The sequence below is a fragment of the Ixodes scapularis genome, unplaced genomic scaffold (assembly GCF_016920785.2).
Source record: "Ixodes scapularis isolate PalLabHiFi unplaced genomic scaffold, ASM1692078v2 PGA_scaffold8__174_contigs__length_109621045, whole genome shotgun sequence".
Lineage (NCBI taxonomy): Eukaryota > Metazoa > Arthropoda > Arachnida > Ixodida > Ixodidae > Ixodes > Ixodes scapularis.
Window position 1 is genome coordinate 77,148,598 of NW_024609883.1, and position 71,923 is coordinate 77,220,520.

The 71,923-nt window shown below is 49.6% G+C and overlaps 1 protein-coding gene and 1 long non-coding RNA gene across 2 annotated transcripts; both read left to right on the forward strand.

Annotated features, from left to right (window-relative positions):
• Window positions 1-29,519: 29,519 nt before the first annotated feature.
• LOC120843838 lies at window positions 29,520-48,541 on the forward strand. The gene is made up of 4 exons (XR_005716273.2): window positions 29,520-29,593; window positions 35,934-36,089; window positions 38,880-39,041; window positions 47,316-48,541. It is a non-coding gene; the product is annotated as an uncharacterized LOC120843838 (long non-coding RNA).
• Window positions 48,542-49,101: 560 nt separating this feature from the next.
• On the forward strand, window positions 49,102-53,453 carry LOC115326004. Its single transcript, XM_040215282.3, has 5 exons — window positions 49,102-50,214; window positions 50,426-50,530; window positions 50,821-51,258; window positions 51,533-51,861; window positions 52,778-53,453. The coding sequence occupies exons 1-5, from the start codon at window positions 50,055-50,057 to the stop codon at window positions 52,859-52,861; spliced, it is 1,116 nt and encodes a 371-aa protein (XP_040071216.2). The 5' UTR covers window positions 49,102-50,054; the 3' UTR covers window positions 52,862-53,453.
• Window positions 53,454-71,923: the final 18,470 nt, after the last annotated feature.

Here is a 71,923-nt window from a genome sequence, read left to right on the forward strand (position 1 = left end):
CGATGTTTTACAATAGAAAAAACAAACAAACAAGATATACGTATCTGTTTTGTGAAGTAGAAATTTTGTTTTACACATTTTGCGCGGATTATATCGTAAAAATTAAAATAAAACTGCCATCAACATTAAAAAAGAAGAAAAAACAGCGGCTCCGAAAAGCTCTCGAGAGCGCAGCGAGGAGCGACGCAAGAAGGAAAGATGGGGAGAAAGAGAAGGAGAAGACTACTAGAAAACCGGATGCAAAAACGCCCAAACCGAAACCGAAACTAATTTGACCTGAACCAGAACTACATTCCCTATAATGCCGCCCGCTAGGAGCGCTGGCTGTAACTCGGCTATCTGGGCCGCTGGGGCCTATGCTAGTGCCCGCTCTTTACCTTGTGTATATTACTCTATGATCACGTTTCGATGGGCGCTGGGCTTTCATCTTCAAATCGTATTAAGGATAACATAAGAGACCCTGCGAATTTTTTTCTTATTTTTTTCAGTATATCTGTCCTCCGATGCGGCACACATTGCCGTCGACTGTATCCATTATCCTTTTAATTTTATTATCACATGAAATCGTGTCTTTCAGAACACACGAAAAAATATTTGCCTTGTTTCAACAGATTAGTTGATGCTTTTTGTTACAGACTGCTGCTCTTCTCAATCTACGTTGGACCGGTCGTTGGTCGCCGTGCAGATGCTAGCTGTCATGAGCCCGTAAGTAACAACTATGTTTAGTTCGCATCATGCATTTGTGAGTCAGTTACTGAACGCAGCCATAAGTAAGAGAAAGTGCGATGCGCTATCCTTTCAAAACAGAGCAATGGCACCCTAGACAACGAGGCTAGAGTTCTTACAGCTAGAGGTACTTTTAACATTAACCATCTGGGTCGTGCGCAGTTGCTAAATGGGTCTAATCGTCTTTCACAAAATTATAAAAATAACACATTTGTTGTTTTTCTCTTTTTTCTTCAAAAGCATTAGTTTGTTTTGTTTAGCCACAAATCAAACTCTCATGCAACGTTCACCAATTGCCAATCTTGATTCGCGTCTCTCCAAGTTGTAGGAGCACTCAGAGTCTGAGCGTCATTTTATGGAAAGTGGTAATATCCTCTCGTGACGATACTCTGTTTCACTTGCGCCAAACCTCAGCGGATGCTACGAGTCATCGGAGCCAATCTAAGGTAGTATTTGAGCGCTAGGTGACCTTGCAGAGGGTGCGCAGTGATGAGCAGAGAGCGTGGTACGTGCCAAGTTTATAGATCCGAATCGGCTGGGATTTAAGCGTCGAGTCTACAGCAGCTCTAGTAACCAAAGTAGCGCAAAGCTTTTACATGCCCCGCCTATTGCAGCGGTTGGTCCAGAAATGTAAAATAGCAACTGGCCAAACTGGCTGCGACCAAGACCGACAATCACCGTTTGGAAAAATCCCATCAGGCACCTCGTCAATCCCATATTGCACCGCGTAGCGCGGGGAATTGTGGAGCCTTTCGGATGTACGATAAAGCCGAGTTCAAGACTCCGTACGTCCTGGAAGTGACTTAATTTATTATCTCTTATTACTGCAAGTTGAGCACAAAGCGAAAACAAAGAGAAGGCTTCACAGAGTCAATGCCTACTATGTCTTTCTTTTTTTTTATCGTCCAGCTATCTTCGCGTTCTGAAAGCTTGGGTCGAGAAACCAACATGAACCGCTTAATTTATTAATGGTTACTTCTTCACGCGCCGTATACCTTGGACGGCAGTACTGCGTCCAGTAGACCATGAGAGGCGCTGCGTATTTCTGGAATGGTCTGCTGCTGAAGTCGCGTTTCGATTTTGCCACACGCGACGGCGAGCAAGCGCGTGCGTGGCCGAGTGGTTAGCGCGCTTGACTGTCGCGCGGAAGGTGTATTGGTTCTATTCTCCCCCCCCCCCCCCCCCCTAGTCAGCGGACTGCCCCTTCATTTATTCTTTCAACCTGGCCTTCTCGTAAGTTCGGGAACATTCTCGTCTGGTCAAGTTCCAAATGTTCTACGCACCGAAATTTCTGCACCGAATGATCCAGAAACCTACGAGGGTAGATATGGGACTCCACAAGTTCGCGACATTAAACGTTTGTTTCTTCCTGTTTATTTGCTGTTATTTTGGTCACCACCCGTGACATTTTTGTTGAAGGTGCGGGGTACCGCATGTCCCTGCTGCGTACCCCTCCGAGGGCCCGCAGTGCATATCCGACAGCAAGCCCACGACGACCCGACGAAGACACTACCAAGGCCAGATTAAGTCGCCGCATTCAAGGCCTACACCCGGAATTTGGAATTTTGCCACTCAGGACCAAGGAGTCAAAGAGGCCGACGATGAACAACCACTCGCCGCAGACCTCGACCGCTCCATCCGTCGTCTTCATGCCTGTCGCCCACGCAATCCGACGCCATTCCATGGCGAGGCCCATGAGGATATGGAGGACTGGCTTCAACATTATGAACGCATAGCCCGTCATAACGTTTGGACTACGGAACAGCACCTACGAAATCTCTACTTCTCCTTGGAGAAAACTGCAAGAAATTGGTTCGAGAACTATGAGGATTCGCTGACGTCTTGGGACATTTGCGTCACCCAGCTGAAGCGGACATTCATGAACCAGCATCATAGGCAGCGGGCCAAAGATCTTATCCAGTCGAGGTTTCAAGCACCCAACGAAAGTGTCACGAGCTTAGTGAAAGATGTTCTGCGGCTGAGTACCCGTGCAGACCCTCAAGCCACCGAGGAGAAAATACCGCGCGTCCCCATGCGGGGCGTGAGGGAAAACATCCTCGGCGGTCTTGTCCGCAGCCCTCCAACAGCAGTCGAAGGTTTCGTCACCAAGTCGACGAACATCAAACGCGCCCTTCAATCGCGGACCTCCCACTACCTGTGACTTTCCGGCGTCACTGCACTCTCGACTTCTAGCTCCAACAGCCCGGATCTCCGCGAGATCATCCAGGACGTCGTGCGGGAGGAAAGTCGGAAGCTTCTACCTGCTGCCGCAAGCCCAGCTTCGTCCTCTCGCCGAGATTGTCCGGGAAGAAGTTCATCAGGCGCTGCAGCCAGAAGTTCTCGTCGGCACTACTCCCGAACCGCCGACTCGGAGTTACGCCGCAGCTACCCGACGACCGCCACACCCAGCTCACCAGTGTATGGCGCCACCCGGACGTGAGCGTCCAGGGCCGCACTATTTCCGACGCCAAGATCGGACGCACATCCGCCCAGAACAAGCAGCGCCGCGAAAGACCGACGTGTGGAGGACGGCCGATCGACGCTCGTTGTTCTATCGCTGCGGTGAAGCCGGCCACATTTACCGTCGATGCCCCTACCGACAACTGAGGCTGCGCGGCTTCCACCCAAACGACCCACGCCCAAGGTACGACGAACGCCTTCGCGACATCGAGGAGTACCTCCGAAGTTCGCCATCCTCAGCGCCGCCTCTCCGCCGTGAATCCCGCTTACCGTCGCCCAGATCTTCAGCGTCTCCAGGTTCCCGACCCCGCCGAGAGAGCCTGTCTCCCCTGCGTCACCGCGAAAACTAAGTGCGGCAACGCCTGGAGGTGGCGTTGCCGAAGACGACCGAAGTAAAGAGCCTCTAAGAACGACGGAGCGCTCCCACTCTTTCGACGCTACGCGTAACAACGACGCCCCTGCATCATTGTCCAAGAACCTAAACGTCATTATCGAAGGCCACAAACGCCTCGGCGCCCGTGGACACCGGAACAGACTACTCAGTCTTAAGTGGGAGGCTCTCTCGCCACCTGCGAAAAGTCACAATGCCGTGGGAAGGCCTTCAGATACGTACCGCCGGTGGGAACCTCATCACCCCAGTCGCGAGATGCACTGCTCGTGTCGAGATCCATGGCGAGACGAGCCCTGCCAAATGTATTGTTCTGCAAGACTGTTCGAGGGACGTTATTCTCAGAATGGACTTTCTCTGCGAGTATGGCGCCGTCATCGACCTCGAAGAGAATCACTTAACTGTACGCAAACCTGTTTCACCACCGGAGGAACCCAAAGCGACGTCAACCGCGGTAATTGTCCTCGCAAGTCACGTGAACTTACCGCCGCGGTCGAGTGTTTTCGTGTTTGTCGGGATCACCGAAGCTTTCTGTGGCGAAGTTCTGCTCGAATGGAGCCTCCAGTTGCTTCTATGAAGAGGAATAGGCGTCGCAAGAGGGGTAGCTGAACTTGAGGATGGTCGCACTGTGGTCCTCATGATGAACTTCTGAAACGAAGCGCAACACCTCACGAAAGGTGCAGCTGTTGGCCACTTCGAGGGACTCCGAAACTCCACCGAAATCGCCGGAGGGTGGTTACTGCGCTTCACTGTCGCGCGGAAGGCGCATGCGTTAGATTCCAGTCAGCGGACTGCCCTTTCATTTACTCTTTAAACTTGGCCTTCTCGTAAGTTCGAGAACATTCTCGTCTGGTCAAGTTCCAAATGTTCTACGCACCGAAAGTTCTGCACGGAATGATCTAGAAACCTACGAGCGTACATAAGGGACATAGCAATGCGAGCGGAGTCAGTTTCGCTTTAGCGTTCGACTCTGCTGTCTCACCGACTTCGACGCTCGCAACGCTTTGTCATTATTTTCTATTTCCTTTTGTTTTGGGCACAAGTTCGCCACAATAAACGTTTATTTCTTCCTGTTTATTTGTTGTTATTTTGGTCACCACCCGTGACAATATTTCCAAGCTCCACCCGAACACCTGCCGTTCTGTGTCTTTCGCTTCGCGAGTAGCGCCATGGTGCAATTGTGAGGGGCATGTCTCTGCGTTCGTCGAACATACAGTGAGCTAGGTCCTCAAAACTTCAGATATAGCCGTGCCGGTATCAGAACCACAATTTCATGTTACGTGTACAAACTTTTCCGAATTAAGCAGCATTTCATTGAACAGATAGATAGATGAAATGAACAACGCTAATAAAGAAGCCGAGAGACGCCCCTAGCAGCCCAGTTTCCTTGGTAAACTTTAGGTCCAAAATGGCGAATACCATTGGCGCCACGCCACTGAATTTTGAGGTTGTAAATCTACGCCTTTTTGCGTCATGGAGGAACTACGGCAAATATAAGCTCCTATATAATGGTACATCTAGCTGAGATGGCTCGAAGCGTCGGCTGCGGTCGTACGTAAGGTTATTGGGAGCACTGTGTGGGATCAAGTGTCTTCCTTCCGTCAATGCATCGCGCCATTTTAGAAGTCTTCAGAGAGGGCATCCCAAATCCGGGAGCAGTTCAGTAACTGTTACTCTATTTTCCTTGGCGCAAATATACGAACAATGATGCAGTTTCAGCTCACAATTGGAATCAAACTTCAAAGTGTGATAGAAAAAAATCTAAAGCCGACGAATGTTTCTTGTATTTAGTTGTCGCCTATCCGTTGGTGTATCTCTGCTGGGCGCGGAAGACGCGTTGGGATAAACCTAAAAAATAACCCCCCCCCCCCCCCCCAAAAAAAAAAAAGAAATAAAAAAAACAAGTAAGGTGTTTACTTTCTACCGCAAGACTAAACTAGGTATGCATCGTCAAACACTGATTCTCCACCGAAATGTGGCGCTAGAGTTCCGAACTAAACCCTTTGATACTTCTTTTGTCAAGTAACGTACGACACTCAATACAAATGAAAAAGCAAGTTCCGCTGGAACAAAATGGCGTCGTTCAGTTAAGTCCTCTGCTGACAGCCGCGCCATTCGCTTCCTAAAACCTGCACCGACACAAAGTCGGCGCTCCAAAGAATGTGGCTACTTGTAGGCAGCTCTCATCCGGGAACCTTAAGCCGAACCAGATGCCAAAGTTTCAACACTAACCCTTATCTCGATAAAAAGTGCTAAGTGATTTTCTGAAATTTCTTTTGGGAACGTAGCGGCAGAGAGAGCTCTCGTATTTGTGGAGCTCAGTGGCGACAGTTACCGAAGACGGGCGAAAATCGGCCCTATGTCCCCAGTTAAAATTTCAGAAAATCACTTATAACTTTTGCATAGGATAACTGTTAGTGCTGAAGATAACGGTTATTGCTGATAACGGCGCTACATTTGGGTGGGAAATGAAATGATAATGCTAATTTTTTTTCCGGCTACGAAAAACAAAAACATTGTTTTGTTTTGTTTTGTTTTGTGTCACTGTGAAGGAGAGGTGCCAAACGTTTTAGTTTTAGACAAACAAAAACCGTGTTTTTTCGTCCCGGGTAAATAAGCTATGTACCGGAGAAAGCTGAAAAGCCGTGAGAACGTGATTGCGTTTTTGAAAGAACGCGGAAGTTTGAGGACATGGCGTTACCTGGATCAATAGACGAAAATGTCTTCTGAGCCGACGTCCACCTATCCCTAACATCGCCAAAACAAGAGGTAACACTGTAGATTCCGGTAGCACATATTTTAGTAAAAATATATTGTCAGCAAGAAAGAAAACAATATTTACTTTCTCCCTGACAAGTGTTTTTCACGGATATAATTCCCACAAGCGTTCACAATGTCAGTTCTAGTTTTGACGATTCTTGGCTTTGTTATACGTCCACTCCAAAACAATATTTGTATTTCTCAATCTTTTCCTTTTTTTATTCATTCAATGTTTTGATTTCAAGCTTTCGCCTCTATCTATCTCAAACGCTAGCGTCACTTTCTAATGGAGCCTTAGCATCAAGCGGTGCATGGTTCATCTACCCGTGCCGAAAATCATGGTTCTCTTTTCTGGGAAACTTCCTTACGCTGAACTCCTGTGACACTGTTTAGCATTGGGAGATACATGCCTAAAATTCCCTTTTATCAGTTGAACCTTCACTATATCCTGACCCATTTGCGCCAAGTTCCCCGTGTGGTTGCCATGTTGGTTCATGGCGTGAGAAGTTTCTCCTAAACTTCACCATTTTTGGTGATCTGATTCGAAATTGTAGTGACAGCTAGGTTTTTTTTTATAAAGACATTTTGTGTATTCCGAGATTTTTGTTATTCATACACCTTCTAAACAAGAACATATCTCCGGACCTCGACCAAAGAGAGCGCCGTTGCTAGGCGTCACTAAAAATAATTTTTCTTCCTTGAAGAACAATACCATTATGAGAGATGGTCTAGATCAGCATCATTGATAAATTGCTCGCATACGCAGAGCCAAATGTGCTTATACTGGCAAGGAACTCTTTCACTGGGATGACGCACCCTAGCGATCTTGACGCGGTGGGTTTAGATTAACCCTTTCGAAACACTGAAGTTTGGAAAAGACCGAGATGGCGATGTAATAGCAATAGGCACCAAGCAGTGAATTGCCTTGCGAGGTTTTGGTCGTCTATATTTTAGTATATGTTTGTGTCCTGCAACCAGTCAGGAATGGCAATGGCGCCACTCTTCCACAGTCCAACGCCAATGTGTTTTGTGGCGCCCTCTTAGGGGTTCCATCTGTGATATCACAATTCCCTATTGAAAAAACAAGGTTCAGCTTGTCTCAGCTTCAAGCTGGGTTATTGCCCCAGCATGCCCAGCTAGGCATGTTGGTCATGCTGTGTTGACCTGGCCATGGTGGTTCATCTGGTTATACTGGCCATGCTAGTTGATGTGGTCCCAGCTTCAAGCTGGGTGATTGCCCCAGCATGCCCAGTTTGGCAGGCTGGTCCTGCTCGTTGTTCTGGTCCCAGCTTCAAGCTGGGTTATGCCCCAGCTTGCGCAGTATCGCAGGTTGGTCATGCTGGTTCAACTGATCATGCTCGTGGACTTCCCAACCAGTTTAACCTGTTTAAATTAATACAGAGTATAAACCAGCCAAGCTATTCAGAAAAGACAACTTGGCATCCAATTTATTACTTTCGTACTTGCGGCCTGCTCGCATGAGCTCAGATGCTACATATCCTGGCGCTGACACAGTACTAACCGACACGCAGAGAGTGGTTCTCGGTGCAAAACAAAATGTTAACACCAGATTGCTTATCTCTCAACGTGAAAAATACTAGACACACTCCAAAAACAAGCAATAGCAATAAAAAATAATACGCGAATGAGAGAAGCGAACGTAGGTCCCGCCAGTAATGGGGACGAAGCGGCCTCTTGCGTGGTCGGCAGAGGCGAGGACATTTGTGTGGCTTGGATGGCATTGGCGATACTCCTCGACACCACCGTCATTCACGAGCACACACACGTTCGAAGACACGAAGCGACGCATCAGTTGGGACGTCTCACCTCTTCCCGCACTGAACGGACGGCCGCTCGCTTCCTCCTCAAAACCCGTTTTGCTTGCACCGTCGTTCAAGTAGTTCCCAAACAACACGCACTTAACCGTCCCTTCGAAAATCTGCCCAAGCCAGCCAAACGTGTCTGATTTCCCCGTTCCTTCCACTCTCTCTAATTTCTTGCGCACAAAGGAAGCTCGCAGTGTGCCTGAAGCGAGCGATCGTCTACCAAAAACGAGAGGACAAAGAACAGGACATGGCCTCGTCCCAGCCCCATCCAATCTTGGCGCGCGCTCCCAGCAATGCCAGTTCTACAATAACTAGCCGACCTTGGCGTGCGCGCTCCCAGTAAGACCAGCTTGGCCACCACGGTTATGAGGTCAACCAGCTTCACCAGCTTGTTTTCCAGCTTGACCAGCTTGTCTCCCAGCTTGACCACATTGGCTCCATGGAAAACTAGTTTGACCAGTTAGGACCAGACTGGGTCCCAGCTACACCATATATTGAATCTAAAACAAGACTCTTGTTAGACCATGTTGTTTTTTACTTAAACCACACTGACCAGCTCAAGTTCTAGCGTACCCAGCATAAACCATTTTGATTGCCAGTTAACCCAGTTTGACTACCCCACTGACTAGTTTGGACAGCTTAGTTACCAGCTTGACCAGTTAGATTTTCATGCTGGTTTTCCCGATAGGAAAAAATTCGCCTCGCCGTGGCGTCACGCGTTCTGACCCTGGATTTTCATCATCAGACGCGACAAGTAAGATAGTGTGTTGAAAGCATAGTAGAAGCTGTGAGCAATCGCGTTTTCAAACCAGCACAATAGCAGTTGACATCCTGGCAATGCCCTTATGACCGTGATCTCGCTAATCGTGAAAAGCCGGTATGTACCGAAATAATTTTTCGTGTGTACTTTTGCTATCGTTTAATTTCAATGGTCGCTGTATTGCACTGTAATTTTCAAGAAATCATGACCCTCTAAACAACAATTGACGCTAGGGTTTCTTGCTTATTTTTTTTCCTTGAGAGGGATTGAGGTTGCTGTGAAGGAGATGCGAATGCTTCGTTATTTTGCACACCAAGGTTCGTTTAGGACGTCTTGTCTTTGGGCATATGTGAGAGCATGCTCTGTTTTACGAAGATAACAACTGTTTTCCCGGACTTCTATGTCAATTATCCTCGTAGATTTCAAAAGTTGAAGGTGCTGCCGGCATGTGCACACTAAAGCGTGCAGACTAAAGTCTCTCGATAAAATTCACACTTTCATGTACAGCCAACGATCGTCATGGGAACGCGCAAGACACGCGCCAGGGGCGGGTGCTCCGCCACCATTCGCTTGCAAGGGCAGCTAATTTCAGTGCTGCTCCGCCATCAGCTTCCAAGGGCCGCTTGATGCACGGGTTTCGTGCAATGGCACTTTCGACGCTCCATGCAAGACAGACGCAAAACATAGCCTCCTCTATACTTCCAAAGCCTGACAGTTTGACGACAGATCCATAGGGTGCCCGATCGTAGATTTGGAGCGCGCGGGTCTAGTAGCACAGAGCATCAAAGCTCCATTTTTTTGAGCAATCTGTACGTTAGCGCACAGTTTTTGCAGCGGCGAGGACCCGAAACAGTTGTTCTCTCGGGAGAAGTGCGTTTCGGCGTCTCGCCGCAGCGGGGCGGAAGTCACATGGTTCTCCTTTCATCCGTTGTCTGCCGCTTCACCTTTTTCATTTCGGTGGCCGCTTCTCGAGGAGATCTGCCAGGCTTTGTCAGGATATAGGAAGCTATGGCTTGAGATCTGTCCGTGTTAGTTGTTTCTATTGGTCAATCTCATTGGACTTGGGCGTGATCATAGTGACCCCACAACCATCCAGACCGGCAGTGCAGAGCTCGAGCGGTTATTTTGAGGCATGTTCTGCAAAGCGCACCCGGAGCAATATACTGTGACCGCGGTAGCCAGCAGTAACACTGTTCTCAAGAATTCGTTTCAGATAATTGGGTGTGTTTAATTGCTATGCGGCAGCAAAAAAACATGATATCCCTGCTTCTTTGGCGCATGCAAAGCTATTCCTTGAATTGAATTCCACGTTTCATACAAAGCATTAATTTGCCGGCGACTCGCATCCGTTTTTCGGGGCACCGCAATCAAACGTACTGAAACGCAACGGTGTGTATGGGCATTAAACACTTTATTATGCATGGCACTTATTTGCTATCCGTAAAAATCTGCGTTCGGTAGCACTTGCAGCAGTCGATCTTCTCCCAGTGTCGTCAAGGAACACGACCGCTCTCACTCATCGGTGTAATGCATAAAACCAAACCATTCGTTTGTACGTAGGCAGGTATTTATTTTTACTCGTATGCGCAGGGGCCCCAGACGAGCATGCAGCCCGTATAATGAGTGCCTGTGAGGGCCGTTACTTTTTGCTCGTAGAAAATCGGAACCCGCCCGATCGACCTGACTGATAGCTTTTGTAACGACTAAGGCAGTCGTGTGAACTACTGAGACCCTTCGGCGGCGTGATGACCACCCGAAGGTCAATAGAAACACCATGAGCCGAATAGAACATTTGCTGAGTTCCCCAAGCGCCCGGCCCACACTCGACGATTCATGAGAACGGTGTTCCTTGAGCTTACTACTGATCGGTAATTTCTACCAATTCCATGGTTACAAAGATTCGATTACAATCAGGAGTCACCAGAACAAGCGTCGTGTAGTGTCGAAGGACCTGTCATATCACTTCTAAACTTTCTCGTCAATGTCAGCCTTTTTGACACTGTGCATGCAATCCACCTTTCAGCCGGGCTGAGCTGAAGTAATCTCTTACAATATTGCCAGTCTCGTGATCGTTGTTTTAGAAAGAATCGCTTAAAATGTCTAGAATTCACAACAACCAAATCCAGGATTTAGCTTGGAGTCAGCGGGGATATTTAGAGAATTTGTATTATTTCTAACTTAATATCAGCGTCTTTGAAGCTGTACGAGAATCATAATATTTTTAGAGATTCCTGCAGCTCAGCCAGGTTGAATGGTGGCCCGGATGCACATTATTGAAACTGTTGACATTCACGAGAAATTTTAGAAGTGATATGACAGATCCTTCGGCCCTACACGACGCCTGTTCAGGATGACAAAAGATTACACTGAAAACTGTGTAACCATTGAATCGGTCAAAATTACCGATTACTAGGGAGCTGAAGGAACAACATTCCCATGATTCCTTGAAAGCTGGCCGGGGAGCTTGAGGGATTTAGCAAATGGTTCATTGCATAGCCAACGCACTACAGCTGACCTACCAGGGCACCTGCGCTAGCTCGACCTGCAACATTTACTACAACAAAATGGAAAAAAAAGGTAATCTCTGAAGAAATAAAGTGTACTTGACAGAGAATGCACAAGTAATTCATACGGCGTTTGTTTGCGGTTAATGTTAAACATGCAGTAGACTCGATCAACGTGCGAGTGACGAAAGAAAAGCTCGCCACCAACGGAACCGTAACCGGCTAGCACCGAACACATTACCCCGTACCACGGTCCAGCAGTGCCGCTCAGCGCTCCGAAAAAGACGAAAGCGAACAATGCGGGGCAAAAAACCTGTAAACAAAAAATCAACAATTCTTTCGGGAAGGGTCCGCTTCGAAGAAAGGGTCGAGGGCATCCTCTTTTGAGTCAGCAAGGAGCGTCTACGCCTGGCTGGGTTGACCGTTTCATTAGGGTTATAGCAGAGAGGATAAAATTAGAAAAAAATGCCCCCCCCCCCCTCACCCAGATGTCGTCTGCTCCGCCGAGTAGGCAGTACCTAGCATCCGGGTGGCGTACAAATTCTGTTTAAAATCGCGTCATTTTGGAAATTTCAATCACAGATGCGCAGATTTTGGTGTGCCAGTTATCGTGTATTACTATTCTAGATAAAAAGACTAACAGAGTCCAATTGCGCTGTTATCTGCGTGCAAATAAAAAAAAAGGGGGAAAACTGTGTCAGACTGGCCGGTCTCTCCGGCGAAAAGAGAATCCGGTGGCTGTACTTTTTTTGCTACACCGAGTCCGTACTGGTGTAGGCCTTTAGCGACCATGAGTGGATGTCTGAAATAATGAATAAAAACGCGCTCTCCTGCCGCAATACACGCAGCAGTTGAGGGTAGTACTGCCAGCTGACTCAACTGCTATTTAAGTAACGGAAAAAAGATATGTCAGTTGATCATTTACCGAAGTAGAACAACAGGGAGCTCTAGACTGATTTTGGAGTAGCCATAACTATTCTAAGAACGCGAGCCACCTCACAACGGCAGCCACGAGCGAGAGTTCGATGCTCCGTACAGCCCGCCGATACAGCCCAGTGGCGATCTCCCGTTTTGTCGTCTGCTAGCGGAGTCGGGCCCGTGCCCTCTCTCTCGTTTTGCCCCGCCGAGCCCGCTGAATTTCCCGAATGTATGGAGAGGGCGCTGCTGTCGAACAAAATTGTGCCGCCCAGAGAGCGCTAAATGGAATGGTCTGCGAAGTCGGAAATGGCAGGCGGGTTTTGGAGGTCCATGTCTCTTTTTGTGCTGCCCTAAACTCGTAATGCGTGCGAACAGCCTGACTAAAAATCTTCAAAGCGCCAAAATAGCTAAATGTTGGCTTTGGACCGTGGATTACACTGGATTTTGCATTCTAAAACACGGCACCCGAACGCGTCTCAAAAGATCACGCGTGATCACCGAGAAACCGCCAACCGCGTCTCGATGTCTCATGAACAGAGTCGCTCGTGAATCGCATTCGCCACCGCTTCGCAAACAGATCTCAACCGCCGGTGTCAATGTGCCATAAGGCAGGACGGGAGAACTGTTTTTGAGCGCGAGTCGAGAGCACAGCACCATCACTCTGTTCACAGAAGATGCTAAGGACGTGACCCTGTCACGCGGTGACGCACGCGACTCTACACACTCTAGGCAGAGGCTCTGCTCCAGGAAACATTCGTCGATTCTTCCGCTTTGTTTGTGTTGCTTTGTGTTTTCGTTACCGCGGCTACTCGAATGTGTTTACGGAAGGTGTTTGGAGTGGATGGGCGCTCAGTCTGTTCACATCTGCTGGTTCGGATCTCGTGTCACGGAATTTTAACACTGCACTTTATCTTGTTGGACGGTGAAAGTATGTCGTGCGTCGTCGCTGATTGTATCTAGGATTACCACAAAACCTTTGTCGAAGGGGACGGGTGAGATGGGCAGATAATTTGGGATTTTCCGTTTTAGCGACACAGGTCGCTAGAACATTAAAAACGCTAAAAAAAGTTTTGCAGTCTCGCGACACAGGTCGCAAGACTGCAAAACTCGACCATGAAAACAGGAACTCGCCAGTTTCATGAAGGTTGTAAGTTAATCCAAGGCAATTAATAAATATATTAGCATTATAATACGTCAGCGCTGAAAAATATCACATGCGCGCATTGAGATATGCCGAGGAAATTCTCAAATATATCCAATTCGATATTTGTATCGTGCAACAGACGCTTTCGTACAATCCAAGAAGTAGAGTGGTATGGCATAGCTTTTAACACATTGTATACTATATTGTCGCCCAACACCCATAACCGCGTATTGTATCAGGATGAACTGTTTCGGTAAGGAATATTATAGAGTTTATTGAGTTTATTGAATCACAATTAGTTTTTTTTATTACAAGAGCCACTATAAGCATATATTGTTCCATCATAACACCAATAAACAAGTTCTTATTGGAGTTTGTTTTACTAGGTGGTACATATACAAATCTGTTTGAAATATAGCGTATGTTTCCCTTTTTTACATTTTACAGTGCACTGAGGGCAAGTCTAGGCAATGTTTTGGTAACTGCAACCAATGCAGGAAATCAGCTACCTATGAGGACGCAAGGTGCCTTCGAAGTCCAAAGTTGTGAATCAAGCCAAAAAAATTTAATGTTTTGAAATAAATAAAACATTACTTTTCAAAGGGCAAATAGATGGTATACTTGTTTGCTTTTGTATTTTATCTTTTGTTTTGGGGTGAGGGGTACCTTCTCATTGACCTGTTTATGAAAAAAAAACATACCCCCTTCCCTTCCAAAAATTTCTTCGCTTGTGGTAAAAGGGCAATTAAGATATTAACAATGTAGATACGTGAAATCTAGAAAAGACTTTGGGAACGTAGTTTTTTCTTATTACCTCGCGTACTTTTTGGTCTTTGCGATAAAACATACGAATGTATCAGTTAAAAAAAATATATATATACAAATAATTGGTGCTGCATATTGTCAAGCTGAACCTCCGCTCATATTTCTGATTAGCAAACAACAAATTGTAGTGATCCGCTAACTCTGTGGCGCTGATCAGCACATTACAAAGGAAGCTCTCCACGCTGTTCGATGTCCCTAATTTATCCTTAGCTTGAAACTTCAGGTATTGACAACATTAAGACTGCGATGCATTAAAAGCACAGGACAATGTGCGAAGTGATGGCACCACTAAAATATAAGCTTATATTTAAACTCCGTCTGGGCAAAAACAAAACTCACGAAGTTGTGCAACACGAGTTAAGTTAAACCTCACAAGTCATCGCGTATGCTTAAAGCCAGCCCATAAAAACTGCATAAGTCATAGAAACAATTTTGAAGTGGCAAACACAAACTCAGCCATCACGGCAAGGACTTCACTCACTTCACTCCAAGATGTCGAATCTAAATGCAGCTGTCTCTCACTTCGGCGTTATCTTAGTGACGCTTTCCCTGAGTCGATTTCTTCAAAACTCATATCAGGTAGCTTCCAGTGGCTCTGAGAGAAAACAGCATTTCGCAAGTCGTCAAAAAGACTTTCGTAATATTTACACATGCCGCAATCATTATGTGTTTAGAGAAATTAGTGTTAAATTAAAGGTACCCCGACGACTTTAATACCAAAAGCACAGCGCGAAAGTGTACCATTGTTTGAGTGGAACCATGCCAAAGGTTCGCACGCACTTAAAATTGTCTTGCTTGTTTCGCGTCAACACACACATGGCTGTGAAAAAAAATTATTTGCATTTTTTTAAATATTGTAACGTATTCAAGAAACGCTACGTACTCGTCTTCTGATAGGCCGTTGAGTATCTCTTGCCACGTAGCATATAAGTTAAACAATATTCTCTACGATAATCTCCATTTGCAAAAGCCGGCTTCACCAACATTGGGAAGCGCTGGTGTTACATTTAACAGAGAGCTGAAAAAAGATGTTCTATTAATATAGTGAAATGTAAAACAAACAAAGCATGATGACGTCTCAAGGTATTCAAAAACGAGGCCTCACATCATTGAGGCGCTTCCCAGAGCACTTTGAAGGTTTCCTAGAGCCACCCACACTCCCTTTCCCTCTCATCCCTGCTATTTTAATCCTCGTAACCAGGGGGTAGTGTTTTTGCTTGTTGTTATATATTGCGGGCAAAGACTCCAGTTAGGCACTGGCGAGCATCCTTGTGGCTCTTCTAAACATTAGGTTAGTATAACCTGCTCCGTATTCCCCAGTCGAGTTCAGTCCCAACGCGGGTGCATTACATAACATCGCCACATCGCCACATGGAAACATGCAAACATACACCACATCTGGCCTTCACTTGGCTATAATTACTTATCTTGTACGAGGTCCTCATTTCTGACACTTCTGCTGGTATCACTTTGGTGTCGATCTTGAAATCATTGACAGCTGTGTGTAGCTTGACCGATCTCCGCACATTGACCTTGGTTCCATGGCACCATGACAGAACAGCACACGACAAAACAGCACGCGACAAAACAGCACGGTCAAAACAGCACGCGCCAAAACAGCACAGCGTCAAAACAGCACGACGACAAAACAGCACGCCTCAAAATAGCCCGCGACAAAACAGCACAGCGTCAAAACGGCAAAGCGACAGAAGAGCACGTGCCAAAACAGCACGGCGTCAAAACAGCACAGCGTCAGAACAGCATAGCGTCAAAACAGGGGGATCGGTGGCCGAGTGGTCTAGCGCACACCGGCTCGGAGCACGTGGAGCGAAAGCTCGCGCTGCAGAACCCAGGGATCCTGGGTTCAAGCCCCACCCCTGCCCGTTTCGATCTGGATGAGCATCGTACCGGCGTGCGGTCGTGTATCACTACTGCGTGATGCACGTTAAAGACCCCAGGCTAGCGGTTGTACCGCACTGGCTAAATTCCTCATCTACAGCTGGGAGACGCATCGCCCCTGTGAGGCAGACCAAGTTCTAGGCTGTATAAACACACACACAACACAATTTTTTTTAGCGTCAAAACAGGACATTGACAATATAGCTAGGGTTTGGCGTTTTCGGTTTTTATTATTTTGAAACTCGGCGTGCATTTTTTTGGTTTTTATTCCAAGCAGAAGTTTTCGGTTTATTGCTGAGAATATGTGTAGACGCATAAACTTTTCAGTTCTTTTTGGTTTATTGACGAAAACCAGTATACTGACGAAAATGCAATATTTAAAGGCGTTTGTTTGAAATGAATAGTGAGTAAACCAGGTACGGGATTTCTTATGTATTGCTGTCTGTGGCAGCCGACGCAACCTGTTCTGCAAGACGCACTGGGGCCCTATCGTAATCTGACATTATCGTCGTGTGCTCGTATTTGTACGCAGAATGAGCATGAGCTTTACTACCACTTTGGTCGGAGAGGGAAATATCAAAATACAAAAAATTTGGAAGCATTGTACTCAGTGCGACTTTCCCCCATTTTCACGACTGCGAGAGGTGGTTAATTCGCGCAGACCAAGAAACGATAATGCAATATATTTATGACCTCCTCTAGTAGACGGAAGCTAGGGGTGTTAAAAAATGTGCTACATTTATGGATGCCCTTTAATTTCATTGTACAGTTCACGATTAAACTCTCTTCTTTGAATAAAGAATTCGGCACAGAAATCTCTACCAGGTGAAAAACCCAGATTTCGTCTTGACGACCATTACGTCGGTTCTACTTTTGTTGAAAGTTGAACCGATCTCGGAGTCAAGCTGAAAACTGCTAAAGGAAGTGGTAATACGGTCAGTAATGAGGCACATTCCCCCACCCATTCCTCCAAACGCCCTCGAATACTGACCTTTTTCAGTTAAAACCGAATTTGTAAAAAAGATTTCGTCGTACTTTTACCGGTTTTATCGGTTTCAGCCGAAAACGCTGAACCCTAAATAGAGCGTATGGAGTTAAAAAATTCATGTCTCAAAGTATGCACTGTAAAGGAATGAAGGGTATAGGCCAATTCCTCGGAGGTCAACTCGTCGACGGCCAATATGTCGAATCCGTTCTCATGGAAGCAAGTGAGTGGGGAGTATACTCGATGCGCACATGAAAGCTCCGTGGGCAGTACCGAAGCCCCCGCTGGTGCGTATTATGGCTATTTCTCGAGCAGCTCTGCTAATATTGACGCTCAAATTTGCTGGTGATGTCGCCTACAATAAATGAATCAATCGCACCGCAATGTGTTGTTGTTGGTTGTTAAGAAAAAAAAAACAAAACAGAAAGTGTGTGCGGCAACGGTGTGCTTAGCCCATGCTGTACGGCAGGAGCATTGAGGCTATGGCATGTTTCTGCTTCACCGGTTTCCACTCGATCGAGGACTTCGTCGGCAATAATTTGTGAATTTAACTGAAAGCAACTCCTGGCCTGCAAGCTGCAGCCGCGTGTTTTCGGGACATTTTGTTCACGGCGAATGAACCCCGCAGAATCGGTGCCCATGGTACACCTTGGATTCGCTTGACATTAAAGTTGCCTTATCTTCCCGGTTCTATCAATGCATCTGTAATCGGCGCATCTCCCGCTTTTTTGGGGGGACGTTTTACGCTTAGGTGGTAATTACGAAGCGACGAGTACCCTCACCGGACCGTCGCAAAAGACCAGACGACGCGGCCAACATCGACGCGAAGATATCACCTCTATCTACCCAATCTCCTCAGAGATCAGCGCAGTAACTACTACTAACTTCGTTTGTTTTTAGCAATAACATAGCAGCACCAGTCGGGACACTTACTTAGCAATGAAATAGGCAATAAATTTCTTTATAGCCTAGCGACAATAAATGAAAAAGTTAAGGAAGTTCGAAAATATTCGCGCAGAGGGAGGTGAAGAGCGCGCTCGAAGTAGCTACATGCGTGCTGTTTTGTCGCTGTGCTGTTTTGGCACGTGCTCTTCTGTCGCTTTGCCGTTTTGACGCTGTGCTGTTTTGTCGCATGCTATTTTGACGCGTGCTGTTTTGTAGCCGTGCTGTTTTGACGCTGTGCTGTTTTGACGCGTGCTGTTTTGACCGTGCTGTTTTGTCGCGTGCTGTTTTGTCGTGTGCTGTTCTGTCGCGTTCCCTGGTTCCATATGAGCGTGGGTCGCATTGATCGCCGTTCTTTTTTCTCGATCACGCACGTTCTTGGACTGAAGCGTCTCTGGTGACTCCGGAAAACCAGGTGCTTCCACTTCAGGGCTTCAGTACATAATACTCAAGTTTGGGCGAGTTGGTGATTTATCTTGAGGTAACAGCGCACAATACAAGAACAAAATGAGGGACATACAAATTGACAAACACAAGCGCTTACTTAAAACTCAATTGTATTCTTCTATGGCTTTCCCGACTGCTCTCGTGAGTGCTGCGGGTATGGACCAACAGAGTCGGGAAACCTAACTAAAATATTTTACTCTGCAAAGGAACCAGAGCTTGGGCATGGGCAGTCAGCCGGAACTTGCAGTGCAGTCTCTTCGCCGTCAAGCCGGTCGTTCTTCTATCTTTCGCGCAGGGCTGCCTCGAGCTCCGGTTCCTCATCGACCTTCTCTTCCTTTTGAAGAATGCAGACACTTCAGAGCATGGTGTCTTGGTCGGCTCTGGTGGTCCTCTTGGGACGTACCGCCACATTACTCCCCCTCCAGTGAGGAGGCGAACGTTTTATTAGCAGCGTCACACAGTGCCCTGGGGAAATCGTGTGGGTGATGGAAGACGGCCGGTAGCGGTTTGCGCTTGAAGATCCGGAATGCCAAGGTGTGCTGGCCAGCATACATGGCGTCCAGAACGTGTTGTCGTACACGGCTGTTGAGTTTTCGAGGAGCGGGGGTGCGCACAGTCGACAGGATGTTGAGGGTGTAGGTGATTTAGTGGGATCGGGGTTGTTGCTGAAGGCGTTTTCGGCTGGGGAGTGAGGTTTGGTAGTGTGGTTCACGGAGCACTCTCCAGATGGGCTGGTTTCACGCGGTCCAATGCAACAACTTCCTGCCGTCCGCGTATGTCCAATGTCATTGTTTTGGACCCTCGGCGCAGAGCCTTGTACGGGCCGTCGTAGGGTGGTTAGGGTGGTTAGAGCGGCTTCCGTACGGCGTCATGTCGCAAGAAGACATGGGTACCCGTCGCCAATTCATCACTCACAAAGGTAGACGGGCCACGGCTTTGTCGTGGTGCTGTGACGCGGAGCTGTTCCATCGTCTCTCGGAGTCTGGTGTCGTAGTCTGCGGGGTCGGGACAGGCGTCAGCTGCTTTCGAAGCAAAGAATTCTCCGGAGAGGCAAAGGTTGGTCCCGTAGACCAACTCAGCCACGCTGCAGCCAATATCAGGTTTAAGGGACGTGCGGATGCCTTGGAGCACAAAAGGCAGCACTTCAAACCAGTCTTGTCGTTGATGGGTCTTGAGATCAGCCTTCAACCGATGTAAGCGCTCCACCATACCGTTGCTCGCGGGGTGGTACGCTGTGGTTCGGATTATTTTTGATCCCAGGAGCTTCATCAGTTCTGCGAAGAGATGAGACTCGAACTGTCTTGGTCCGTCGTGATGGTTGACGGCGAGCCGAACTTCGAGATCCATTGCGCCACGAGCGCACGCGCCACGGTCTCCGCGGTGATGTCGGGCAGCGGTATCGCTTCCGGCCAGCGTGTAAGCCGGTCGACACAAGTCAACAGGTAGGTTTGCCCCCGAGATGGCGGCAGCGGTCCGACGATATCTATGTGGATATTGTCGAACCGCGCGTCCGGGTGGTCGAAGGTTCCGAGGGGTGTTATTGTGTGGCGCTGAATTTTGACGCGCTGGCATTACGCAGGCGCAGGCCCACTGACGTACATCTTTGTTAATATTGGGCCACACATACCGGAACGTTAGCAGGTGTTGTGTGGTTTTGATGCCGAGATGGGATAGTCCATGAAGGGTGTAGAAAATTCTGCCGACGAAATTGTGCGGCACATACTGCCGCAGTGATCCTGCTGATGTGTCGAAAATGAAGTTGGTGATACACATGGGAAGTGTGACCTCATCAAACACGTGGCAACCGGGGGATGTACGGAAGTCTCGTAGTTCCGCGTCTTCGCCCTGCACTGCAGCCAGTCGATTGAAGTCGATAGCGGCCGGAGGTTCAACCGTGCTGGAACCTACGCGTGAGAGCGCGTCCGCTACGATGTTCTCACCGCCGTGGATGTGGCGGATGTCATTTGTAAGCTCGGAGACGCTGGACATTGCCGGAGCTCTCTCGGAGAATGGCTCCCCCGCCTGGTTTCAAAGACTGGAACGCGTGGATGAGAGGCTTGTGGTCCGTCAATATAAAAAATTGTCGTCCTTCCACCGTGTGCTGGAAGTGTCGTAGGGCCAAATACACACCATGAAGTTCACGACAGAATGTACTATAGCGCTGTTCCGTCGGTGGCAACTTCCGGGAGAAGAAAGTGGCTGCCAATGTCCGTTCACTTCCTGCTGCAGCACCGCACCAATAGCTATATACGACGCGTCGGTGACAACTGAGAGTGGAGTACCCTCTTTTGGGTGCGAAAGCATTCTGTTAGTGGCAAGGAGTTGACGGGCCCTATCAAACGCCGATGTGGTGCACTCGTCCCATGTGAGCTGAGTGGATGAGCTACTCCTACCCGAGAGCATGCTGTGCAGTGGCGCAAGCTTGGCGGCGCAGCCCGGGAGAAACCGGCGGTAAAAGTTTATCAAACCAAGAAACTCCCAGAGTTGCTTCTTCGTCGACGGCTTCGGGAACTCCTGAATGGCCTGTACTTTGGTGGGGAGTGGACGGATTCCCGAAGAGTTGATCGCGTGCCCCAAAAAGTCGAGTTCCGTCTTGCCTAGGGCGCACATGCTCACATTAACGACAAGCCCGTACTCGACGAGGCGAGCGAACAACAGTCTGAGGTGTGCGACGTGTTCTTCGGCAGATGTTCTTGCCACGAGTATGTCGTAAATGTAAACATAACAAAAAGGAAGGCCCCGCAACACCTCTTCCATGAATCGCTGGAGCGTTTGCGCAGCGTTCTTTAACCCAGAGGGCATGCGGAGGAACTCGAACAATTCAAAGGGCCTGGTAACGGCCGTCTTGGGTATGACCGAGGACTCGACGGGGATCTGGTGGTACGCGCGTACCAAGTCGATCTTCGAGAAGATACTAGTGCCATCGAGCGTTCCGGTAAAATCATGGATGTGCGGGATAGGGTGACGATCGTCTGATGTGATGCGATTCAGGGCTCTGTAGTCTCCACATGGGTGCCAGTACCCGTGGTGGACTTGGGGACCATGTGAAGAGGCGAGGACCAGGAGCTCTCCGACTGGCGGACGATACCCAGCTCGAGCATGTGCTCGAATTCTTGTCGGGCGATTCGTAGCTTGCCCGGTGGCAGTCGGCGTGGGCGCACGTGAACAGGTGCTCCTGTCGTCTGGATGTGGTGCGTAACATTGTGCTTGACGGGGCGGTCGTCCAAGCTTACACGCGTCAACTCCGGGAACTCGGTGAGGAGACTGTTGTACGGTGTCTCATCCGCTGTAACCGCGAACGTGAGGCTGATGGAAGCCAGGGACGAGGCAATGCCTTGCACTGTCTCACGACCCTATTGAAAATCCCGGCAAAAACTTCCAGTGACATTCGGTGGAAACGGACTAATTTCCACTCATTTTCACCGGAAACCAGCGTAGTTTACCAGTTTTTTGGTGGAAACATTACCGGCCGCCACTTCCAGTGAGCAGACTTCGCTGGACCTTTTACCGGAGCCACTTACGGTTAAAATATGGCAAAAACTTCCAGTAACATTCGGCGGGTACGGGTTAATTTCCATTCATTTTCATCAGAAACCAGCGTAGCCACTTTCACTGGAAGCTTACCAGAACCACTTTCGATTACCCGCCGCTGGAATCCTACCGAAAGCCACTCTCGTTAGCCGGACACCGAACATCACTGGAAGCCGACGCAAGGGGAACCGCTAAAGTCAAGGAGGCCCAGACGAGCAAGGGGACAGAGTTTGTAATGGCGGCCGCCAATGCAGCGGCATTCTCTTGAGTGCGTGTTTTAGCTCGAAACGACGTTGCAATTCTGCAAGAAGTGCGTGCAGCGAACTGTTTTGACGACCCACAACGGTGGGCAGCGATCACCGGCAACTTGATATTTGCGACAGGCAAAAGTCTGGGCCGGAGCAGGTACGAGACCACTCGAGCGGCATTCTCGTGATTGCGAGTTTTAGCTCGGGACGACGTTGCAATCCTCAAGAAGTACGTGCAGTGAACTGTGTTGACGATCCAAAAAGGTGGGCACTTTCACCCGTTTTCATCCGAAACCAATTTACCATGTCTTTGATAGATTATTTGCCGGCAAACAGATTTCGCTGGGATGTCCCCGGCAGCCACTTTCATATACCGGACGACCCGGATTTCCTAGAAACTTGCCCTACACACGAGGCTGCTGCGTCGCCTCCGAAACGGAGAGAACGGCGAGAGAAGGACCGGCGCGGAGGCGGCCAGAAGGCAGCGGCGGCTGCCTCCTCTCCGTGCTACGGGCACGTGACGTCTGAGACTCCTTGCCTGCGCCGACCCGCCGATTAAAAAAAAAAAAATATCTTTGGTGCGTACACACGATTGGCCCTCGCCTCCCCTCCCCCTCCCCCTCCCCCCCTCTTTTAGAACACCCACACACACACACACACACACACACACACGTCTGTCTCGGCAGTCTCCGTCGGGTGTGTTTGTTTTCAGCTTTGGGGGTACCGGCCGTCGCGATTCCTTGTGGTGTTGTTAAGCCTCGGCTAAAGTTTGTTTCGGTGGACATCGGTGGTGTGACACCGGACCCAGAGCTGCGACTTGAAGATGGCGTGTGCCCGCGGCAAATACCGTGCCAAAACAAGAGTGGCATCCTGCGGGAAGTGGACGCCGGACTCTTGTCTAAGCAAGAAATTGCGAAGAAGCGTGCAATACCGAAAAGCACGCTATGGCGGCAGAAGTTGCCAACGAAACGAAGAGGATGCGGCCCGCAAAGTATCCCGATCTCAAGAAAGCGCTGCTGCTTTGGATTAAGGACATGCGTGCACACGATATTCCACGGCCCTGTCATGCTGGCGAGGCAGCGGACTTCGCCCAGCAGCTGGTTGACAACGACTTTGCTGCTTCAGATGGGTGGCTGCACCGATTCCACGAGCGTTACGACTTTGTTTTCCGTGCTGTGTCGGGAGAAGGAAAGGCCGTTACTTCACTTTCGTTTGTTCGAACTTTCGTTAATTCGAACTGAGGCGGCTTCCCCTTGCGGTTCGCATTAACGAGCTTTTACTGTATGTGGGGGGCCTATATCTTCCAAAGCAGCTGGGTGTGCAGATGGAAAGAATATATTTTTCAGTGACCTGTTTCTTACGCCTCTGTCCGTCCGCCTTCAGAAGCATCCAGCGAGCGAAAAAGACTGTGCACAAAATTTCTCACCTTCGGCGGATGTTCGTTTCGCGCATTCGTGGTTTTCGCGAAGCGCGCTACTGACGCCTGGTGCACCCGCGGCGACGGCATCAGGGACGACATCGTGAGTGTGCCCAGGATTTTTCAAGGGAGGCGGATGTTCGCTCCGCGCGGTCGTGGTTTTCGCTAAGCATGCTACTGACGCCTGGTGCACCAGCGGCGACGGCAGCAGGGACGACATCGTGAGTGTGCCCGGGATCTCTCAACGGCGGCGGGTGTTCGCTCCGCGCAGTCGTGGTTTTCGCTAAGCGTGCTACTGACGCCTGCTGCACCCGTGGCGACGGTATCAGGGACGAAATCGTGACCCTATTGGAAGATCGTACAAGAAAAAAACCTGCTGCTCGTACAGTTCTGGTGTGACACCAACTTAATTTCTTGTTATTATACCTGCAGCTAGTTTGGTTTGGCGTTCTCCATAACTGGAGATACCGGCACCGCTATGGATCCGGGTCTGTCTATACTGGCAGCCGGTTTGCTCGCCGATATGATTCGGTATGGCTGGTATGATTTTGCGTCCGATGACGTAGGCGACCGCCTACTTTCCAACAAACGGTTATGCCACAAGACCACCGGTATAACCAAACCATACATGCAGAAAGACGACCGCCATCTTCCAACGAAAACGTCCATCGTTTACCACCGGTATCGTTACATACACCATACATGTCGAAAAAGAGCATAAGCCGCGTTTACATGAATGCTACTTAGTCGCATTGAATCCAGTTGCCGCATTCAATATGCGGTCATGTAAACGGCATAATGCGCAAAGCGCATCGCATTAAAGTCGCTAGACAGAGGTGGATCGATATGGCGAGTGCACATTCATTCAGCCCGTGTAAACGAAGATCGCATCGCATTTTGGAACGGGGAGGATTATCGGAAGGCGCTCGATGCGGGAGCGAGTGAACAGATGAGAACATGGCGGCGGCCAACCTCATCGGCGGCGCGGAGAGCGGTCCTGCAATTTTTTTCCCGAGAACAAACCCAAGATTTTATTGCGATCATAAGAAAGCGAAATATAGCGGAGCTGCTCGGTGAGGGCGGCCCCGTCCAAACGTTTGCGAAGTACGACTTGCGCGTCCGAAGGGGTCACAAAGGCTTCGGTGCAAGCACGAACGACACCGAGAGCCCCGAGCACTGTAGAGCACTGCATGGTAGCGCAGAACGAGCAGCTCCAGCCTCGGTACCGTTCCTGGCTGCGCAAGAGCCTCTCGGACTCGGGGTCCCCTATTGGAAAAACGTACAAGAAACAAACCTGTTGCTTTTATAGTTCTGGTATGACACCACTATAATTTCTTGTTATTACGCATAGCTAGTTTGGTTTGGTGTTCTGCATAACTGGAGATACCGGCACCGCTATGGCCTCGGGTCTGTCTATAGTGGCAGCCAGTTTGCTTGCCGATGTGATCCAGTGTGGCTGGTATGATTTTGCGTCCGATGACGTAGGCGACCGCCCTATTTGCAACAAAAACACTATACCACATGACCACCGTTATAACCAAATCATACATGCAGAAAGACGACCGCCATCTTCCAACAAAAATGTCCATCGTTTAGCACCGTTATCATTACATACACCATACATGTCGAAAAAGAACATAAGTCGCGTTTACATGAATGCGACTTAGTCGCATTGACCCCAGTTGTCGCATTCAATACGCGGTCATGTCAACAGCCTAAGCGCAAAGAAAGCGCATCACATTAAAGCCGCTAGGCAGAGGTGGATCGAGATGGCGAGTGCGCATTCATTCAGCCCATGTAAACGGAGGTAGCATCGCATTTTGGAACGGGGAGGATTATCGGAAGGCGCAGATTTGCTCATTCTAAATCATTTTGTCTAAAAATCGGGGATTTGTGACGAATGTACCCGCTTGGTTGGAAGGGCCAGAAAAGCCTTATGAGCGCTTCGTTTTCTAGCCTCTCAGTCCTGAACCCACTCACGCACCACATGTGTAGATGTTCCTATAGATGGGAGCTCTTATTTGGAAAATGGTGAATGGCAACTGTTATCTTTATCAGAATTCTGTATTATAATCAAAGTTGGACTGCATATTTGCAATACTTTTTCTCACTTAAAAATATGTCATACTAAAAATATGTAGAATAGCCGATGACAAAAAGAGAATGGCTGGGCGTCCTCTAGCACGTGCTTGTGCTTTTCACCCCACTTTGGACAGATGTGCTCGCTCCAGGCTCATGAGGCGCTGAAACGTCATCGAAGGTAGCAGATGGGCTGCTGGTGGAACAACGGAGACTTCTCCCTGCCTTTCTCATGCTGTCAGTGAGCGTGTACTTCTATACTCTAACTTAGCTTAACCTGCACAGAGATGAGGAGAATAGGCTTGGCGAGTGCCCTTACTGCATATGCATTTGTACAGCTGAGGCACTTTCTGAATCAAGAACAATGTGTATCTTACCTTTAAAAACACATCATTTTGGGGGTGCAAAAGGAATTGTAAGGCATATTTCTGTTTGTATTATCCTATTACGCATCGCAGGCACGTAGCCAGGGGGAGGCCCATGGGGCCCAGCCCCCCCCCCCCCTCCGAAATCTTGCATTTTGCATGGGTCCTCCCCTCTCCCTCATACAACATTTTGTCATGAGTGGGCCCCCCCTGAAACAAAATCCTGGCTACGTGCCTGACGCATCGACTCCTTCAACTTAATGCGGAGTCGACCCACCCTGTTAAAAAATTTAATGCCTGCCAGGTAATTGTTTTGCATTTAGTTAATATATCAGTATTCAGCTAGGTATCCCAAGTCATTAGTCGTTGAGATGCAGTCTCTCTGTAAGTCAGTCATGTTTAACATTCATAAAACTGCTTGTCAAATAACGGCACTGTCGAGGACATGTACTCGGTTCAAACAATCGCTGTGTGCAAGCTGGTCGTGTGGTTACAGGCAGCAAACATCCCGGTTGGAACGTCCTACCTCGCAATGTAGCTGAAGACTAGGTCAGGGCCCCACTCACAAACGTCTATACTTTGCATCTCTTTAAGCTGGACCACTTTTGACACTACAAACCATTGCAGCAAAAACAGTGTGAGACATGATTATAAGCTCAACGTACCATGGCATCCAACTAGAAGGTCACATGGCTTGCAGCTTCTGCTGTGGTTAACTTTAAACTGAGATAGTTTGGAATAATGCTCTCGGTTTTTAGTGTTGCCCGGCACGGTTAACAATTCGGTGATATAGTGCTGCATTGAAAAATCTGCATTCGTGACTGTATCACCTTATGAATGCATACTAGCTATCAAACTCTCCATTCTGCAGAGAAATGAAATGCACTTTGCTTCCAATTGCAGCTACTTCTGGAACTTCATGGTATGAAGCACCTTATGGCTGCAAGCTCTGACCGATCTTGTTCTCTGGTCTGCGCAGGCCCATTGCAGGAAGTCACTCCGAGAGCCTCACCAGAGGCTCCTGCCCGTGGTCGTTCTAAATTTTTTTGTTGTAGGTATGCATCCTTTCTGTCTTTCCCTTAATTGTACTCGGGCGTTTTCTTTTTATTGTCGCAGATTTGCCTCATTTGCATCGGACTTTAAAACCTGAATTGATTGATGTTTCTTTCATCTTCGAGCGCTGCTCTTAGGCGTCCGCTTCTGGCTTGAGCGGCGTTGCCCTCAGCGTAACAATAAAGCGTCGGCGTAACACATTTTCGTGACGCGCCACAAAAAAGCGTTACGCCGACGTGTTACGCGACGCGTCACAAAAAAGTGTTACGCGACGCCGACGCGTTACGCGACGCGTCACGAAAAAGTGTTAGGCGACGCCGACGCGTTACGCGACGCGTCACGAAAAAGTGTTACGACGCCGACGCGTCACGAAAAAGCGTTACGTGGAAACGTTACGCGACGCCGAGGTGTCACGGAAAAGCGTTACGCATACGCGTTACGCGACGCCGAGGCTTCACGAAAAAGCGTTACGCCTACGCGTTACGCGACGCCGAGGCGTCACAAAAAAGCGTTACGCTGACGCCGAGGCGTCGTGGAACGCATCGTCATAACGTTTTTTTGGGACGCCTCGGCCTCGGCGTCGCGTAACGCTTTTTCGTAACACCTTGGCGTCGCGTAAGGCGTCCGCATAACGCTTTTTCGTGACGCGTCGGCGTAACGCTTGTTTGTGACACCTCGGCGTCGTGTAACGGGTCGGCATAACGCTTTTTCGTGATGCGTCGGCGTAGCACTTTTCGTGACACGTCAGCGTCGCGTAACGCTTTTTCGTCACGCCTTTGCGTCGCGTAACGAAAAAATGAAAGCCGTTTACAAATCCCTGTAACGCCGAATTGGAGCGCAGCTGTTGAGGAGGAGGGAAGGGTACTGAGGGGAGGGTAGACCCCTCCTCCTCCCCTCATTCTTTAATATGCTCCGGGGGGGCGGTCACGTGACCTCGGGGGGGGTGGGGTGGTGTCACGTGACTTCGGGGAGGGGGGTCACGTGACCTCGGGTCACGTGACCTCAGAGGGGTCACGTGACCTGGGGGTCACGTGGGGTCACCTTGGGGTCACGTGACCTTGAGATGACCTTGGGAGGGGTCACGTGACCTTGGGGGTCACGTGACCTTGGGGAGGAGACCACGTGACCTCTGGGGTCACGTGACCTCAGAGGGGTCACGTGACTTGGGGGTCACGTGACCTTCAAAGGGTCACGTGGGGTCTTGGGGTCACGTGACCTTGCGATGACCTTGGGAGGGGTCACGTGACCTCGAGAGGTCACGTGACTTTGGGAGTCACGTGGGGTCACGTGACCTTGAGATGACCTTGGGAGGGGCCACGTGACCTGGAGGGGTCACGTGACCTTGGGGGTCACGTGACCTTGGGATGACCTTGGTTACGCTGACGGCGACGGCGACGGCGACGCCGCTCAAGCTGGGAACGGGCCCCTAAGAGCTGCGCTCTAAAAGCGTTACGCCGACGGCGACCGTAATGGTAGCCGTAACGCGTCGGCGTGACGCGTCGCCGTCGGCGTGACCGCGCGGTGCATTATGGGAAACGTGCCATAATGCACCGCGGTGCCGCGCGTGTTGCATTATGGGACGTCTTCACAATGCACCAAGCGAGAGGGAGGAGGAGGAGAAGGGGGAGGAGGGAGGAGGAGGAGGGACAAGGATGAAAAAGAGGCAGGAGGAAGAGGGCTCTCCCTTGACAGCTCCCCCCGCCTCCCCTCTACCTACGTCACTGGTGTAAGAAAATCTCAAAATAACCCGCTGTTACTGAGCCCCGCAACTCAACCAAAGCTTCAGACAAAAAAAAAAAATAGAAATACAAATAATTTTTAAGCAAAACATAAAAACTCAAAACAAATATCCAATAATTAATTAAGATATTGCATATCCTCACATATAAAAAAAAATCAAGTTAAATTAAGATGTCGAACACCTCGTTCCTTTTTTTTCTTTTTTGCACATAAGTTGACGTAGATTTCAGTCAGCAAACAAATGTTATCATGGAACGTATAGCAGGAGAAGAAGCTGGGACATTATGTCTGCTCGCCCAAACAATTGACTTCAAACTGCGTAGAGAACAAGATAACTCCAGTAATGGCTGGCCACGGTAGCGACACCGGCCACCGAAATATAAACTGCAGTAGAGTTGGGTCGAAACCGAAACTATATGCCGCAGTCGTAGACTTCTCCGATCCAAAGCCACAGCCCATCCAAAGCCTAATCCAAAGCCACAAGCAGCTTCTGAAGTCGGGATTCTATTCCGTCCCGTCCGTGCACACAAAGGCCTGTTTGAACCTTGAACGTGCGTGGGTCAAATGATTGTTTAGGTAAGTTTTCTCGATTTCATATTCATAATGCATGCCCGAAGAGTATCATCTACATGTGCTGGATGATCTTCCGAGCACTGTAGCTTACGTTGCCACCGTAATTCGGATGATATTTAACTTTTTCGACGCTTGAGCGGTCTGCGCGATTTCGTGTCGAGTCGCAGTGCCTTCTATCTACGGGATGCTCGCTGCCTTCGGGAAACGATCGCAATCGCTTGTGGAGGCCGTTCGTTCAAGCCTTGCGTAAATGCTAGCCGCTATCTTGAGAATCCCGTGAATGTTCTGCGATACCGGAGCAGTGCAGAGGCGCTGATCAGATTGTTTCGAAAGTTCGCGTTGCTATCGGCGAGCCCTTCGGACACGCTGTAAATGCCAGGCGCGCTAAACTGAGCTGTGCTGTCAAACGCTTGGATACGGATCTTAGAACGAACGCCTTGAATGTGTTCAGGACGGCGACACGCGTGAAGAATTGGATGGTTTTTACTTGACGTGTCGTCTCGTCCTTTCTCACGCTTGCGACAACGTATCTCGGTCAGCGCGCGCTGGCTTTTGAGCTGCGTCCAGCGGGATGGCGCGGTTGGGGTGCTGGCGTTTAGCGGGTTTCAGCGGGTTGTTAGAACACGCTCCAAGCTGGGCGTCGTCGTAGCGCTCGCGTACGGCGTGTGCCCCGCGCCGGCCTGCTCTTCGTGTCGTCGGTGTTTAGGCGCGCGGGCCTAGGGTTGCTTAAAAGTGTTGACAGGACCCTGTTAAGCTCGTCACTTCCGTTGTTTTCTCCCTTACGGGCCCTGCATATATGTCTAGCCTTGCGAGCCACCCAGAGTACTACTACTGTAGCTAATAAAGATTATTATTGTTTGCCTTAATGGCGTTTTAGTTTACCCCGGTCATATTCGTGACTTCTAGAACCCGGGGGTGCACACCTACTTTACATGGCTGAGGAAAGAGGTTATATGTAAGCAGTGATAGAGTGCAGGCGAGCTGGTAATTAATCGACATCTTGTAAACCCTGAGATGTTTGTTCGTTTTTTTAGCGTTCCCCATATCAGTGTTTACAAGATATAGGTTATACGATTTGATTAAAATGCTCAAGAAAGTTGCAGTGTAACAATCGCACACCTGGCAGGTGCTCTCGCTTGTATAGTGGACAGCTCGCAATGAAAACTCGCACGGCTGTCCCTTTTCACACTCCGAAAACGGAAGCTTTGCCATGGTCAGCACATTAACATTCTGTGGTGCTTAGCTGGTGGGGGCAGTAATGTAGGAAGGGGGAGGGGGGCGGCAAGCAAACAATTTTCAAGATGCAATTGCTTCCCCCCCCCCCCCCCCCCCCACGCACACACATACAGATGTTCAAAACTTCCGCTGCTGCCGCACCCAAACAGCCATGACATCTATCGTCTACTTACAAATGTGCACATCATTCTATTAAAAAAAAAATCTACAGTAACAAATGGCCGAGGACCAGTGGCGTACCAACTTGTTTTTGAGTGAGGGGGCAAACGACACCCCCCCCCCCCCCCCCCCGAGCCGGGGGGGCGGTGCCCTTGGTATCCCTTCGGCGCCGCCGGCCAGTGTTTGCCCTGCCCAGTGGCGGCTGTTTAAGGGGGGGGGGGGGGGGAGGGGGGGCTGCAAAACACATTCCTTGCCCCCCCGGTTGGTACGCCCATGCCAGGGACTTTTCAAGCATTCCCTCATCTAGTAGTGTTGAAAATGTTCAAAAGACGTGTATAGTATTGTGCTGAGGTCATGGGGGCAGTGGCATAGGAAAGGGGGGTTCTTTTTTTAATAATATTGTTTACTGGAAATGACTGATTTTCCTGCAGCCCCCCCCCCCCCTTTCCTATGCCACTGCCCCCATCACCTAAGCACAAGACAATACACGTCAGAAATTGCAGGCTGCTCTAGTTTCTTTTTTTTCTTTCGTTGATAAAAATATTTAACCCTACAAAAAAATTATCGCCAGAACTTTTTTTCTTTTCTTTCCTTTTTTTTTTGGGGGGGGGGGTGGGGTGATGTGTTTGGGATTCTCTAAGTTTTGGAGTGGGTACAAGATACCCATCCCTTTCCCCTAACCCCTCCCTCCCCCTGCAACATACACATACATTGATCGCCTGTGTCCGATCCCCGTGGCGTGAGTACCATTTAATCTGAAGTGCACCACCCAATGCTAATTAATTTTGTTTTAATAGAAGCAAAAACATTTGCTTGAAATTATTATAATTGTGAAACCAGAACCACCAATATTTTTTATAAACTCGTCGAGGCTCAAGGCCAGTGTCATTCACAACACAAAGTTGAGAACTTCTAAACCACTCTGTTCACAGCGCGACAAAATCGCACCACACGCGAAGTGCAGATAAATAAAATCCAACACACTCACCGGCTTCGTGCCAACGCCTTCGTACCCTAATCTCCTAGTACCCCCGTACTGCGTCCGCGCCTCCGCACGCAATCACACTCACACTATACTCCGTTTCAAACATAGCGTGCAACGTAGTCAAAGCTAGCGCGCCGGTTTGCACAGCCGACCGCGACTACGTTCGCTCCACAAAATAGTGCGGCCCCTGAAAAAAAAAAAAAAAAAGTCGAAAAGTGTACATCTTTGTAGCTAGTAACTAATAGTGGCGTTATGATTTCGAGGGAACACCGATTCTTTTTCAATAAAAAGGAGAAGATAATGTAAACCACTCCAAATTATTTTCCGTTTTCGTTCGTGCGGCACTCGCACTCGCTTCGGGTTTTCGGGTTGTGCGGCTGCCCCTGCCTCGCCGGTTTCGTGAAGATGGCGTCTACGCGGGAAGCTTTCCTTTCCTGCTCGGATATTTTCGAAGATTCGTTGTGTGAAGATCTCGCAAAAGTGCAAGCAGGTGATCGCCAACGTGTACGCGAGTTCAAGAACGTGTTTCCCGCAGACGTCGGTCCGTGAGGTCCTGGAGACGGTCAGTAACGACACCGGAGTGTCTGGCAAGGTGGCGTCCCCGAAGCGAAGACCTCGCAACGTGAAAGTTCCGAGCACGCGGACAGTATTGTGAACTGCCACCTGTTGTTTCTGGTGTTGAAATCGGCCTTATTGCTTCAAAGTGAAACAGGCGTCAAGAAGGAACTGTGTCGGTGATGAATCGTGCCTACGGCTCCGTCTGCTTGGGGGACCTTACAGCAGGCGGTGCCCGTGATTGCATTCCGAAGCGTCTGGGTTCTTCTGCCTGCGGGACCGTAACCATGGTCGGCTCCGTCTGCCTGAGGCACCTTAACCTTGGTCGGCTAAGTAAACGACGCTCATGCCCGTGTCTGTATTCCGAGGCCCCTGCTTTCCTCGAAAAGGAAACAACACTCGATCCTGATCTCGAGTGCCGTGTGTTGTGTACGCGTCTATTGTGAATCACTCCCGGTTCATGGGCGCGCCGGTACCAGAGCACCGAGATACTGCCGTCTGGATGACTTCTTCCATACACCGGCGAGTATTCTGACTCTGAAGGAAACTTCCATGAAGTCACATCACGTGAGGGAATGCCAAGCCGTCTGAACAATGGCAGTGCGGTCCCCTAATCACAATATTCGTTATATAAAGGACCGTCCACCACACTCTCAAGGTACTCTCTGATTTTCACGCTACCATGTTAATAAACGGCTTTAAATAGAGACGCCCTGGATCTCGACCGTTCTTCCGTTTTGACGAGGCCGGCGCAAGTTCGAGCGGAACACCAGCCCCTAGTCTACCTTCTTATAAATAAAATCAACAAGAAAAGAGGAATTGAAATATGCACTTCCGCAATACGCACAATCTTGCACAAAAAATCGGTCGAGAAAAAAAAAAACAAAAAACAAAAAAAAACTTTTCGCCCTAAGGGGATTCGAACCACCGCCACCGAGATGTCGGCATCGCAAGAGCAGCGCCTTGTACCAACCGGCGGACTCTTCGTATACCTCCCATTGGGACTCCAATTGCAGACGGCAGCGCCAAATCTCCCCTAACGGGCGTTGGGTTTCTCCAAAAGAAATAACAAATAGACAAAACAATACGCGCACCGTCGTCATGGCAACCGCTTGGTTATGGGAGAGGGTGAGAGTAGTGTGTTCCCTCCTCTCCCTCTCTCTCACCCTCGGCGACAAAAAGATGCGAGTTCGTTCGGAGTTCGGAGCAGCCTCCGAACTCCGAACGAATTTGCATCTTATTGTCGCTGATGTTGAGAGAAGAGGGAACTGCTCCCATTGCCGCCGTCTCGTTCTTCTACAATACAATGTAATCTTTTTTTAGAACAAAAAAAGTGTGTTTACCTTTTTTTGCGAATGTCCGACGCTTCCGAAACAATTGCACTTGACTTTGCCTCGCTCGATTGAGATCGGCTTAGCAACAGTGCATGTTCAGTGACAGCCAGTTCTCATAAAATTGTCAATAAATGAATGCAAAGCACGCCCAGCCGCTGCTCTTTAGCGGCTTAAGATGGGCGCACATCGCCAGTCTGCGCACAAGTCCGAACTTCTTTTGCAAGTTCTCTTTTTATTAGGCACGCTCGTTATACAAAGAAAAAAAAAACGTTCACTGCACAGCACAACAAAGTAACAAAATCTACACGAAACTACTATTCAAGTATTCACAGACCTGCAATCACACATTAACTTTGCGGTAGTTAGCGACAGTGATTCGATCGCCGGGGTTTCTCGCTCATTTTAAGATACATGCGCTGTCCCTTGTGACCCTTTACAATAACTCTTCCATAAAGAAACATGCACCAGCAAGTTTTCGGCAATCCGAAACTGTATAACCAAAAGTATAGCAGCCCGTCTTTACCTTTCGTCACTCGATCGGAAACCCAAAGAACTTGGCAGAGCTGTTGCCACTGGAATTAGAGCACCACTGAGTCGAGCAATGAACAAGGTTTCGTTTGCTCTGTGTACTGGTAGCCCGCTGCCGCAAACGAAAACCACCACCGTACCGCTGGCACAGGCGCCGCCAAGCAGCCGACGCATCCGCGAGCGCGGCAGCCGACGCGCAACTGTTCTCAACGGTCAAAATACAAAAAACAACCGGCCAATGAGAGCAAAGTATGAGGGCGAAACTTTAGCTAACCAAGATATTTGTTTCATCTTACCAGGATAATTTTTGAAATTTGTAAGTAGCAACAATAATATGTATCTCATCCTATTAAATAAACTTCCCGGCGTAAACCGGAAAGACTTAATAGAATACCAACGGATAAGAGATGGCGCTGAAATAGCTAACCGGAAGGCGCTCGAAGTGTCCGCCGGTTGCTTGTACCGCTCGTCCACGAAATCTCGCGGAGTAACACAATTTTTTGTGTTTTTTCATGCGCACTACTTCAGTAGCTTTCCCAGCGTTGCACGCGATGTTTGAAACGGAGTATAGAGTCTACTCATACACTTTGAGTGCGGATAAGAATCCAACACAATCCGCACTCGGAGTGCGGATAAGAATCCAAAATTATTCACACTCGGAGGGCGGATTAGAATCCACCACTATCCACACTCGGTGTGCGAATAGGGACAGCCACAAGCCAACTCCCATACCTGCCAGGCGCTCTCGCTTGTACAGTGGAGACACATTCAAATCAAGGAGATCCAGCTTTGAATGTGAAGGCTTCCTACTTCAACTTTTAAATACTTGAGGTTCTGTTAAAGTTGAAGGGAGTCTCTTAAAGCATTTTTGGAACCATGTCCAAAACCCAGTGCTGGGCATAATTTTAGTCTAAAAGGCTGGTCCACACTGTTGCTACCCGCTAGGACTGAGTCTGATAAAACCAGTCTTCAAGCCTCTTGTGACAGCTTATGATCGTGCTGCGCAGCAGCAATGTTATTCGTAAGCAACTTAACACCCTGTTTTGTTCAACTTGGTCATAGTCGGTTGCAACAGTGTGAACCAGCTTTAACACCTTAGGTGAATATAATCAACAGTAGCTTCAGGATAAACTTGTGCATTGTACTACCCCAAAGTATTTTGACCACATCTCCGGTGTTGATTCTTGATTTGTATCCCAGCACTACAGAACACGTCAAAAGGCTTGTTGATTGCTGTGCATGTGCCTATCAAGCGAGCTGTGCTATTTCTAGGTGGTGTTTAATTTGTTTTGAAGTTCCCGGGATCTTATAAGGCACCGGTAGGTGTCTAAGCTCCACATGCACACTGTTCTTGATAAAATTACTTCATGCAGAAGTTAATTTTTCTTATTTGGTATAGTTTAATCGTGGTGTCGTCATGGTCTTTGCACTGTCGACGACAAGAGAAGCGTCATGTTGCACTTGTTCTTTTGTTGATCCGTGAAGCAAGTTCTGGTTTCTTTTTTGTTCCAGAATGTCAGTCTGAGTCTTATTCATGATGTTGCAGGAAGTCTGTATGATGGCGAAAAAACTGCAGGTGACTAGAAGCTGCCAATGAGCTGCCAGTCCGGATGGCAGCTGTCAACACGGCAAGGGCCTGCAGGCGCATCAGCTCTCCCCCCGTTCCTCTACTGCCATTGGAGACAGGATGCCTTGTAAAAAGGTGAAACAGGGCCCTTGCACTGTTTCCACAGCGCCCTGCTGGATTTATCTCACATTTTGATTTTCAAAACAAACAACATTACAAACTGTAAAATACCGAACAAACGCCCACTCTAAATTGGAGATAATCATAGAGAGCTGGAGTTGAGCACTTGGTAGGTACGATAGTTGGTAAGTGTTCATGGTCCCTTGCTTGGTCTGTGCACGGAATTACGAATAGCTGCATTTGCGGAGCTTGTTAATTATGCAAACACAAAAAAACAAAGCGTGACCTTTTTTTTTTTTTTTTTTACAAAGAAGCATTTTGAAAAGTGTTTGGTTAGCATTGACTGTTACTAAAGCCTTCAATTTACTCTTCTGAGTTAGAACAAAAGAGCAACCCATCTTTTCTTGTACACCACTTTCTGTGGCAATAAAAAGAAAGCTAAGGGGGGGGGGGGGCAGGTGCAAATGGCTCTGTGTTAGCGCACCACGTAGTTCTGAACTTCTTTTGGTCTCGGTTTGAGTTTGGGTTTTGGCATGTCAACCACGCAGTTGCTGGAGTGCATCTCTTTTGTGCGAGGATTGCAGTTCAGGGAGTTGAATTGGGATTGCCGAGCACAGCAGGCACATTCACATCTCTTTACTTTCGGGTTACCCTGCACTGCCCGAAGGCATTATTGCAGGGGGGGTGAGGAGAGGGGAGGTATGTAGTCATTCGTGAAGGTAGAAATACGCTCGTGCATATGTACAAAAAAAAACAAGAAATGCAGGCACACAGGTAAACACATTCAAAAACAAAAGCGAGCCCAGAATAAGATAAAAGCCACATTGGTTGCTCACATTCTATAGTCGGTGACAGGTCAATAAGGAAGTGGAAGCTGCTCCCACCTTTTTCCACTATAGCAGACTGAACCCTGGAGAGGAGGCGCCCTCCTTTCCAGCGTTTGCTCTGCTAAAGGGGAAAGAGATGGGAGGAGCTTTCACTTCATTCTTGACCTGTCACCGACTGTAGGTACCTGCCAAACTTCCATCTTTTTGGACGTAAGCCAACACTTTGACCAGTAGGATGAATTGGGCTGTTGTATATTGGGTGTATCAAGGAGCGGCCAGGATCTTTAAATCGATTGCAAAATTCGGTTTCTTAACCTATCGCACTACGACTTTGTGCAGCGTTGCTCAGGGATGGTGCATTTTTTTGTAAAATTTGCAAAGAGCGATCTTATTTGAGGAAAAAATAAAGAAAGAAAAAGGCTTAGTTCCTATGGAAATGCGGCAAAGCCAAAGGTCTTCAAACAATATGGCGCCGTTTCACTCGAGAGACAAAAGATGGCGCAAGGGGTCACGACGCCAACTGCGCCAACGTACGAGCATACGGCGCCGAAAGCTGGCGTCTTTAGCAGACAATCTTTTCGGCTCAAAAGTGGCACGAGCTTTTCTGATATCCGTTGCCAATGCATTATTTTATTATCCTTACTGATAAAACATTTTGAATGGGCACATAATCGATTAGAAAAGTGGTTTGTTGGGATATTTTGACTGTTTTTTTCGGAGTACCGATGTCATCTGCTTTGCAGTTCCTTGTTGTTACCGCGCCTGTTTTTGTTTCTGCGACTGTCGCCGCCTGCGGAATGCACTCTACTTTTGAGTTGAAAAGGTTTTCTGCTAAAGACGCCAGCTTTCGGTGCCGTATGCTCGTTCGTTGGCGCAGTTGGCATTGTGGCCGCTTGTGCCATCTCTTTTCTCCCGTGCGAAATGGTGCCGTATTGTTTGAAAACCTTTGCCTTCGCCGCATTTCCATAGGAGCTAAGCCTTTTTCTTTCTTTACTTTTTCCTCAGGTAAGTTTGCTCTTTGCAAATTTTACAAAAAAGTGCACCATCTGTGGGCAACGCTGCACAATTCATAGCGCGATAGGTTAAGAAACCGAATTTTTCCGGTCAATTTAAAGAGCCTGGCCACTCCTTGATACACCCAGTAGTTACAATATATGTGTGCAGGTCACCCATGCAGTTGTTAATGACCATTGGTACCCAACTCAACCTCGTGCAGGGTGTCTAGGAACTGGAAAAATGGTAATGTTGAGGAAGTTGGCGATTGCAAAAGCCTGAAGATTTCCACCCTAATCACCATCGATCAGGGATATTGAGCCTTCCTTTGTCTGAATGTCAGCAAAAGACACGTGTGGTGTGACACATAAACCTTCCTACTCAGGAACTCAGCCAGCTTGCCAATGTAAATCTCTGCTTGGAAACTATAGTCTTGGGAGAATCCAGAGATACAATTTCATCTCGAAATGTATGAAAAACACAAACTTCTGTACTGTAAATGAAGTGCTGCTGCTTATGGCAGTGCTGCTTATGGCAGATTTATGAAACTGCTTCATAGTGCGACAGGTTGTCTCTAGAGCTACCCATTTGCTCCTGAATGAACTTTCCATGGGATTTTTTTACCAAGCTGTGAACGTCATGGCTATTGAGGTAGTTTCTGCTGCGGGGAAGAGAATATCCCTCAGCTTGACAGTCCACAGAAGCTTTAGCAGACGGGATTTTGGATGTTGCGAGAGCAATGACGTTTGCCTTTAGCTCATATTTTTTTGCCAGAAGTTGTACAACCAACCGCCAGGGTTGTCTCATCCGACAGCAGGACATGCCGGCTACTGTGGCGTCATTTAATGCTGTCGCTTAGAGACCACCTTTAATGAGTGGGTGGTATAGAATGCTAGAACGCAGAGGTGCATTCCAGACACCATGCTGTAGCATCTGCTGCTGGGATGTTCTGATTGGTTCTCATTGCAGTCATTACAATTTTCAGATTGTTTCTTTTCTTCAGTGGGAGCTCATGAAGGTGGCACTGTGCACAGAGGGACAGAGTGGCTGACAGTGAGCTGCCCAAGACAACCTGCTGGCTCTCGTGACCATCTCCGAAAGCCTCTGGATGGGCTAATTGACAGGCGTGCCTGGACATTTAAAAACGGTAAACACAATCTAGACTACCTTTGAATTGTGTTTGGTCTAACTGCTGTTGCCAGGATACCGTGTTTGGCTGCTAGAATTGAACTGGATATGCTAAGCGGCACATGTTGCCAAGTACGGACACGCTGGGACGCTTATCGACAAACTGCGCTTCCCAGTCCCTGAGCCACCAAAGACCCAGCCAAAGAGATCCCGAGTCAAGTCAAAGTTTTCTGTTAATCTTGCTAGTAGCAGCGTCGTAGTCGTTAATTAAAATGTCGGCGTTGCCCCGCTCATTGCGGCAAACCGAGCAAAGCAGAGCGAAAGAACGGAGATAAAGACTACCAAAAGTGACGTCATTAGCAGGGTCCGACAACCCTTACTTGGCAATAGGCTGACTTGGGGATGCCAACGATGATATCACGAAGCTTCGGACAGGTTACATGTGGAAGAAAGGCTCAGTGCATGCCCTGCTATAATTGCTGCACATATTCAAAATAAATGCAGTTTACGTTGACTTTTGCCCAAGTTTAGTGCAATTACTGAATTAACGAGCCAAAATGCTATGTAAGTCTGCTTCTAACTCAGATTTCTTACAAAGTGCTTCAAGCTCCCTTTAATGCTAGTTTGACTTAGTTGCACAAGCCTGTGCCAGTGCACAAACTAGAGCCTATACATTGCTGTACTATTTTACATTTAATGCACTGCCAAAGGAAAAGGTTCAGATACAATTAAGCCCAAGAAGCTAGACCATTAATTTGAATGTGACATACAGTAGACTAATTAATTCAAACTCCAGGAAGCCCCGAATTTTGCATGAATTATCAAAAGCTCAAATTATCCAAAGTTCATCTAAATATGTTGCAAGATAAATTATGATTTTCTATATGGATGGCTACACATACAAAACAGATATTTCATGATTTCCTCTGCACAGGCCCATTAATCAGAAGCTGGTATGCCATTCATGAAACATTGGTAACATTTATGACACAAGTTTATTCGACCCTCAAAAATGTTGTTTATCAGGAACTGTTTAGACAGCACATGACACCTCAAAACAAAATTAAGTTTGTTCAACCTGAAAAAAAGTTGTCTATTCGGGACTGTTCAGCAGGGACCCATGAGTAATGGAAACGGGCATTGTGCTGCAGTTTCTATAGCAACTTGCGTGAACACTGCGATATAAAGCCATGCCGCCACATCACAGCATCCTTGCAAATTGATATGAAAACTGCCGCGCGACGCCCGTTTTTGCCGCTCATGTGTCCTCTGCTTCAGAGACGTATATAGAGATAGTTTAACCATTCATTTGGTTGTATAGAAGGCAAATAAGGAGGCGCCTTTCGCTTAAGGTGGGCTGGGCGTGTTCCAGAGCATTTTCACAAATTCGTATGTGGCCAACTAGCAGCCGCGCATAATATCCTGGCAGTGGTTGTGAGAAACAAATTAATGAGCTCGTCGGAGTAACTCTCGGTGACTGGGATGCAGTGATGTTTTGATCGTGGTCATGCAAAATCACGGTGGAAGATATAGAAAATATAAAAAACGTGCGCAACCAGCTGAACGATTGACGTAATCCGTACACCAGGCGTCGAAGCGGTCAGACTCCATTTGAGCGAAACAGAAATCAAGCGGAACATTAGTTTCCTACACTACTTGCATAACCATAATCGAAACAGTGCGTGCACCATATTTTCAACCATGGAGAGTTACTACAATTAACTCTTAGGCACTTATCAAAACCGTTTCTCGCTACCATAGGTAGGGGATTATTTTCAGCTTCTGGTTGGCCAAGAGAGATTGTCGAACCCTCTATCTGCGTTTGATGCAGGCCTTGGCTCTGCTTGCTCCTTTCATATACCAAGATCTATATGTACGGCTCTGCTCTGCTTTAGCCCTGTAGAGTGTGCTTTTTACTGAGCACCGGTGCACCGCAGGAAAACAAAGCCTGTGAAGGCAAGCTTCACAAGTGCTGCTTCTCCGCAGTGCACCCGTGCTCGGAAAGAAGTGCGCTCAACGGGGCCGCGAGGACAAAAAGTATGAATTACACGAAAACGTCGTTCAAATTAAGCGGCTTATGAATACATTGAAAACGTAGCGGGACAGCCCAAGTTTTGAAATTTGTTTGACTTAACCAGAGGTATTAAATCTCCGAGTTTGAATTATCGCGAGCCTACTGTATACTCTAAAGGAGATATGGCTCACTTGATTGTGCTTAATATTGCCGCGCGCAGGGGTCACGGACTTATAGAACTTTCTCGTTTATTCTTGCTCCGGACATAACGTCTATCGTTTATCCCCGCTTATGTTGTTCTAGAAAGTGCGTGTTCATTCTCGCCCCGAGCGCGCTACGCTCGAACCTTCTCCGCCGAATCTTCGAGATAGTGACCTACTCTAGATAAGACGCCGCTCGCGGCCTTGTCGAGTGATTCTCGCCCCAGCGCTCGATCTTGCGGTTTCGCCGACTTCGACGCCCGCGACGCTTTGTTATTATCTCTTGTACTCTTTTATTTTTGGCACAAGTTCGCCACATTAAACGTTTATTTCTTCCTGTTCATTTCTTGTTTATTGGTCACCACCCGTGACATTTTGGTGGAGGTGCGGGGTAACCGCATGCCCGTGCAGCGCTCCCCTCCGAGTTCTCGGAGTGCAAGTCCGAACACAAGCCCCCAAGAACCTAACGAGGACCAGACCGAGACCCGATTAAGTCGCCGGAACCTTGGCCTGCCCCCGGAGTTAGGACCCTTGCCACCCAGGACCAGGCAAACAAGGAGGACGACGATGGCCAACCAGTCGGAGACCCCGGCCGCTCCAGCCGTCGTTTACCTGCCCGTCGTACCGCGTACGGCTGCTCCATTCCACGGCGAGCAATACGAAGACGTCGAAGACTGGATTGACCAGTATGAACGCGTTGCCCGCCACAATTGCTGGACCGACGAGCAGCGCCTGAACAACGTCTATTTTTCGCTTGAGGGTACCGCCAAGCACTGGTACGAGAATCATGAGTCCTCTTTGACGTCGTGGAACATGTTCAAGACCGATCTCAAGGCTACGTTCAGCAACCACCACCGCCGAGAGAGAGCCGAGGACCTACTGCGAACCAGAACCCAGGGCCCCAACGAGAGTGTCACCGGCTTCGTCGAGGATGTTCTTCGCCTGAGCGCCCGCGCCGATCCTCAGGCTACAGAGGAGAAGAAGCTGCGACACCTGATGAGGGGTGTGAAAAGCGAGATATTCGGAGGTCTCATTCGCAATCCCCCGACAACTGTAAACGGGTTCGTCACGAAGGCGACGAGTATGGAACGTGCCCTACTAGCACGCGCCAGGCACTACGAGCGACACCCTGGCGTGACTACTCTGGCGACATCCGGATACAACCTTGGTACCGACCTCCCAGGCATCCGTGACATCATCTGTGAAGTCGTCCGGGAAGAAATCCGCAAGATGCTCCCCGCTATGGATCGCCCGTCCTCCCTGTCGCTCGCCGAGGTCGTGCGAGATGAAGTTCATCGGGCCTTCCAACCTGAGGTTCCGATCAACATGTCGACGCCAGAGGAGCCGACTTTGAGCTACGCCGCCATGGCCCGACGACCGCCGCAAGCTAACCGCCGGGCCACGGCGCCACCCCGACGAGACCCTCCGATGCCACAGTATCCTCGACGCCAGGAAGGGCAAGTCCAGGACGTCCGCCCGGAGCAACCCTTGTCGAGGAAGACCGACGTGTGGCGAACGGCCGACCGACGCCCGCTCTGCTACCACTGCGGGGAACCCGACCATGTGTACCGCCGATGCCCATACCGACGACTCGGGCTGCGCGGGTTCCACCCAAACGACCCGCGCCCCCGGTATGGTGAACGCCCTCGGGAGATCGACGAGTACCTGCGACGACCCCAGTCCCCCGAGACTACGTCCCGCCGAGAGTTCCGGTCGCCATCGCCGCGACGTCCAGCTTCGCCGATGCACCGACCCCGACGTGAAAGCCTGTCACCCCTCGCTCCTCGCCGGGGAAACTAGGCGCGGCAACCCCTGGAGGTGGAGTTGCCGAAGACGACCGACGTAAAGAGCCTCCAAGAACGACGGAGCGCTCCCACTCCCCCGACGCCACGCATCGCTACGACGCCCCTGCAACGGTGTCCAACAACCTAAACGTCGTCATTGACGGCCACGACGCATCGGCACTCGTGGACACCGGAGCAGACTACTCAGTCTTGAGTGGGAGGCTCTCCCGCCGCCTTCGAAAAGTCATGACGCCGTGGGAAGGACCCCAAATACGAACCGCCGGAGGACATCTCATCACACCAGTCGGGAGATGCACTGCTCGCGTCGAGATCCACGGTGAAACGTGCCCTGTCAGGTTCGTCATTCTGCAAGACTGTTCGAGGGACGTTATCCTCGGAATGGACTTTCTCTGCGAGTATGGCGCCGTCATCGACCTCGGAACAAACCGGCTGACGCTACGAAAACCTGCTCCACCATCGGAGGAACCCCAAGCGACGTCACCCACGGTCCGAGTCCTCGCAAACCACGTAAACCTACCACCGCGGTCGAGTGTTTTCGTACTTGTCGGGATCGATGAAGCTTCCTATGGCGAAGTTCTTCTCGAGGGAAACCTCCAATTGCTCCTGGGAAGAGGCATAGGCGTCGCAAGGGGAGTAGCTGAACTTCAGGATGGGCGGACTGTGGCCCTCGTGACGAACTTCCGAAACGAAACGCAACACCTCACGAAAGGTGCAGCCGTGGGCCACGTCGAGGAACTCCGAAACCCCGCCGAAATCACCGCGATTACTGACGAATTCTCGCCGTCCCAGCAAGACAGTACGTCGCCAGCGCAGCTCGACATTGACCCTAAGCTTCCGGTCCCTAAACGACGTCAGCTGTTAACCTCCTCGCCGAATACCGCGACTGCTTTGCGACGTCGTCAAAGGTGCGCCAGACCGCGGTTGCCAAGCACCGCATCGTTACCGAGGACGACGCGCGCCCTGTGCATCGATCACCGTACAGAGTCTCCGCTAAGGAAAGGGAGGTGATCCAGCAGCAAGTTCAAGAGATGCTGAATGACGACATAATCCAACCTTCAAGCAGTCCATGGGCCTCTCCAGTCGTGCTGGTTAAGAAGAAGGACGGAACTCTTCGGTTCTGCGTGGACTACCGGCAGCTCAACACGGTTACGAAGAAAGACGTCTACCCACTGCCCCGCATCGACGACACTCTAGACCGGCTGCGCCACTCTCGATACTTTTCATCGATGGACCTGAAGAGCGGCTACTGGCAAATCGAGGTCGACGAACGGGACCGAGAGAAGACAGCCTTTGTCACGCCGGATGGACTGTACGAGTTCAAGGTGATGTCCTTCGGACTATGCACGGCACCAGCAACTTTCCAGCGTGTCATGGACACCGTACTGGCAGGGCTGAAGTGGCAGAGCTGTCTCGTCTACCTGGACGACGTCGTAGTATTTTCAGCTGACTTCGACGAGCACTTGCGACGACTCCGCACGGTTCTCCATGCCATACAGACCGCCGGGCTCACTCTCAAGCCGTCAAAGTGCCGGTTCGCCTATGACGAACTGAAGTTCTTAGGTCACGAGGTTAGTAACGAAGGCATTCGTCCAGACCCAGAGAAGACTCGCGCGGTCGCAGCATTTCCAGTGCCAAGAGACAAGAAGGCCGTGCGAAGGTTCCTTGGGCTATGTGGCTACTATCGGCGCTTCGTTCGAGATTTCGCAAGGATTTCCGCACCGCTCACAAACCTCACGAAGGACGCCGAGAAGTTCGAATGGGCCGAGGAGCAGCAGCAGGCATTCGACGAGCTGAAGCGACGACTGCAGACGCCTCCTGTTCTTGGACATTTCGACCAAGATGCGGAAACCGAGATTCACACGGACGCAAGTAACGCAGGACTTGGCGCGGAACTGGTTCAAGTTCAAGAAGGCACCGAGCGAGTCATCGCCTACGCAAGTCGGACATTGTCCAAGGCGGAGCGAAATTACTCCACGACTGAAAAAGAATGCCTTGCGGTCGTCTGGGCAATCACGAAGTTCCGCCCGTACTTGTACGGGAGCCCGTTCCGTGTAGTCACGGACCACCATTCGCTCTGCTGGCTTGCTAACCTGAAGGGCCCGTCAGGACGTCTTGCTCGATGGAGCCTCCGACTACAAGAGTTTAACATGACAGTGGTCTACAAGTCCGGCCGGAAGCACAGCGACGCCGACTGCTTGTCCAGAGCCCCCGTCGAAACCCCTTCCGGCTGCAGCGACGACAATGACGACGAGAGCTTCCTAGGAGCTGTAAACGCCGACGACATGGCTTGACGTCAACGGGACGATCCTGAGCTGCGCGCATTAATCGAGCACCTGGAAGGGGGTGGGGGTACCGTGCCACATGTTTTCTCACGAGTACTGCCGACCTTCGCCATTCGACAAGGTGTACTCTACAAAGAGAACTTCGGCGACAACAGCACACCGTGGTTGCTGGTAATCCCGACCGACCTTCGGGAGGAGATCTTTCAAGCATGTCACGACGACCCGACGTCGGGACACCTCGGTTACAGCCGAACACTGGCCCGTATTCGTGAAAAGTATTACTGGCCAAAGCTCCCCAAAGCCGTCCACCTCTACACCCGATCGTGCTACGAGTGCCAGCGACGTAAGAAACCGCCAACGAAACCGGCCGGTCTCCTGCAGCCGATTGCTCCTCCGACCGCACCGTTCCAGCAGATCGGAATGGACCTACTTGGCCCCTTTCCGCCGTCAACATCGGGAAACCGCTGGATAATCGTCGCCACAGATTATCTCACGCGGTACGCCGAAACGAAAGCCCTCCCTTCAGGGACTGCTGTGGAAGTCGCCAAGTTTTTCATGGAGTCCATCGTCCTCCGGCATGGCGCCCCCGAAGTCCTGATCACAGACCGAGGGTCATCGTTCATGGCACAGCTGACCCAAGAAATCCTGCGTCTCAGCCACACCAGCCATCGTCGCACCACGGCGTACCACCCGCAGACCAACGGGCTCACGGAAAGACTCAACAAGACCATCGCCGACATGATTTCCATGTACGTCGACGTGGAGCACAAGACATGGGACGAGGTGCTGCCGTACGTCACCTTTGCCTACAACACGGCCGTACAAGAGACCACCGGAGTGACACCCTTTCAACTGGTGCATGGGCGCAGGGTAACGACAATGCTGGACGCTATGTTGCCCCATGAACCGGCTGTCGACGTAAGCGACGACGCCCAGGTGGTTGCCCAAAGGGCAGAAGAAGTCCGTCAGCTCGCCAGACTCCGTATTAAAGCCCAACAACGCGTCGACACTGGCCGCTACAACCTTCGCCGTCGGGACGTCCACTTCCAGCCCGGAGACAGGGTTTGGGTCTGGACTCCCATTCGTCGCCGTGGTCTCAGCGAGAAACTCCTAAAGCGCTACTTTGGACCCTACAAAGTGCTTCGTCGACTCGGGGATCTGAACTACGAGGTGATGCCCGACGGAACACGAACATCGTCACGCCGCGCACCACGACCTGAGGTCGTCCACGTCGTGCGCCTGAAGCCGTACTACGCTCGATAGGACTGTGGATCTTATGTGTTTCAAATGACTCTTTAGTTTGCCGTTCTTTTTATGTGCTTTGTTTTGTGTTGCATCGGGGCGATGCACTCTTAAAGGGGGGAGTAATGCCGCGCGCAGGGGTCACGGACTTATAGAACTTTCTCGTTTATTCTTGCTCCGGACATAACGTCTATCGTTTATCCCCGGTTATGTTGTTCTAGAAAGTGCGTGTTCATTCTCGCCCCGAGCGCGCTACGCTCGAACCTTCTCCGCCGAATCTTCGAGATAGTGACCTACTCTAGATAAGATGCCGCTCGCGGCCTTGTCGAGTGAGTCTCGCCCCAGCGCTCGATCTTGCGGTTTCGCCGACTTCGACGCCCGCGACGCTTTGTTATTATCTCTTGTACTCTTTTATTTTTGGCACAAGTTCGCCACATTAAACGTTTATTTCTTCCTGTTCATTTCTTGTTTATTGGTCACCACCCGTGACAATATCACTGAATGGTTATGTAAATTTTAATTTGCTAGTATTATTTCTCAAGCACTTCTTGTGTTGGGTATGCATATCAATGCAAATTTTTACTTTGGTTCAATTTATGGGAGGTTTGTTTTATATATCATGTGCAGTAGAAAGGTGGGGAGCTGGGCTAGGTAGTAAACACATTGCATGCTGATGTTAATCATGTATGTCATATACAGCTTGTTGTGATTGTGTATTGATTTCGAATCCTCTTCTGCTCTTTATTTCAGGCTGCTCTTATATGCACCATGAAGATATCGAAAAGGTCTCCAATTGAACGACAACTATAAGCACAAGCATGGAGGGGCATCTAGATGGCGAGCGCAAGGACAACTGTAATGTAAAATTTCTCCCAACTTAAAGCAAGGCATGCCTTTTTCCAATAAAGGCATTGTGGCAAAACTTCTTAATTGGTTTGTTTGTTCAGCTGTCATCTCTACGAACAGCTGATCTCACACAAACAAAATCCCGGCAATGAGTAGTAGAGGTTGTGTGCTCTTTTTCTTGTTGAACTCTTTTTGTTTTGTTTAAGGATAAAAAATTATACAAGTTAGTATATTGAATGACGGAGCCCATGAACTCTCCATACCAATCCATACCTCAAAAGTTTCATGTGACTTCGGCTTGCTTGAACATGGAAGCTGTTTGCACTAAATAACGGAGCACTAGACCTTTCTGTCTTCTTGAAGCCTATAGCTACGAGCCATCCGCACCAATCCTGCAGCTCCGATACGTCAGGTGACACCCCTGGCAAAGGTATAGCCCTTCCAGGGGAGTCGCCTGATGTGTCGGAGGTGCGGGTGGTACGGATGGCTCGTAACTTTGGCCTTATCTATGGCCGAAAGGTATAGTGCTTCATTATTTAGTGCCGACAGCTTTCATAATTCCTACGGATAGCCCTCCGTGGTGAGCTACAGACATTCCGTCATTTCACGAAATTATGTGCCTTGTTTTTACAGACTGTCCAGTTTCTAGATTACGGGAAATCTTGCCGGCAATATAAAACCAGCAACTTTTACCAAGAAAATGGGAAAACGGATAACTGTCTATTAAGTGGAATATAGACGTTCCGTCATTTTACAAAATTATATGCCTTGTTTTTAACAGACTGTTCGGTTTCTATATTACGGGAAACCATGCTGGCACTATAAAACCCGTAACTTTTACCCATAAAATTGAGTGAAATTTTTTTGCAGTGCTCCCATACCCCTTGTCCAAGTCGAAGATGGTCAGACATCTCCAATTCCCACTAAAATGAAGCATCCGTTTCCATTGAAAATAAAGAGTTTCACATTTGATGTCGTAGTACGTCATTCGCATTCTTACGTATTTCAAGAAGACATTTAAATCCCAAAATGGTTCAACGATAACGGCCACACAACATTTTGAAAGACGGCTGTAAAACGGTTTCGAAAGACGGCCGAAAAACGGTTGACGACATCGGTCACAAAACGGTTGGCGATATCGGTCACAAAACTTTCCCCGTGATCGGTTCAAGTTATTGGACCGATCTGGAGCCGGGGTGCAAATCATTATTGGACCGTTATTTCCTAAAACTTTGACCGATATTTGTCCGTTATTGGTCCAATATTTTTGTGCTGCCTGGGTGGTCAACATCACCAGCATGCATTAACAACAATGCATGCACATTAAAAAATACTACCAAAAGTTTCCACTAGTCATAAGTAGGGTTCCACGTTTTCAATTTTATTATTTTTCCCCAAATGGTGCTTTTTTATGCGTGCTTTTTGTCAGGAGAAATTAGGGTTTATTTGTCTCGAGGATGAATGTACATCGCTTGTGTTTCTAGAAAGCCAAGCACAGTTAATAAGCGTCACACAACTTTATTGCAAAATTATGCAGATATAAATCATTTCTGAAGAAAAAAAAGCAACCCTGTAGACATTTCAGCGTGGTTTGCGCTCCAAGATGGCAGTGAATAAAGCTGTAGATAACATAATTAGACACGGCACCAAAGACCTTTATGGTAAAAGCTTCTGTGGTGCTGCAGCTGTTGGTGTAATATTATTTTTCGTTGTACTTAAACTTGGTTTTTTTGTTATTTAAGGACAACTTTAATTCCGTGGTTTTCGGTTTTCCCCGATTTTAAGAAAACCATTTCGAACGTTACTTGCCAGTGTTTACCAGTATATAATGAAAACACAGAACCCTAGTCATAAAGTGTATTCTCAGTAATTGCACAAAGGCCGCTTCTGTCACCTTACCGAGGCTTCTGAAAGGGAACAATCTAAGTATATGAGGACACATCTGTATTCGAGTGAAGAGAAAATATTTCTCTTCACTCTAATGAACTGGATATGCAGCTTTCACAAAATTCAGTCTGCTATATTCTATTACAGGAACCCCATGACCTGGTGAAAAATTTAAGACTTCAATTAAAGACTGCTCAGAAAAGGCTGCACAAACTTGAAAAAGAGCTGGACAGCATTAAAAAAGCCAAACATATCAATGAGGACCAGGTAAAAAGTACCCCAAGTTAATGCTTGCATAATAGATGTACAGATATGTGTAAGGGTGATATTAGTGGTGAGACATTGGGAGAAAATCCATAACAGTAGTAGACAGAACTTCCTATGATTAACTTTCACCACCATGCACTTGTAGCTGATCATGTTGTATCTACTGCACTGTCCTCAACATGAGGGTGAACAAGCTGCATCATTCGATCGCCATTACCAGCGTGTCAAGGTCGTGCCAACATTAATGAAGGCTACGGCGAGTTTCTTTTCTCTGCGCATGTGCATACTCTCGCTTTCATTCCCATAGGCACGAATTTGACGTGCTGGTAGAGGGGATTGAAGAGGTTACTTTGTTCACCTTCATATTGAGGACAAGACTGTACCTGTATGTTGAAAGCTTGTGGTAACTGTACCAATAAACAATTTTTCGGTATTGTAAAAACTGGATGGTTCTTATTTTTCTAGATCAAATGCCTCTCAAAAGGTAACATGAGAGGTTCAAAATGGTCAGAGTTGACCATACAGACTGCCCTTAGGGCTCGCCTGGCTTGTGGAAGCCATGGCTACAACTACGTAAGAGAGAACTTGGTGCCATTTCCAAGCCAACGCACCCTGCAGTCACGAATAGAAAAACACAAGTACCTACCAGGTAACGTCGTCATCACAAAAACATGGTATTTTAGAGCACACACTTAAGGCACAACTAGGAGACAACTTTCTGTGGCAACGCAGTTCAAGGTATGTGGGAGCATACCATGAATGGTAACTCAAGTTGTGCATGTGCACCTCTCCTTTCCTACGAAATGCCACAGAAAGTTGTCCTAGAGTATAGTAAAAATGTGCCCAACTAACTGTTTCAGGGATTTTGGAAGAACTGTTTCCTGCATTAGGCGAGAAAGCTGCAAGGATGCTTCCACAGGAGCGACATGCAGCTCTGCTTATGGATGAAATGCAGATTACACCAGGTAAAAAGTAAAATGATATATGTGTACCAACAAAAATTAATAACGTAATGTTGAATTTGCTCAATAACAGAAGGTGAACAGCGTAATAGCAATATGACACACTTTAATAAATACCTGTCTCTGCTCTTTCACATTCTTCAGAGAAACTAAAAAAACCAGTATTTACACTCTTCTTTTCCCAAGAAATCAGCAGCAAGTGCTGCAGTTTGCGGTGTGAATTGAAGTGATCATCAGATGCTTCAGCTAGCTAATTCAAATCTGACTGGTTGTACAATACCGCTTTCCTGCAGGATATGACATAGATCCAGCATCAAAACAGATTCTTGGTGCCCGCACTGTGAAACCACCGCCTCTGCCACCTAAAAGGAAACGGACTCCTAAAGCCCATGCTGCACAGCCTGGGGCTGCATCACCTGAACCAGAACAAATCATTAGTGAATGCCAAGAGCAAACTGGTACTCAGTCACCGCAAATGGAACAGGTTCTTGCTGGATGCCATGTGCAGCCTGGGACTGTGTCGCCCCAAAGAGAACAGAATCTTCCTGACTTCAGCGTGCAGCCTGGGACTGTGTCGCCCCAAAGAGAACAAAATCTTCCTGACTTGGGCGTGCAGCCTGGGGCTGCATCAGCTAAAGAAATCCCTCCGCCACATGCTACACATGCCCTAGTGTTTATGTTGGCAGGGATGGCATCAAGGTGGAAACAGGTCGTCGCCTATCACTTCACAGGCAAGATCTTGTGAAGCATCACTTAATAGTATCTGTGGCAGATTGTCTGCCATAAATGGATAAAATGTAGTTGGTTACACCATCGGTTCTCAAGCTGGGTTCCTACAAACCCAGGGGCATGGATCGTTGTTTACAAAGTTTATGAGCTCATTCACCACTACTGCAGCAATGGCGAGAGTGGGAGAAGCTCATTGGCTATCAATCAAGATATGCCTATTGAGATAGACCAGTCTGAGAACACCTCGTTTGGACCATAAAATATATCTTCATTTAGGTAATTCCTTCGACCCCAAAGAAGTTAAGGACATCTTGTTCAACATCATCAAGAAGTGTGAAGGTCTACAGATGGTGGTTGATGCCGTCATATCAGATATGGGCCCTTGTAACCAAGGCATTTGGCGCCTTTGTGGTGTTCATGCATCACGCTCAGTCCCAGCAGCAGTGTCCTGCAGACATCCTTGTGCTGGGGACACGAACAGGCAACTTTTCTTTCTAGCGGATGCCCCCCACCTTCTTAAAAACATTCGAGGACACCTTGTGAAAGGCCAAGAGATTGTCCTCCCAAGAGATGTTGTACAGAAGCATGGGCTACCTTCCAACAGGGTATTATATGCTTGTTCAAGTTAGATGTGTTTCCATATCCATTTGACAAATATGCCGACCTACAAGTGAGGTAAACATTTAAGTTGTCCTACCCGATGAGTAAAGTGCTGACAATTTTGCAAGAATAAATTAAGGAAAGTAAAGGACATGACAAGATACCTCTGCAACTGGCAGCGTAAATGTTAATTGACCAACCCAAACAATTGCAATGACAGCCTAAGCAATGAAGACAGGAAAGAACAGAGTTTGACAATGGTAAAAAATGTGGCACATTCTTAATGGAAGAACTGAATGAGTGCGAAGCAATACACTTGAAGCGGGGATGAGGGGATGGCAGAGGGGAGGAGGGGGGGGGGGGACGAGGACACGAAGGGTCCTGGGAAAAGGGGGGGAGGGGGTGCGCAGAAAGGGGGGGTATATAGGGGGGGAGGCGATGGCGTACCCAGACACGAAAGGTCCTGTAGGGGCGCGGCATTCAATACTTTACGCTAAAAGGAAATGATGTAGATAGTGAAAAAACAAAGGCCTAACTTTTCGAACGACTGAATTAACGTGACTGTGGGAACAGACCTGCGATCCTAGAGGGGATGAAAGAAAAATAATTAACTTCCCTGGAGTATGACATTTAAAAGCTTAAATCACCCTGTCATCATCCTTCTCATAATTTATGTTCCTGGTCTCTTGCAATTAATTCGTAATGTGATGCAACCTATACGGAGTAATGGGATTAAGTTGAGCTAGCCGGTACACAGTACTAGGATAAAGTCAGCTGAACTTTTCACGTTTTCATCTAAGTTCAGCTGGCCCTATCCTAGTGCTATAAGGAGGATAGTAATCATAATTTCGAGATGATCCAACAGGTGAAAATGCCAGTTCGGAAGCTGTCCGGTGATGACGTAAACTCTTGGCTTTTCAGGTTTCTCTGAAGCATGTCGAGGAGCTAGTGGCAATCGACAGCAAGCATGACATGAAACTGGTGCCTAAGTTGAAACACATCTGAACCCCTCCCACTTTGATAAAATGGATGTACGGTCGGCTCATGCTTTGCTCAATCATGCTGTCGGAGCTGCGATCAAGCTCCTCGTTCTACAGGGAAAAATGGCAGAAGAGGCTTTAACAACTCCCTGGTTCTTGGAACTCATGCACAAATGGTTTTCACTGATGACCTCTCGCTCATTTAAACTTGCGATGAGCGAAGCCAATCCTATTAAGCACGAGGAGGCCGTGACATTCCTGGCTGACGTGTCCGACACCTTTTCGAGACTTTGTATCAGAAAAGAGGGCCAGAGGAAGAGTTTCAAGCCTTGCCAGGCAGGAATGATGATTACCACGCAGTCGGCACTAAGGCTCCAGGACATGCTCTTAAAAGAAAGAGGCTTTAATATCGTCTTTATGAGTCGCACAACCCAAGACTGCCTTGAAAATCTGTTCAGCGTAATCCGCAGAAAAAATCCCATTCCCCGCGCCCTGGAGTTCAAGACATGTCTACGGCTTATTACTATCAGTCAATTTTTTAGTGATTGTTCAACGAGCAACTACGACATTGACCCTGCCCAGCATCTGCTCAGCTTCTTAAGCACGGCAAATCCAGATGACAAGGATGAAATCAAAAATGAAAGCCAAGATGAAGCTGAGCTTCCCCCATGCATCATAGAGGTGCTTTCAAAGGAAGAGAAGCAAGCCTTGCACTACTTAGCAGGATACATCGCTAGAAGCACATCAAAAAAGCACAAGATAAAGTGCACAATGTGCCGAGCATTCCTGCAAGACAAAGCAAACACAGAATTTTCAGAGTTAACCAACTTGAAATCTTACAGGAAGGAAGATGAGACAAACCCTCTTTTTCTGGTGTCCAGTGAATGCTTCAAACTTCTTGAGAAGGCAGAGCACTTCTTCAAGAGCAACGAGGAAAACCTGACGACATCACGATGTACTCTTCTGGAATTAGAAGAGGCCTTATGGAAGCAAGACGTTTCTCCGATCCTTTCATGCCACCATCAAGTCCCCCAGCAACTGACAGAACAGTTCTTCATGATGCGGCTGAGGATAGCTCTGCGTAAGATTAATGACAGTATTAATTCTCTGCGGCGAAGTGCAAAGTGTGGAAGTAAGTCCATCGGAATGCACGAAAGTGTAAAAGACATCAGATAGACTTATGCAGACATAAAATGCTGTTCTTTAGCGGGCCAAAGTCGGCAGTAAGTTGTAAGCAACTTTCACCCATTAAACTTGCACACATTGCTGAACCGTTTTATTGAAGCCTCGTTTATACTGAACACTTCATAATAAATGAGTCCGTAGCGAACAGCTTCAAAAGAAAAATCTCACACTTATGGTTATGGAAACAAATATCACGGGACAATCTATGAGCGTAAGGTTTTTCGACGTCTTCTGTGCCTAATCGATTTTAGTCATTTATCAGCGTTTGCAAATTCCTTCTTTCTCTCCTAAAAATGCACCCACATCCTATAGGTTTTACGAGTTAGAATCTGCGCCCTTGCCCGTTTTGGTCTGGATGAGCACCGTAGCAGTACGTGCTGTTGTTGACCCCTCGCCAGCAGTTGTGCGCAGCAGTTAACCTACAGTGTAGAGTAAACAAAGGTCGTGTCGTTTGAATGGCTGAAAACATCGCGCTATCTTAATATCCTCCCCCCCCTTTTTTGTATTAGAATAAATTGTGAGGTTCATAGTTATGCGGCACGCTAATTGTGCTAAGTAGCTTTTGTGAAGCGGGCATTTCTGCTAAAGGTACAGGTTTAGAAGAAAAGCGCGCAGCGCGCGCTTGTAGCCTTGTAATATAAGTCAAGTATGCTCACTGACAGGTCAAAACACGCAGGGCGTGAAACGCCCAGTGTGCTCGTCGCCTTCCGTTATGCTTTAGCTGTCAGTCTTTACTCGGATCTCTAAGAACAGCGAAGCGGTACCAAAGGTATGGCACACAGCGCACGATCGAAGATCTACAAGTGCTGCTCAAGCGTTCGTAGCCTACGAACGCTTGCCGTTGAGCCGCCAGTGCTCTGAGCACTTCACGCCGCTCGCCGAATAGCTTACACAAGCGTAACGGAACTCCAGCTGTGTATTTACGTTTCGAGCGGCAACCGGAGCGAAAATCTACGTACCAGTAGAACGTCTGTCGAAAATCGAACGATTAGTTAACAAACACCAACGAAATACAAGCATTCCGGAAACTCTATAACATTTCAAATATTTCCAGTCAATTGTACATTACTAAGCCGGGGCGGAGTCTTTGATACTTTCGCGCACTTGCAGTTTACTTGATTAAAAATAATATCTACAATATTCGGCGTCCGAGCCTGAACAGCTGGAACTGGAGAGGCCGGAGCGGCCGATGAACCAATGTTGCTTCTTCGGAGTGATCGTCCTCCACTGCGTCGCGTCGTCTGCTGCATGATGCCGCTCAGGCAATTAAAAAAAAATACATATTTACGTGGCACACAATTTAGCGCACATTATCGTAGAATGTTTCTTTATTATGTAAAAGACTATTGGCGTTCCGTACATCCTCAATATATTGAAGAAAAAATGATTTTCTGCCGTTCCCCATGCATTTGTGACCGCAGTTGGAACCCTCGGGCGTTCGCCCCTAGTCGCCGAGAGGCGGCGTTCTAGATTGCACTACTCTAAAGCCCCTCGATATGTTTTCGTTTGTTTTTGCAAGTAGTGCTAAATGCGCGAGAGCACGTGGCCCAGGTCTCGAGCGGCCCTTGGAAGCAAATGGCGGCGCAGCACTGAAATAAGCGGCCCTTGGAAGCGAATGGCGGCGGAGCACCCGCTCGTGGCACGTGTCTTGCGCAATTCCACAACAATGGTTGGCGGTACTTGTAAAAGCACCTTTATCAAGGGGCTTTACGCTACTCTGCTCCGAAGGAGCTATATAGTGCTCTAGGCCAGACAAGCCTTGTGAGCGCTTCGTTTTCTAGCCTCTCAGTCCTGAACCCACTCACGCACCACATGTGTAGATGTTCCGATAGGTGGGAGCACTTATTTGGAAAAAGGTGAATGGCAACTGTTGTTATCTTTAAGGTGGACTGCATATTTGCAATACTTTTTCTCACTTAAAAATATGTCTTACTAAAAATATGTAGTATAGCCGATGACAAAAAGAGAAGGGTAGGGCATCCTCGAGCACGTGCTTGTGCTTTTCACCCCGCTTTGGACAGATGTGCTCACTCCAGACTCATCAGGCGCTGAAACGTCATCGAAGGTAGCAGACGGGCTGGGGGTCGAACAACGGAGACTTCTCCCAGTCAGCCTTTCTCATGGTGTCAGTGAGCGTGTACTTCTATACTCTAACAGCTTAACCTGCACAGAGCTGAGTAGAATAGCCTTGGCGAGTGCCCTTATTGCATATGCATTTGTACAGCTGAGGCACTTTCTGAATCAACATTGTGTACCTTACCTTCCAAAACACATCATTTTGGGGGTGCAAAAGGAATTCTAAGGCATATTCTTGTTTGTATTGTCCTATTACGAATCGACTCGTTCAACTTAATGCGGAGTCGACCCAGCCTCTTGAAAAATTTAATGCCTGCCAGGTAATTGTTTTGCATTTAGTTGATATATCAGTATTCAGTTAGGTATCCCAAGTCATTAGTCGTGTAGGTGGAGTCTTTCTGTAAGTCAGTTATGTTTAACGTTCTTAAAATGCTTGTCAAATAATGGCACTGTCGGGGACATGTACTCAGCTCGAACAATCGCTCGGCACAAGCTGGACGTGTGGTTACAGGCAGCAAACGTCCTGGTTGGAACGTCCTATTTCGCAATGTAGCTGCAGACTAGGTGAGGGCCCCACTCACAAACGTCTATACTTTGCGTCTCTTTAGGCTGGACCACTTTTGACACTACAAGCCATTGTAGCAAAAACAGCATGACACATGATTATAAGCTCGACGTACCATGGCGTCCAACTTGAAGGTCACATGGCTTGCTTTGTGCACTGAATTTGCAAGGATGGCTTGAAGCTCCTGTCGTGGTTAACTTTAAGCTGAGATAGTTTGGAATAATGCTCTCGGCTTTTAGTGTTGCCCGGCATGGTTAACAAGTTGGTGATATAGTGCTGCATTGAAAAATCTGTGCATTCATGACTGCATCACCTTATGAATGCACACTAGCTATTAAACTTCCTTCTGCAGAGAAATGAAATGCACTTCGCTTCCAATTGCACCCGCTTCTGTAACTTCATGGTATGAAGCACCTTATGGCTGCAGGCTCTGACCGACCTTGTTCTCTGGTCTGCGCAGGCCCATTGCAGGGAGTCGCTCCGAGAGCCTCACCAGAGTTTCCTCCCCGTGGTCGTTCTAAATTTTTGTTGTTGTAGGTATGCATCCTTTCTGTCTTTCCCTTAATTGTACTTAAACATCGTGTTTTCATTGTCGCCGATTTGCCTCAAAATTGGTTAAGCACACAAATGGACGCTCTTACAACTGTATCGCACATATTTTGTTCAAGGTAACTTTTCTTTGCCAAAGTTAGATTTTTTTATGAAGGTTAGTTTTTTTTTGTTTTTATTTACAAATTTATGCGAGTTTCCATGGGCAACACTAAAACGTTATGCCAGGGGCAAGGACAAGTTCACTGCTCTAACTTGTTCTCAACTGATTGCAAGAAATTTCGTTAATGTCGTGAAACCTCCTTCCAGCGCTTGCGTTGCAGCATGAAAAAAAAATATACATAGGACATACTCTGTTTTTTAAACTGCTGACTCATTCTGCAGGTCTGCCTGCCATAGATGTCGTGCTACTGGAGAGCAGGTGAATTCGATTGTTGGTTTTACCATTGTATTGTTTTAGCTGTTGTCTTAATAGTTCTTGTAAATTTAGAGATTTTCCTAAAACGCAAGCCGGGAAGAATATTTAGTTTGATTAGGTAGCTGAAAATAATGATTTAGTACCGCTTTGTCAGTAAAATAGATACTGTGTGCCGCTGTTAGTGTGAAGCCGAGATCCACGCTTTTTTTGCATTTTGCTCAGAGTAGTACCCATTTTTATTCGTTAGCCTCTTGGTGCGCCAACTAAACTCTTTCTATCCAGACACCTGCCCTCTGCTGGTACACTCTACCCTCATGTTCAGCGAATGTATGAACTAGAGTTGTATCCCCAGTCGACACTCGCTGAGCACGAGGGTAGGAAAATTTTTCCATTGCAGCAGAGCTATATATGGGGAGTGTCTGGCAGTCTATGATTTCGCTGCCGTAACGTCTCCCTTCCGAGTGAGCTAATCAGCCCGCGGCACAGAGCGAGAGGCGTGAGCGCATGCGCGTGAACTCTAGGCTGCTCCCAGATGAGCGGGGAGGGCCGCCATTTTCATTCATTAGCCCGGCATGGGATCGATATCCAAATTTCGGCTCTTTCCTTTTATTTAACAGGCTCTGGCAATAAAATGATATAGTGTTATTCCTCGGTGGCTTAAAAAAGTAAAGAAAGTTCCTCCATGTTTGAATGCAAACTTTTATTCAGGCAAAAAAAAAAGAAATAAGCCCGTAGCAGACGACGCGTAGCCTCAACAGTGCTCCGTGCCGACAGCTTTGCGTCAAAATGGCGGTCGTCTCCTCTTTGCCTCTTTGCTGCCTTCTCTCTCCCTCCTTCGGCGTTCTCCTCCCTTTCCTGCTCTCCGGCGCCTTCGTCGCCACACCCACTGGCTAAATTCTCCCACTATACGGCTCTGCATTGCAGTAGTAGTTTTATCTATAGTCTTTACAATTGAATGTGAATATTTGACAGAAATCTCTCAGGTTGGGGCGAAAGAGGGTTAAATGAATGCATTTGATCATTCGCCTTAATTCGGTACCCATCATTTTAGCGCCTACGTGGCCTTGTCCTGTGGGGTGATTATGACTAAAATAAAAGGATCTATGTGCTGATAACGAAAGAATATGCTAGCCATTCTAATGTAGCTCTGCCAAGTACTTGATTGTGGTTTGTTTTTATTTTCAGCTACTTGGGTGCCTCAAGATCTGGAGATCGTATTGGCCACAAGCTTGGACTCAATCTTCTTCTGTGGTCTGGCCAGGACCATGGGGGAGGTAGTCCCAGCAACAAGAGCATGGCAGTATCTCCCTGCCTGTGACTTTCGATCAGCGTCACGACAGGGGAGTCCTCGTGCTACCAGGTGTTAGGTATGCCACTTGAAATAAGCATTCTTCTTACCTAATAATAGAACAGCAAAAGCACTACTAAGCCTAAAATGCAAAAAACATATTCAAATCTAGGGTTGGATGGAGTTCCAATTACAAAAAGGAGTGCAGGCATGATTAACATGTGAACTTAAAGTCCGCGGATGCAGGTTCGACGGTGTCACAGAAATAACTTCCCGCAGATCACTTTGCTCGTGCTATACCAAAACAAAATCTTAAAATAATCATTGTGTTACGTTGGTGTCATCAATCTTATGTACCTACCACACCCAGCAGTCGGGACATGTGAAATATTAAAAAAAACAGGAACTTGCACATTGTCAGCTCTGTAAAGATTTATATTTTAAACAGAGCATAGCACGTTCAACTTAAGAAAAATATTCAGTGCAGGCCTATAATCATGGTTGACATATGTGTAATTGCTCTTCATAATGAAGTGAAAACTGCTTGAGTTGTGGCCCACTACAGGCTTTCTATTAGTGTTAAAAAGTGTGTTAGAAAACATGATTGCGCTTTGAAGAAGGGATCATTGGAAGGACAGACACCACAGAGCGCTAACTTTCAACTGATTTAATTCCAGAACCTCAGCGTAGAAACACACTGCGTCACCGCACCACATCTCAACCAATCCGTGGCCCTGCCACGGACCGCAAGTACGCCAACTCCTTATCCGCCAAGTCAATTGACGCCACACTGACATAACATGTGCCGGAACTATTTATAGCATCAGCCTTTATAATCTCGCTAACAGTCCTATCTTTGTGCCTAGCAAGAACAGTAGACGAACCAAATAATGGTTTGCAGTTTGCACCCGCAGTCATGACAGTGACACGACAGATCATGACTGCGGGTGCAAACCATTATTTGCTTCGTCTACTGTTCTTGCTAGGCACAAAGATAGGACTGTTAGAGAGATTATGGAGGCTGACGCTATAAATAGTTCCGGCACGTGTTGTGTCAGTGTGGAGTCAATTGACTTGGCGGATAAGGAGTTGGCGTACTTGCGGCCCGTTGCAGTGCCACGGATTGGTTGAGATGTGGTGCGGTGACACAGTGTGTTTCTACGCTGAGGTTCTTGAATTAAATCAGTTGCAAGTTAGCACTCTGTGGTGTCTGTCCTTCCTATGTCCCCGTCTTCAAAGCGCAATCATGTTTTCTAATGTACCATACCAATTTGCCCAACAACAGCCCTTGTTAAAAAGTGCTTTTGTGTTTTAAGCAGCTCGCACCAAATATTTTCTGGAAATACATAGGTTCATGGAAATTATTATGTAGATGTTGGCAGACAGTCATGGTGAGGCCAATCTTTAATGCCAAGTGGTCCACTTATTCAGAATTGGTTGAGTCCATAAATATTGTAGGTCGCAAATTAAATGTTTATGGTACGCAATGGGCACAATCATCCGTCATGACTAGCTCTACCTAGGGGAACTTCATACGTTTACTACGGCAAGATGGTTTCTCAAAACGAAGTATTTAGTTGATTGAACTCCTGCACTAACCTTGTCTTTAGAAACTTTTTATATTCTTTACGATGCTGAGATAAGACTCTGGAAATAGTTTTTCTAGAACCACTCTAGATATTCCCAGTTCATCATTTTTCTCGCAAAGCATTCGAGAGGGCCAAACCCTGTAATGTACGGAGGGAACTCACAGAATGATGCGACTGACAGTTTGAAACATTCCGCACTGTAACAGTAATAATGACATGTGTGGGGATTGTGATCCCTCAACATTCTGTCGCGTCAGCGTTTTGGCGCGCCGTGGCGGCCGCGCCGACGTAGCGAGAGGTGGCGCTGCTTACCACTGTGAGTGGCTTTCTCCTCTCCCCCTTGGGGCGATTTCCGTAACGAACCCCCGCACAAAGGAGATCGACGTGTCGCTCCTTGATTGGCCACTTCGCCCCCGCCGTTATCTTAAAACAAGCGGACAACAGTTCTCCGCTCTCTTTTCTTCCTGGGATTCGGCGGCGGCGACAACGGGGAACCTTCCGGCGCACCGGTGAGCGTTTACCCTGTCTTTTGTACCTTTGCGAACGACCGTTCGGCCGTGGGCGATCTCCACACCGACGGCGTTCACCAACTTATAGCCGCTGTTTTGTTGTTATTTGTTTCATTGTAAATAAACAGTTTATCACCGTTACCAACGTGACTGGTGTCTCATTGCGCTTGACGAGGAGCATGCAACGCGAGTGCGAATCCGCTTCGCGGTAGAGCGTCTCGCCGCGAACGTGGTACTCCCAAAGGCAGTGGCCCTAAGGAGAACCACAATTTGGCGCCCAACAAAAGGGCTGACGACCAGAATTCCGGTACGTCTGTGTGTGGCGACTGCTGCCGAGTGACGAGTCCTCGCGCAACCAGCGCTTACCGTGACGATGCAGACCGACTTCTCGGATTTGCTCACGCTGGCGACCGCGGCCGACGCATTTGCGCGGCCCCCACTTCGACGAGAAGCGCCCTACGGCGCACCCCTGGAGCCGAGCGTGGTTCTGACGCCATTGCGAACGGGCGCCATCGCTCCCGGATCTTCCCTGAACACACGTGCTCCGCCGCCGGCACAAAGCGAAGCCTATCGGTCTCCCCACGGAGAAACCGCTGCGGCGCCTCACCACACCTTGCTCGAAAACGCGGCACGTGTGATTGAGAGTCTGACAGGTGCGTTGCGAACGACGACACTCGCACCACAGGCCCAACGACCTCCGGTCCGGATTCCCGTCCCGACTTATCGGGGTTACGCAGACAAAGCGAGCGCTACGGACTTCCTTGACGATTTACGGAAGTACCAACGCGCGATGGGAATGTCCGATCGTGAAATACTTGAGCGCATTCTGCCAATCGCGCTCGTCGACGAAGCCGCCCGCTGGTTCCGACTTGTCGGTGACCAACCCGGAACGCTCGATCAGTTCCGCGAGGCGTTCCGCCGCGAATTCCTTCCCGCCGACTACGAGAGAAGGATGCGGTGGGAGCTCGAACAGCGAACCCAGCATCCGGACGAGTCCCTGCTGGAGTTCGTACGAGCCATGCAAGAGCTTTTCGAGCTCGCAGAACCCTCAGCTCCCAATGCAGAGCGAGTGGAACGCGTCATACGCCAAAGCCACCCGACTTTCGCTGCGTATCTTCGAGGCAGCCATTTCCGCGACCTGAACGAGCTCGCCTCCGAGGCCCGGCGCCTTCAGGGTGACATTCTCGCTGCCCGTGCGTACCGGCCTCCGCCTCCAGCGTCAGCGGCCCTCGAACCGCGCTGCGCGTGGAGCGGGGACACGCCATCCCGAGCACCAAGGCGCTACGATTCCGCAAACTATGCGGAAGATCGGGGCCGAGACACGTACGCAATCTCAGATCGTGCGCTCGACCCGTACTCCTACGGTAGACGAACAAGCCGGCCGACGCCGCAGTTCAGAACCACCGACTCGCGCCCCAACGAGGCAGCGAGGCAGGAGGAAACGAGGATCCCTCAATCTCAGCGAGCCGATGCACGCTACGACATAGCCGGCGAAAACCAAAACGCACGGCGGAACCCCCAGCGAGGCGACGACAGAAGATGTTTTCGGTGCAATCGCCCCGGTCATCTCGCTCGCCAGTGCCCGGAGCGGCCGAACACGGAATCGCACCGCGCGGGAAACGAGCAAAGCCACCGGTAAACGGCCCTTGGACGGACGGACCGGTGGCTAACAAAGAATCAGAGGGTCCCATGGCCACTCTTTTGCCGACCGCCTACAGAATAGGCTTCCCGACCGGCACGCCGGCCCCGTTCATTTCTGTAACGATCGCCGGCAAGGGATTCAAGGCACTCCTCGACACCGGAGCAAGCGCTTCGATGTTCGGCGACGAAGTGTTGACTCACCTCCGACAGAATTCTGTCCGACTCCGAGAATGCAACACTGCCTTTCGCCTAGCCTGCGGAACCGCCCTTTCGGCTGGTACCGCGCGGCTGGTCGCGAGATGGGAGAATCGAGTAAGACGACAACGCTTCGTTCATCTCCCTGGCCTATCGGTGCCCATTTTTTTGGGCAGAGACTTCCTTGCCAAAACAGGCATTGTAGTCGACGTCAGCAGCGCAGGCTATCGGGAGGTCACGTTTGCACCCCTGAAACCCTTCTGCGAACCCCCGGCCGTACCGCCAACGCCACCATTGGCGCACGCGACAAGCCGTCGAGAGGAAGCGAGGGACTCCCTAAACCGGGTCATTGACCCCAAGACACCGAGTCCAGCGCCGATGGCAGCAAGCGCCGCCCCCATCGGGGAAATGACGCACCCACTGCTCACGCAATCATGCAGCGTGTCAGGGCGAGAAAAAGCCCGACTGTCGTCGTTGTTGCGCCGCTATGACGCAATGTTCACGGACCGACCGGGCTGCACAAACGAAGTGCGACATCGCATTGACACGGGCGACGAACTGCCAAGAAGGCAGAACGCGCGACCCGTAAGCTTAGCTAAACGAAAAGCCATCGATCGTGCCCTGGACGAAATGATCGACACCGGAGTTGTCCGGCGATCTAACAGCCCCTGGGCATTCCCAGTGGTGTTGGTCCCGAAGAAAGACGGCAGCTCACGTCTTTGCGTGGACTACCGGCGTCTGAACGACGTCACACGAAAGGACGCCTACCCGCTACCGAGCATCGACTCGATTCTGTCCAACTTGGGCAGTGCGCGGTACTTCACCACCCTGGACGCTAGCCGAGGCTACCTCCAGGTTCGAATGGAGCCAGGTGACGAGGCAAAAAAAGCCTTCTGTTGTCACCGCGGGCTTTTCGAATTCACGAGAATGCCCTTCGGTCTGTGCGGAGCGCCAATGACGTTCCAGCGATTGATCGACCGAGTACTGGGAGAAGCCAAATGGAAACACGCAATGGCCTATCTCGACGACATTGTCGTCTACTCCAACACCTTCGAAGATCACCTACGTCATGTCGAGGACGTACTCGACCGGCTAAAAGCCGCGGGAATGACCCTGAACCCCGAAAAGGCTCAAATAGCCGAAACCCGCATCGCCTCGCTCGGGTTCGAACTTGATCGCGGGCGCCTTGCGCCACATCCCGACAAACTACACGCAATCCTGGAGTTCCATGCGCCAACCGACGTGAGCTTTCTCCGTCGCTACTTGGGAATGGTGAACTTCTATCGCCAATTGATCCCAAACTGCGCGACGCTTCAAGCACCACTGACACGCCTTTTGCGAAAGTCCGTGAGTTGGAGCTGGGGTCCCGAGCAGGAAGCGGCCTTTCGCCGCACCTCCCGAGCGCTCGCGGACACAGCTGAACTCAAGCTACCCGACTTGAACAAGCCCTTTCTTATCCAAACAGATGCCAGCTATCTTGGCTTGGGCGCGGTCCTGCTCCAACAGCACGAAGGTGTACTCCGACCGGTGGCCTCCGCCAGCCGCTCGTTGACGCCAGCTGAAAGGAACTACAGCACATGCGAACAAGAGTGCTTGGCCATCGTCTTTGCACTCCGGCGCTTCGACATTTATGTCGACGGGACCACTTTCGTGATCTAAACAGATCACCAAAGCCTAATATGGCTCTCCCGACTTCGCGAACCCGCTGGTCGCTTGGCAAGATGGGCTTTGATGCTGCAAAAATACACTACGTCGTGCGGTACCGGAAAGGCAGCACAAACGTGGTGGCGGACGCATTGTCACGAGCCCCCGTAGACTGCACACAGATTTCCACAAAGACCCAGGCCGAGCCAAAGAAACTCACAGTGCCAGGCAAAGCCGTGACTCAGTCCCAAAGGGAGGCGGCAGATCTGACCACCCCGGACGAGACGATCAACTACCTAGACGCAGTGAGCGCCGTGGGAATCGTGTTCAGCAAAGAGCTTCTGAAAGCTCAGCAGAATGATCCGTTTTGTCGAAAGGTGATTGACGGACTCGCGGAAGAGTCGGACGCCGTGGAGGCGGGCGGTGCTACCGCCGGGCGCAACACTACTGGTATTGTAGTAGGCGCCTAGTGCCGGGACGTGTCTGGTATTGGTGCGGGCACGGAGGATTCATATCTGCTGAGCAATGACGGGCGCTTGCTGAGGTACATACCCTCCGAGAACGACTCCGACGAGGCGTTCAAGGTAGTGGTACCCCGCAGTCTGAGAAACGCAGCTTTGCGCTACTATCACGACTCGCACTTGGCCAGACACGCGAGCGGCTCCAAGACTTACTCAAAGTTATGTCGCATCGCCACCTGGCCGGGCATGAAACGGGACGTTTTCCGTTATGCCCGCACGTGCCACTCTTGCCAAAGCTTGTGGGATTTCCCTTGCTGCTACCCGTCTCGGAGAATGACACAGCACACCGGTTCAACAACACGTAAACATTTAATGACCGCTATCGCCTGCGCCGCGATCCCAACAGCCCCCGCGCATCCGCTGCGACGGCCTTTTATCAGCGGCGGAGCGCCGCTCGCGTGGCCAGTTGCACTTGGCCCCCTCGTGGTCAAAATGACCACTTATGATTGTCGGAGGGGCAGCCTGGGCCAACCGCTTGGAATCGCCAGGTTGCCCACACATCTCCCCCCTTCCAAAAACGAAAACAGAGGACGTCTTTGATGGTCTTCGGGGGGGCCTTCCTTCTTGGTCAGCAAGGGTCTTCTCAGATGAGCGAGCACGGGTCCGACGTCAGTACTTCCGGACAGTACCGATGCAGCCATGGGGGGTGGTCTGATGATGGGAGCTGCGTCGCCGCTGTCTGGCACGAGAAACTAGAAATTAAAAACAACATGAGGCCATGGCGCGGTAGGAAAAGTAGCCGCGCACACGAAAGATGCCTGTCCCACTGTGCATGCGGGAGCGCGGACCATTTCTCTTCTCCCCCCCCCCCCCAAAACACCGAAGAGGGCATGAAGATAATACACTTAGAACTCGTGCTACCCCGGTCGTCTTCACCGCCGTCTCAAGTTGTACCGCGGTAGAGACGGTGTGGAATCTTCCGAGAGGTGGTCCGGATAGTCGTCATCTGGAACCTGCGACACATCTACCTCCTCGGGTTCATAGAAAGCTTTTAGGTCGGCGACATGAATAGACCCGCACACTTCACCAGATTCACAATGCACCAGCTCATAAGACAGGTTGGAGAGCTTGCTACTAACACGGTAGGGGCCATCCTACCTCTTTGCTAAAGAGGCCGGGAAGCCTCTAGCAGCATCACTCAGCGGATGAGTTCGCCTCAGTACCAGATCTCCTACCTTGAACTGCAGATTTCGCCTCCCCTTGTTGTACTGGTTTGCCTGCTGCAGTCTCAAGACGTCGAGGCTCTCTCGAGCTTCACGCAGGTTCTCCGTGAAACGCTTCTGGAGATCTTCTGCGAACTGCGTGGTTGTGCGCTGCATGCTTGCAGGATCTGTGCAAAGGAGGCCGTTTCCCAGGGGAAACACGAGCTCTTTTCCAAAGTTAAGTTGGGCCGGAGTAAAACCCGTGGACCGGTTGATTGTTGTGCGGGTAGCGAATGCCATTTCTGCTAATTTCGCGTCCCAGTCTTTGTGTCGCCCTGTATGCGATACAAGCATCTGCTTCAGGTTACGGTTCACTTTTTCCGTGATATTCGCCTGTGGATGGTATGGCGAAGTCCGTTTGTGCCGTATGCCTTACACGCATCCACGAACACCTTGCTAACAAAATAAGAAGCGTTGTCTGTAATAAGCGTTGCGGCAAAGCCGAAGCGCGCGAATGTCTCGAGAAGACAGTCCCAGATTTTCTTAGAGTCTAGTTTGCGCAAAAAAAACATTTCGACCCATTTTGTGAAATGGTCGGTCACTACTAGCAAATACTGATTGCCGCGTGGACTACGGGGAAAGGGACCGACAACGTCGCAGGCAACACACTCCCAGAAGTACTTGCTTTCGACCGACTGCATTAAACCTGGTGGTTGGCCACCTCGGGGTTTTGCCTTCTGACAAACCGGGCAGCTACGAGCGTACCTCATCACATCCTGCCTCATACCTGGCCACGTTGCAATTTGGGACAACGTTTCGTAAGTTTTGCTCCCACTGCTGTGGCCTGCCAAGGCGGGATCATGCATATATCTTATAAATGACTTACGCAGATTACGTGGTGTTACAGACCGGAATGGCGGGCCGCTGGACCCATCGTCCGCCTGGGGGATGTATCGCAGCAGGATGCCGTCGCTGCTGAGCAGGTATGAGTCCAAGTCTCTGGGATTCCCAGCGTCGGCTGAGTTTTCTTCTGCCAGCTGGTGCATCACCTTCTGACAAAGTCCATCGGACAGCTGGGCCGCTCGGAGCTCCTCTCTGCTCACCAGGGTTCCCCACCGCGACTCTGGTGTGATGGGCGCCGCATTGGCCAGTGCCACCAAGTCGGGATCCACCTGCATTTCCTGCCCGAGAAGTGGAGCACGGGACAACGCATCTGCAACGTGGTTAGCCACTCCAGGCTTGTACTCGATTGTGTATTTGTAGCGCTGGAGCGAAAGGGCCCATCGAGCGAGTCGTCCTGCAGGGTTTTGAAGCCCTTTGAGCCACGAGAGAGCCATGTGGTCAGTTTGAATGCTAAACGAAGCGCCGTCAAGGTACATGTCAAGCTTCTTAAGCGCAAAAATAATTGCCAGGCACTCTTTTTCGGTTGTTGAGTAGTTTCGCTCCGCTCCGGTTAACGTATGACTGGCGAAAGCTACGGGACGAAGAACGCTGTCATGTTCCTGCAGAAGGACTGCTCCTAATCCGTAATCGCTTGCGTCGGTCTGCAAGACGAACAGACGATTCAAGTCGGGCAGGTTTAAACACCCGTTTTCAGTCACAGCCCTTGAAAGACACGCGAATGCGGTTTGCTGCTCTTGCCCCCAGCACCATTTCGTTTTTTTTGCGGAGCAATCGGTTCAGAGGTTCAGTTATCTCAGCACATTGCGGAATAAAATCTCTATAAAACGCAATCATCCCGAGATATCTCTGTAGGCTTTTGACGTCATAAGGGGGTGGGTACTCCGTTATTGCGCGCAGCTTATCTTCATTCGGCCGCAGCGTTCCGTTATCCACAACAAATCCGAGAAGGTTGATTACAGGCGATGCCAACTGGACTTTATCTGGATGAATCGTAAGGCCGGCTTGACGCATTCGTTCGAGTATGATCTGAAGGTGCACGAGATGCTCCTCGAATGTTCGTGAAAAAACCACTACGTCATCCATGTACGCCATCGCAAACTCGTACTTCGCGTCACCGAGGACAACGTCCATTAGGCGTTGAAAGCTGGCGGGAGAGTTGGGCAACCAAAGGGAAGGCGAGTGAATTCGAACAACCCCCTATGGCAAATGAATGCGGTCTTTTTTACATCAGCCGGATGAACTTCGATTTGAAGAAATCCGCGGCTGCAATCGAGGGTTGTGAAAACAGTCGCGTTTCCAAGGGCATACATTACTGAGGAAATACTAGGAAACGGTAACTGTCTGTGACTGACACTTCATTTAGGCGCCTGTAATCAACACAAAGCCTTGCTGTGCCGTCCTTCTTTGGAGCAAGGACTACCGGAAAAGCCCACGGGCTTTTTGACTGACGTACTGCGCCTGTGTCGATCATTTCCAATAGCGCCGCATCAAGAAGTTCGCGCTTGTGAGCACTTATGGGTCTCGGATTGCACCTCCGGGGAGGTGCATCCTTGGTTTCGATGCGGTGCTGTAGGAGATCGGTTTTCCCAGGTCTTTCCGTGAACATCGGCGAGAAGGGTTCCAGCAGTTGCTGGAGCTGCTTCTGTTTGTCTTCACCGGAACACTTTTGCACGGCTTTGAGCACGCTGTCTGGAAATAAAGGCATCTGCCCGGCAGAGTTTAACGGGAACGCTTGGCCGCGAATACAATCCTGCCGTCTGGTAAACGGCGTTATTTTCATTTCGCCACCCAACCAATATCCAGCTTGGGCAAAGTCGAGCAAACCCGCTCCGCTGCAATAAAATCTCTACCCAGGATCATGGGCACCGGCAGTTCTGGGAGGTATACGACCCGTTGTCTTCGTTTTCTACCATGAAAGGAAATTCGTAACCTGACTGCGCCGGCAGCAGGCAGTACGGACCCCGATGCTACTTGCAATTTCGCGTTTGCTGACCGAAGATGTATCTTTCTCTTGTTACATTCCGCAAATACTGCATCCCCAATAAGCGATATGTTTGCTCCAGTATCTAAAAGAGCGGCTACTGGTATACCTAGTACATTCACGGTCATACGAGGTTCAAAAGACTTGGGTGTAGATTCGATTCTACTCACAGCTGGGATGAGCACTGTCGGTTCCTCGTTTAGTGAGGTTGTTCCTACCCCCGTCGACTGGTGCGAGTCCATTAGCGGCCGGCCAACCAGAGCGACCATCCTTGGTGTTGAGAACTTCAAAGCGGCTCTGACGCTGGGGATCGTGCCGGCCTTTGGCTGAAAGGGAATCGCATTAGGGTCCAACTCAATTGCAGTTGCTTCGGGTAGCGTAGGACCGGGAACAGTGGAAGCTGTACGCCCGGGGATCAGTGCAAAGGCAGACGCGCCGGGAGTCTCATGACCGAGAATGTTGTTAGCTGGCCGCCCGGGTGTCACTGCAACAGCAGGCACGCCGGGAGTCTCAAGACCGCGAACGGTGTGAGCTGGGCGCCCGGGTGTCGGTGTGAAAGCCGACACGCCGGGAGTCTCATGACGGGGAGTATTGTGAGCTGCCCGCCCGGGTGTCACTGCAACAGCAGGCACGCCGGGAGTCTCAAGACCGCGAACGGTGTGAGCTGGGCGCCCGGGTGTCGGTGTGAAAGCCGACACGCCGGGAGTCTCACGGCGAAGAGTGTTATGAGCTAGCCGCCCGGATGTCTGTGCAAAAGGAGACACGCCGGGAATCTCAAGACCGCGAACGGTGTGAGCTGGGCGCCCGGGTGTCGGTGTGAAAGCCGACACGCCGGGAGTCTCATGACGGAGAGTGTTGTGAGCTGGCCGCCCGGGTGTCACTGCAACAGCAGGCACGCCGGAGTCTCAAGACCGCGAACGGTGTGAGCTGGGCGCCCGGGTGTCGGTGTGAAAGCCGACACGCCGGGAGTCTCACGGCGAAGAGTGTTATGAGCTAGCCGCCCGGGTGTCTGTGGAAAAGTAGACACGCCGGGAGTCTCAAGACCGCGAACGGTGTGAGCTGGGCGCCCGGGTGTCGGTGTGAAAGCCGACACGCCGGGAGTCTCATGACGGAGAGTGTTGTGAGCTGGCCGCCCGGGTGTCACTGCAACAGCAGGCACGCCGGGGTCTCAAGACCGCGAACGGTGTGAGCTGGGCGCCCGGGTGTCGGTGTGAAAGCCGACACGCCGGGAGTCACACGACGAAGAGTGGAAGTGTTATGAGCTGGCCGCCCGGTTGTCGATGCGAGAGCAGACACGCCGGGAGTCTCAAGACCGCGAACGGTGTGAGCTGGGCGCCCGGTTGTCGACGCGAACGCGGTCACGCCGGGAGTCTCATGACGGAAAGTGTTGTGAGCTGGCCGCCCGGTTGTCGATGCACGAGCAGACACTCCGGGAGTCTCAACACCGCGAACGGTGTGAGCTGGGCGCCCGGGTGTCCATGGAAAATCGGACACGCCGGGAGTCTCACAACGAGGAGTGTTATGAGGAAGAAAAAATGGTGGAGGGCCACCGAGGGTCGATAGAAAAGCGTCAGTCCCCGGAGCCCGTGTGAGCTTCCGGGAGGCCCGGAGGCGGCTGCGGCGACTCGATCTCGTGGATTGTGTTTTTGACGCGGCCGGCGGAGTGTAGAAATTTCTTACCACCGCCGGCCGTAGCCGTTTCCCTGTGTCTGAGGCGGCCGCTGCCGTTTGCTGCAGTCCCGGTGTATGTGTCCTGGCTGGTCGCATCGAAAACAACGGGGCGTGACCCGCCCGTCGGCTTCGTGCGGTGTCCCGCTCTCTTTTGCCTCTCCCAAGCTCCGCGTTACCGGTCCAGAGGAAAATAACTCATCTTGACCAATGGAGGGGCTGTAGCGTTGTGATTGCGTGCCTTCGTAACCTCTGCACCTCCGTGATTCGTATGCACGAGGATCAAGGGTTCGTGATTCGTATGCACAAGGATCTGGGGTTCGGGGGACGGGCGCCTGATTGGAATCGTCTTGTTCTCTCTCGACTCTATGTGCACGTGCGTTTCCAGACCACGCAAATGATGGTTCCAGAGTCATGTTCTGCGGTGGAGGGGGTCGGTATCTTATGGTGAATCCACCTGGTAGATCTGGCGCGCTCAAAACCCGCTCTTTTTGGGGCGCGCATCTTCACCTCGCCGGTTCGGATCAAGTTGGCCATCTTCAGCTCGCAGATTTGTGGCAGCGCGAGCTCCGTGGAGCGCGTCAAAGAGCGGCGAAACCGCTCCGTGGAATTCGGGCGAGCTCTCCGGAAATCGGCTGGTGCTCGGTTGCAGCGCGCTACGTCACTTCCTTTCTCGGTGCCTGCTCGGCAGGAGTGGTTCGCGCTGTTGTGCGAAATGGCGTCGAAGGTGGGACCGGACTTGCGTGCGTCGGTGCTCCTGCTATGTGAAAGCGATGATTCAGAGAGCTCAGACAGTTCAAGTTCGAGCTCAAGCAGCAGTTCAAGTTCGAGCTCGGGCAGCAGCTCCGGCGAATCGCGTTCGCGGCTACTTTGCGAACGAAAGTTCACGGAGCTCTTTGGACCTCGTAACAAGAGACCCAAGATCGAGGATTACATCGAGCGAACGGTTCACGTCTACTGGGACGAGGAGGTAAGCGATACGTCTCGTACTTCGTCTCATATCTGTTCGGTTCAGCATGCGTAAGCAAAGAAACCCTTTGCTTCCAGTTCCGTCGGAACTTTCGCATCTCGAGGCGAACAGCCTACAAGCTGATCGACGAGTTTGCGGCGTCTCCTATGTACCCCGCTGCCGATCACGGAGGATCGCCAGCGAAGAGCGCAGAGGAGCACCTGCTGTCATTTCTCTGGTGAGTACTTGACTGTGGTTCTCCGT

Coding starts and splice junctions, on each gene's coding strand:
- LOC115326004 (XM_040215282.3), top strand. CDS start 50,055: ATGAGAGGTTCAAAATGGTCAGAGTTGACCATACAGACTGCCCTTAGG. Junction 50,531..50,820: donor TGAAATGCAGATTACACCAG/GTAAAAAGTAAA, acceptor GCTTTCCTGCAG/GATATGACATAGATCCAGCA. Junction 51,259..51,532: donor CGTCGCCTATCACTTCACAG/GCAAGATCTTGT, acceptor ATCTTCATTTAG/GTAATTCCTTCGACCCCAAA.